Source organism: Salvelinus alpinus, chromosome 10, assembly GCF_045679555.1.
Source record: "Salvelinus alpinus chromosome 10, SLU_Salpinus.1, whole genome shotgun sequence".
Taxonomy (NCBI): domain Eukaryota; kingdom Metazoa; phylum Chordata; class Actinopteri; order Salmoniformes; family Salmonidae; genus Salvelinus; species Salvelinus alpinus.
Window position 1 is genome coordinate 71,688,071 of NC_092095.1, and position 72,089 is coordinate 71,760,159.

The following is a 72,089-nucleotide window of genomic DNA, read 5'->3' on the forward strand; positions in this document are numbered from 1 at the left end:
TCAGATGCTAGTCTTCAGATGCTAGTCTTCAGATGCTGGTCTTCAGATGCTGGTCTTCAGATGCTGGTCTTCAGATGCTGGTCTTCAGATGCTGGTCTTTAGATGCTGGTCTTCAGATGCTGGACTAAATGATCATGTCGTGGCTGTAACATGGACATTGCATTAGAACAACAACTAGATACACTCTTAGAAAAATGGGTTCCAAAAGGGTTCTTCAGTTGTCCCCATAGTATAACTATTTGGTTCCAGGTAGAACCCGTTTGGGATCCATGTAGAACCCCCTGTGGAAAGGGGGTTCTACATGAGGGTTCTTCAGCTGTCCCCATAGTATAACTATTTGGTTCCAGGTAGAACCCGTTTGGGATCCATGTAGAACCACCTTTCCACAGAGGGTTCTACCTGGAACCCAAGAGGGTTCTTCAAAATGTTATCCTATGGGGACAGCTGAATAACTTAATGTTCTAGATAGCACCTTTTCTAAGAGTGTAGCTTTATCAGATAAAATACCTATTGCATTGGTTCAACCTTGTAATATAACTAAAGATAGAGATCTTACTGGCTTACTGGTGCTCTTTCATGCCGTCCCTAGGAGGGGTGCGTCACTTGAGTGGGTTGAGTTACTGACGTGGTCTTCCTGTCTGATAAAACCAGAATGAAGCATTTCGTATACATTGTTTGTCTTCAGGAAGGCAGTGAGTTGCTGCGCAACAGCTTTTTCTAAAATTTTTGAGAGGAATGGAAGATTCGATATAGGCCGATAGTTTTTTATATTTTCCGGGTCAAGGTTTGGCTTTTTCAAGAGAGGCTTTATTACTGCCACTTTTAGTGAGTTTGGTACACATCCGGTGGATAGAGAGCCGTTTATTATGTTCAACATATGAGGGCCAAGCACAGGAAGCAGCTCTTTCAGTAGTTTAGTAGGAATAGGATCCAGTATGCAGCTAGAAGGTTTAGAGGCCATGATTATTTTCATCATTGTGTCAAGAGATATAGTACTAAAACACTTGAGTGTCTCCCTTGATCCTAGGTCCTGGCAGAGTTGTGCAGACTCAGGACAATTGAGCTTTGGAGGAATACGCAGATTTAAAGAGGAGTCCATAATTTGTTTCTAATGATCATGATCTTTTCCTCAAAGAAGTTCATGAATTTATTACTGCTGAAGTGAAAGCCATCCTCTCTTGGGGAATGCTGCTTTTTAGTTAGCTTTGCAACAGTATCAAAAAGAAATTTTGGATTGTTCTTATTTTCCTCAATTAAGTTGGAAAAGTAGGATGATCGAGCAGCAGTGAGGGCTCTTCGGTACTGCACGGTACTGTCTTTCCAAGCTAGTCGGAAGACTTCCAGTTTGGTGTGGCGCCATTTCCGTTCCAATTTTCTGGAAGCTTGCTTCAAAGCTCGGGTATTTTCTGTATACCAGGGAGCTAGTTTCTTATGACAAATGTTTTTCGTTTTTAGGGGTGCAACTGCATCTAGGGTATTGCGCAAGGTTAAATTGAGTTCCTCAGTTAGGTGGTTAACTGATTTTTGTCCTCTGACGTCCTTGGATAGGCAGAAGGAGTCTGGAAGGGCATCAAGGAATTTTTGTGTTGTCTGAGAATTTATAGCACGACTTTTGATGCTCCTTGGTTGGGGTCTGAGCAGATTATTTGTTGCGATTGCAAACGTAATAAAATGGTGGTCCGACAGTCCAGGATTATGAGGAAAAACATTAAGATCTACAACATTTATTCCATGGGACAAAACTAAGTCCAGAGTATGACTGTGGCAGTGAGTAGGTCCAGAGACATGTTGGACAAAACCCACTGAGTCGATGATGGCTCCGAAAGACTTTTGGAGTGGGTCTGTGGACTTCTCCATATGAATATTAAAATCACCAAAAATTAGAATATGATCTGCTATGACTACAAGGTCTGATAGGAATTCAGGGAACTCAGAGAGGAACGCTGTATATGGCCCAGGAGGCCTGTAAACAGTGGCTATAAAAAGTGATTGAGTAGGCTGCATAGATTTTATGACTAGAAGCTCAAAAGACGAAAACGTCTTTTTTTTTTTTTTATAAATTGAAATTTGCTATCGTAAATGTTAGCAACACCTCCGCCTTTGCGGGAGGCACGGGGGATATGGTCACTAGTGTAACCAGGAGGTGAGGCCTCATTTAACACAGTAAATTCATCAGGCTTAAGCCATGTTTCAGTCAGGCCAATCACATCAAGATTATGATCAGTGATTAGTTCATTGACTATAACTGCCTTTGAAGTGAGGGATCTAACATTAAGTAACCCTATTTTGAGATGTGAGGTATCACGATCTCTTTCAATAATGGCAGGAATGGAGGAGGTCTTTATCCTAATGAGATTGCTAAGGCAAACACCGCCATATTTAGTTTTGCCCAACCTAGGTCGAGGCACAGACACAGTCTCAATGGGGATGGCTGAGCTGACTACACTGACTGTGCTATTGGCAGACTCCACTAAGCTGGCAGGTTGGCTAACAGCCTGCTGCCTGGCCTGCACCCTATTTCATTGTGGAGCTAGTGGAGTTAGAGCCCTATCTATGTTTGTAGATAAGATGAGAGCACCCCTCCAGCTAGGATGGAGTCCGTCACTCCTCAGCAGGTCAGGCTTGGTCCTGTTTGTGGGTGAGTCCCAAAAAGAGGGCCAATTATCTACAAATTCTATCTTTTTGGAGGGGCAGTAAACAGTTTTCAACCAGCGATTGAGTTGTGAGACTCTGCTGTAGAGCTCGTCACTCCCCCTAACTGGGAGAGGGCCAGAGACAATTACTCGATGCCGACACATCTTTCTAGCTGATTTACAGGCTGAAGCTATGTTGCGCTTGGTGACCTCTGACTGTTTCATCCTAACATCGTTGGTGCCGACGTGGATAACAATATCTCTAATATCTCTAGGTTTCTTCCTAGGTTTTGGCCTTTCTAGGGAGTTTTTCCTAGCCACTGTGCTTCTACACCTGCATTGCTTGCTGTTTCGGATTTTAGGCTGGGTTTCTGTACAGCACTTTGATATATCAGCTGATGTAAGAAGGGCTATATAAATAAATTTGATTTGATCGCAACAGGCCGGAAGTCAAACTCACGGAAATGGAGATGGGAGGGGCTACAATGTGGTACTTTCAGACGCATGAAAAGTAACCGTTACTACACAGGCGTTCAAAACGTGTGTAGTGGCACCATTTCATGCGTCTGAAAGTACAATATTCAAACGTTCTAATCACCTGTAAATGCACACTGAACAGGTGTAACGAACACGTGTAAAAATGCCCATAACAAGCGTTAAAATCAAGGTGATTTTAAACTCTTGGCCTTCCATAGTCATTTATTTCAGAGAGCGCTCTGTAAGCCACGCCCCAGTGGGTAGAGCTAGGCACGTTGGATTGGGACACGTTTTAATATAATAAAGCCTCTCGTTCTACAATGGGTCAGCCTTGGTTCTGTGTAGCATAGTTATGCTAATACATTTGAGACCAGTGCATTGAAGTTAATTTTGTCTTTTACCTAATCAGTGAAATATCTTTGCGTAGTAAGCAGGGAAACAACGAGTTCAATAGAACATACCAGAGGAGGGCATCGTTTACTAGGCTACATCACTTATTAGGATCATCTAATACCACCTGTGTTTGGAATACATTGAGTTCGTTGACAAAACAGACCGTGGAAAGCCTTTTCACACTGAGATTTGGTGGGTTTATGTAAACTATGCGATTTAAATTGGAGACCGATTTTATAGCAGTGAATGTAATCTATTAATGTATTGTTCTAGTATTTCTAAGTAGCAACCATATCAGCCAGGGAAACTAAATGTTTATGATAGAACATTCACATTTTCAGTGAAGTTGAAATCCTTCCTCTTCAATGGTAAGGTCCCTTGCACCATAAAGACATTGCTGTGGTGCCCACCAGACCATCTGGTGAGGCATCCAGACCCTGTGAACCAAAACCCTGACTCCTGCACATCCATCCCTGTAGCCATTTGAATGCCTTGATGCCCTCCTCTTCGTTATCAGACAACACCCCATCCAACGACTGATCTGAGGACTGTTTTTAGCAGTGACGAAGTAACATCTTTGGTCCTAACCACAGCTCCATAATTGCTGTCCGTCAACCTCCCTCCTCATGGTGTGCCTGTTGGTGTGCTGTCCAACTGTTGCCTGCAGTTTAGCCTCCTGCTGCTCCACCGACAGCACCATGCCAGCCAGGACGCCTGCATGCCCCAGGTGCCCTTGTTCTAACAACGTCCGGTACAGACAGGGAAGACGTGGAGGGTAGCGGTTGTTCTGGCTCAGGTTCAAGAAGACATTTCCTTCCACTGAACCTGCCCCCAGAGACTGTTCCTTACCCTCTGATGATCCTCCTCTGTGGGCTCTCGGGACAGAGGGTTGTAGTCTTCGGCCGGGTACAGGTCCTCCACTGACTGCACCTGGTTGGGCACGGCTGGCATCCGTACGGACGATATTGTGAACCGCCAATATAGGCTGCATGGCTCCACTGATGAGCACCATGGAGGCATTCTCATGTGGTAGGGAGAATCCCCTGGTCACCTATAGAGACCTGCCAACAGGAAGGATGTTAAGTGCCACATGCCTTTCAATGAATGACTTGGAACACCTTGAAATGGATTCGTTGTAAGAAATGTGCCATATAAATAAAGTTTGGTTTGATTGATGACATTACTGCTGTAGAATATTTAATAAACTGTAATTTTCAGGACAAGTGGTTTTTCCATGACCTTTTAATTTATAACTTGGGATTTTATCACTTAACATTAATCATACAGTGGGAAGGATCCTATAGATCAAGACTGTGAATGCATGTACCACTCTGAATAAATAAATATAATGCCTTTTGAAGATTTGTGTCTGGTCATTAAACTACAAAACTGGCTGGATGTCTAAACAAAATCAATTCTGAATGTCAATAGATTTAGATTCATTCTCATCAATGGCAACATTCTAGAACTGAGGTATCACTCATCGAAGTCCGGTATCCGGGGTAATCTGGTTAAGGATTATATAGTTAAGTGGCTCTTTCCTTGTAGAATGTTGACAGCTTCCAATTCTCTTATGCTTATCCTTGAAAAATGCCATAAGGTCTGAAATAGACACCAACGTTGACATACTGTACAAACAATTACCTAGGCTAAGTAAAACAATGATGTTTGATCTACTGCTCTGCTAACTAGCTAGCTAACGTGTAGCCAGTGAGTAGCTAAAACAGAGAAAGGGGATGTACATTCATGGATTGGATCCAGGAGGTCTTGCTGATCACGGTGGTGAACGGTAGCTGACAGTGTCGGCTAGAGACTACCTGTGGGAGCTTCCTGCAGGAATTTGTAGTCTTTCTGAGGATGAGTTTTAGTAAGGTCGGATTCCTTGCGTTTATAGTCATGGTGATCAATTGCACTGCACTGATGGGAGTGGAAATCACATAAAATAGATGTGGTAGTTGCAGATACATATTTGGGTGTGAGAGATTTTAGTGCAGAAGAAGTTGAGGGAAGTGGTTCCATCCTCCAAGGCAGATGGCCTGGTGTAGGATCGTTTAAGGCCAAAGTAGTGGGATGGGGTGGTGAGTTTTTAGGGATAGTGTATTGGTGCAGGATTAGATGGTGGAAATTAAGATTTTCCCATTCTCCTTTATTCATTTTTTTAATGTGACCTAAATGTGCAATCCGTACTCCAACCTGCGATAAGCAGCAATACGCTAGAGTGTCTAGTCTGACGGAAATTCACATAAAGAAGAAGAGAATATCTCCAAAGATGTTTATGTAAACCAAGATAGACCACATGTTGTTTCCAATGGGAACAAATGAGTCATAGTGGGTAGAGCCAAGCACGTGCTAGTGATATCCTATTGGCGTGTTCTAGCTAACCTCTCAATATTTCCCTTAGAGAACGCCTAATCGGTGAAGTGCTTGTGTGCAATAACTCAATTTGCATTTGGATTCCTAAACAACGACATTTCAAAAATCGTTTGAAAGGGTAAAGTCTACTAAACTTGGCCCACTCTGTTCATAACAGATTTTAGTTTGGGGAACAGAAAACTGAATTGAGATAAAATGTTTAATCGATGAGAGAATTTGCAGAATGTCGGCCAAAATCCATCTCGTTCCATCTTCTCCCACTGCCGGCGAGTGGGCTTCCTCTCACTACCGTATCTGGTAGTGAGTGTGAAACGCCAACCGGATGCTTCACATTTATACATCCAATGAAATATCTGTTTTATTGTTCTGTCTGTGATGTCGCGTTTGCTCTGTTCACTGTTGCCAATTTAGCAACTTTGTCGCTATATTTAGCGAGTATTCAGACCTCTCTAGCGACAAATTTTCAAAAAAGCGACAAATCTATCATTTTTTTCTGGTGTTATTGGAGACTTTTGGAGACTGACGTGAAAACATGTATCGTTCTTACTCTTCTCAACGAGAAGCGGGTGCTGCTGTGCTGCAAATTCCCATATCGATCAATGTGATACAATCCTTTTCCAAAGCGTCTGATCTATATCTTAACATTAATAAATGTGAACTCATAGCTGTCAAAGATTGTGTGACACCTTCATATTATGGTATTCCAGTAAAAGAAGAACTTACATATTTAGACATAACCATTACAAAGGATCAGAAGTCTAGAGGCTTACAAAATTTTAACCCTCTTATTAAAAAACCCCAGAAGAAGCTAAATCAATGGCTACAGAGGGACTTATCTTTAAAAGGTAGAGTCCTAATAACCAAGGCTAGACTAACAAATGGCGCTCTATCTTTATATCTTGACAGTAAAATACGCAAGGAGATACACCAGATGCTTTTCAACTTTCTGTGGAGAAACCGTACCCATTACATTAGGAAAACTGTTGTAATGAACACTTATGAGAATGGTGGGCTGAATTTTCTGGACTTTACTACCTTAAATAATACTTTTAAGAATTGGATAAAACAATTCCTAAGAAGACCCACTTCTATGTGGAATGTTATTCCTCATCATGTCTTTTCTACTTTTCATGTTGGTTTGCAATTATAATATTGACAAAGTTCCAGTGAAACTTTCTGCTTTTCATCGGCAGGTATTCTTGTCATGGTCCTTAATTTATAAACACAATTTTTTTCCACAAAGATATTATATATGGAATAATCAGGATATATTGTATAAAAATACTTATTTGTTTTTGGAATATTGGTTCCCGAAATAATATCCTATTGGTGAGCCAACTGGTAAATGCAGAGGGTCTTTTACTCAGTTCTAAGGAATTTTTATCACTTTACAAGGTCCCTGTAACACCTAAAGATTTTGCAATTGTTTTAGATGCCATTCCCTCAGGTGTTGCTTTATTATTCAGGAACGTGTCAAGACCTGACCCTCAGAGCCGACCTTCTATTGACCCTGTTGACTCATCAGTAGGAAAGATTTGTTTCTCTTTTCGTCCATTCAACAACAAAGCGATATGAACCTTGTTTCAGCAGGATGTTGTATCTATACCTTATGTCATGCCTTATTGGAATGGATTTATTGATAATATCTGTTGGAAAAAAGTTTGGATGTTGCCACACACATACCTACTTGTTAACAAAAGTAAGAACGTTTCCTTCAATATTATTCATAAATATTATCCTGCCAACCACTATATGAAGAAGTTTAAGGAAAACATCAACTCAAATTGCTCCTTTTGTAATGACCACCCAGAAACAGTGTTGCATCTTTTTTTGGCATTGTATTCATGTAAGAAAACTGTGGCAAGACATCAGTAGGTTTATAATTGAACACATTTATGAAGAACTTACACTATTGTGGAGAGATGTACTGCTTGGAGTCTTTACCTATGATAGAAATAAGCTGAAACATTTTTATGTGATTCATTTCGTTATTCTTTTGGCCAAATTTCATATTAACAAATAAAAAAAACATTTTCTTACCTTAAACACGAAATTGAACTGTATTTTAAGACAATTAAATACTCTACTAATAAAAAAGCTGTTAGAATTATAAGTGTATGTATGTCCCTTAATAAGGTCCTTGTGTAATGTGATATTGTACCCCCTAGCCCAATTATCCATTGTATATTATTCATATATACTTGTGTTCCCTCATGTACTTCCTGTATTGATTTGTTGTTAATAAAAAACAAATATTAAAAAAAAGACAGCCAATAGCTACTTTCCTTACTGAGGAGTTGGCAACACTGCCTCTGTTGTAGTGGTGGAACAGGAAGTTCCGGGAAGGCGCCATAATTGTGTGGTAAAGACGATATATTTTGTGTCTATTATTACAGGTATGTAATAGCTCGTTTAAACTTTGTAATATCGAAAGAACATGTCATAACGTGCTGGGTAACAGATCCTTTAAGGTATTGTCACGTTTGGTAAAGGTTTTACGTGTATTGTTTGTGTCAAGCCGAGTGAGCATAACTATTTTATAAGTCACATAGCTAGAGACTTTGGGTTTGGCAGAGTGAATGAACATCATTTAGTAAAGCTAATTTCATTTAAAAAATCTATTCATTTGCTATTTTTGAGTTCGTTAATGGTTTTGTGTAAAATTCACGGGATGGTAAAATGGCGGCTCCCCTTCTGTCTACGTCAACTGAATTCAGTGCAGGCAGCGCGGGTTCACTTTTTTATTTTTACATGTGTAACAATATTCAGACATTCAGGTGTTTCTATCTTTATCTATGATTGTTAATATGTTGTGACAAATGGGAAATACAATAGATTTTTGTGAGGTGAAATAATACAGTGAAGACATGATTATTCAGGAGCATAGTACATAGTGCTGCCTAAATTGCAAGCATGATCAGAAGGATAGCTAAATATTTACCAGGAAAGATTCTTAAGCAAACAACCCAAGCATTAATTGTGAGTCAGGTGAACTACTGTTCTGTGGTCTGGGGACGTGCATCAGCAAGTAAAATTTCAGAGGCTGCAGATTGGACAGAACAAAGCAACAAGGATTGTTTTAAGGTAGAGATATGGTTCTTCTGTTGTAGTCAGGCACCATGCTCTTGGTTGTTGATCAATCAACAAGATAATTGAAAAAAAAACATGTTTATTTTATTTCACAATGCACACCATTTAAAACGGACAAACTCTATTCACACCAGTATTCAGTTGGTTAGAGACAGACATTCAGTCAATACCAGGAATAGATTGTCCACAATCTGTGTTATCCAGACAGAAACGAGAAATAGGCAAAATAACATTTAGATTCAGAGCAATAACGAAATTGAATAATTTATCTGAGCGAACCAGAAACCTTTCAATATATAAATTCAAACAGTACTTTTAAAATCATTTAATTATAATACATTGGAAGGTTATGCAGGACTATGGAAGAATCAATCCAACTTTCAGACTGTTAAGAGTATTTATCTGGTCAATATGTCAGTGTGTTATGTCTCTTTGTAACAGTGTGTTATGTCTCTTTGTAACAGTGTGTTATGTCTCTTTGTAACAGTGTGTTATGTCTCTTTGTAACAGTGTGTTATGTCTCTTTGTAACAGTGTGTTATGTCTCTTTGTAACAGTGTGTTATGTCTCTTTGTAACAGTGTGTTATGTCTCTTTGTAACAGTGTGTTATGTCTCTTTGTAACAGTGTGTTATGTCTCTTTGTAACAGTGTGTTATGTCTCTTTGTAACAGTGTGTTATGTCTCTTTGTAACAGTGTGTTATGTCTCTTTGTAACAGTGTGTTATGTCTCTTTGTAACAGTGTGTTATGTCTCTTTGTAACAGTGTGTTATGTCTCTTTGTAACAGTGTGTTATGTCTCTTTGTAACAGTGTGTTATGTCTCTTTGTAACAGTGTGTTATGTCTCTTTGTAACAGTGTGTTATGTCTCTTTGTAACAGTGTGTTATGTCTCTTTGTAACAGTGTGTTATGTCTCTTTGTAACAGTGTGTTATGTCTCTTTGTAACAGTGTGTTATGTCTCTTTGTAACAGTGTGTTATGTCTCTTTGTAACAGTGTGTTATGTCTCTTTGTAACAGTGTGTTATATGTGAAAATGTGATCGCATTATAAATTGTGTTTTTAATGTTTTAAGGACTCTTGGAAGAATAGTCCAAATGGGAAGTAAAATATATCCCAATAAAATCAAAAGAAACTGCAACCTTGTTCTAAATGTTTTTTTGAGTAATTGATGCATTTATGTAAATGTAGGAAATCTACTATAGGTTAAGTGCACTTACGTTGTGTAATTTAAAGTGTGCACTTTGTGTCTAATGGGAATGAATGTTGAGTTGTCAATGCTTAGCTACCTGATCTATTGAAATTAGATAATTGAACAAATATAATTTATATTTAGAGAATAAAGAACGTGCCAGAACTGTCAAGAAAATAACTTTTGTGTCCGTTTCTCTTTATTACTTCAGGCCGACAGGTCAAGTCTGAGGAGGGTAACATCAACAGTGAGGACAAACCCAGCCTGCCTCTCTTCTTCCACACTGACTCCAAACCTACAGTCACTGGGTCCTGATTGTGACAGTGGAGCCCAGTTTGCACTGCAGGATCCAGAGATGGCATCAGTGAAGCTGGAAGACTGCAGTCAAACACTGGAGCTGAATGTCAACATTAAAGATGAAGAAGAGGAGGAGGAGATTGGGACATCTGTTTCTCATGGTAAGCACAGAGTCTATCTAGATAAGTTATCTGACTCACACACCCCTGAAGAACTTCAGACTGTTGTTCCTTTCAACTTCATACTGTGCGTTGAAAGTTGCTGTAGAACTGTTTCAATGAGAAGGTAGATGTTATTTCATGCTACTCAGACTTGCATGGTTTGACACCAGTATTGTCAGCATGTGTTTTATTCAATGGGTTATCTGGAGTTATCAGAGTGTAGACTAAAGAAGTGAAGTAGATAAACTGCCAGTGTTCTGAAGTTCTATGAAATGAGTCTGTAGTTGCTACGGTTGCTGTCAATTCCATTTTGAATTCCAGTCAATTCAGGAAATACACTCATTCTAATTTTAATTCTCTACAATGCTTTTCGATCAGGAGAAGTTGGGGTAACACTTTACTGTAGGTGTCCTTAGTCATGTGTTAATAAACCCTTTTATAACACCTATATAACAACAGTAATGAGTAACGGCAAAAAATCTTATGAAACTAGTTTATAATGGGTGTTTATAGATGACTGTTTATCCTGTTGTCATATGCGCTAATGTCTACTGTTATAACAACTGCTATTACACAGTCTGCATGACAACTTATGTCCTATTCTATTACATGCTACATAAGTGTCTGCATATCATTTACCAATCTCTTTGTCACATTATAAAACGGGCTGTTTGGATCCCTGATGCTGATTGGTTGATAGCAAGGAGTTATCACCACAATCCACACATAATGCCTGTAAATAGTTCCATTAGATTTATCACATCCGCTGTCCCACAGCCCGGCCAGTCCATTTATAACTCTAATCTGCCCTGGAAAAAAGCTTCTCTAGACAATATTTCCCCATGCTACTAGACTATCTGACCTGTGTAACATGTTGTGTCTCCACTGTGCCATGCATATGAACGTGACGAGTGACTCTATCCTCTAACATATGATGCATTAACCCATTAACTGTATCCAAGATGGCGTAGCAGTCAGACGTCTGTCTCGTCCCATGTATATATCTTTTTATATCTTTTTCTTCGCATTCTTTTTAATATTTTAAAACTTCAAAATACTCTCCTGCAACCCGCCTCACCCAGTGCATCTGTTTTTTTTCTAAAGTATTTCTATTTACCTCCGAACTGGAATACCTCAACTGAAGCTAACTAGCTACCAGCTATCAGTCAGCTAACCACTGCTAGAGGTCATCAGCTAACCTTTAGCTCGGAAAGCTCTCGCCAGTTCGTACAACGCGTTTCAAACCAGAAGCATACCGGACCTATTTTTCTCTCCATATCCCCACAAACTCTGAACCTTTTCATCTGGACCATCGCAGCTAGCTAACTGCAACCCGGGTTGACTACTCCTGGCTAACGTTTCCGTCCCGGCGCAAGCACCAACTAGCCTGGAGCTAGCCCATGCTAGACCCATCTTCCGGCTAGGGCTCCTGGGCTACTCCTGAAGCCCACTCCTCGGCTACAATATCCGGACCCCTTCTACTGCCGGTATGGGGCACGGAACCCCGCCGAGCCTTCAAGACTGGAATACCGACATAATCTGTCCGAGGATCCCAACAGGCCCCTAGGGCGCGTCGTACCCTGAAGGCCCCTTCTGCTAACCGCGGCCTGCTAGCTATCTAGAACATATTTGACTGTTAGCTGATCCATCGGCCAGTTTCTTGGACCACTATACCACTTTTTTCCAATTGGACTTGGACCCCTCTGCTACTTGGAACTCTACTAATTCCACGACTGGTCTATCGACGTCACCGCACGGGGAGACGAAAACAGACTTTCCCCCATCGCGACGTCCCTCTAACCTGTCTAGGATCAGCGTGGCGCTAGCGGCACCCCTCCCCCCCCCCCACTGAAAAACCAGTGCCGCGAAATTCAAAAAAAATATTTTTTTAAAATATTTAACTTTCACACATTAAAGTCCAATACAGCTAATGAAAGACACAGATCTTGTGAATCCAGTCAACATTTCCGATTTTTAAAATGTTTTACAGGGAAGACACAATATGTAAAGATGTACATCTATTACCTAAAAACACATTAGCATAATCCACCATCTTTTATTTGTCCACCAACACCAGTAGCCATCACCAATTCGGCTAAACTAAGATATTTATAGCCCCTAACCAACAAAAAAACTCATTAGATGACAGTCTGATAACATATTTATGGTATGGGATAGGTTTTGTTAGAAAAAAGTGCATATTTCAGGTAGATGGCATAGTTTACAATTGCACCCACCGTCACAAATGGACTAGAATAATTACAATGAGCAACGTGTTTACCTAACTACTAATCATCAAACATTTCGTAAAAATACACAGCATACACGAATCGAAAGACACAGATCCTGTGAATACAGACAATATTTCAGATTTTCTAAGTGTCTTACAGCGAAAACACAATAAATCGTTATATTAGCTTAGCACATAGCAATTAGCAGCCCAGCATTGATTCTAGCCAAAGTGAGCGATAAAAGTCAACATCGCCAAAAGATATTAATTTTTTCACTAACCTTCTCAGAATTCTTCCGATGACACTCCTGTAACATCACATTACAACATGCATATACAGTTTGATCGAAAATGTTTATATTTAGCCACCAAAATCATGGTTAGACAATGTGAAATGTAGACAAGCTGGTAAAGAAAAAGTCCTTGCGCCACTTAGACAGTGATCTACTCTTATACATAAATACTCATAAACGTGACTAAAAAATATAGGGTGGACAGGGATTGATAGACAATTTAATTCTTAATACAATTGCGTTATTACATTTTTTAATTTATCCTTACTTTTCAATACAGTTTGCGCCAAGCGAAGCTACGTCAAAAAACATGGCGTCCTAAGCCACTAAAATGTTTCGACAGAAACACGATTTATCATAATAAAAATGTCCTACCTTGAGCTGTTCTTCCATCAGTATCTTGGGCAAAGGATCCTTTCTTGGGAGAAATCATCTTTTGGTGGAAAGCTGTCCTCTTGCCATGTGGAAATGTCAACTGCGTTCGGGATGAACTGAAAAGCGTGCCCAACTTTTCACATCGTTGCAAAAATAAATGTCCCAAAATCGCACTAAACGGATATAAATTGCTATAAAACGCTTTAAATTAACTACCTTATGATGTTTTTAACTCCTATAACGAGTGAAAAGATGACCGGAGAAATATAACAGGCTAAACTAACGCTTGGAACAGGTGCGCGCCGGTGTCCTCTAGGCTCATGACGCAGCTCCCAAAGAATGACTAGCTTCAGGGTTTTTTCATTTGTAGGTCCTGTGAACGTGCAATCGACCCCGTTGGAATCGTCATCACGTAAAGGCATCCAGGGGAAGACGTAAGAAGTGTCCGTATAGTCATAGCAACGACAGTGCCCTTTTAACTGAGTTCAGAAGAGTGGCCAACATTTCTCAAATCTGACTCCATGTCAGGGAAATTGCTGTAGAATGGGCTCTGTTCCACTTAGAGACAAAATTTCAACTCCTATAGAAACTATAGACTGTTTTCTATCCAATAATAATAATAATATGCATATTGTACGATCAAGGATTTTGTGGGAAGCCGTTTCAAAAATTAGCCAAGTTAGCATAAATAGTCTAAACAGCGCCCCCATCCCCAACAGGCTAAGGCCCTTATGCTAGCTTGCTAGCCCCGGCCTGCTAACTGTCTGAATCGCCGTGTCTCCAGCCAGCCCAACCACTCACTGGACCCATACGATCACTTGGCTACGCATGCCTCTCCCTCATATCAATATGCCTTGTCCATTACTGTCCTGTCTTAGTGATTACTGTCTTATTTCACTGTAGAGCTTCTAGCCCTGCTCAATATACCTTAACCAACCATGTTGTTCCACCTCCCACATATGAGATGACATCACCTGGTTAAAACGTCTCTAGAGACTATATCTCTCTCATCATTACTCAATGCCTAGGTTTACCTCCAATGTACTCTCTTCCTACCATACCTTTGTCTGTACATTATGCCTTGATTCTATGCTATCGTGCCCAGAAACCTGCTCCCTTTACTCTGTTCCGAACGTGCTAGACGGCCAGTTCTTATAGCCTTTAGCCGTACCCTTATCCAACTTCTCCTCTGTTCCTCTGGTGATGTAGAGGTTAATCCAGGACCTGCAGTGCCTAGCTCCACTCCTACTCCCCAGGTGTCCTCATTTGTTGACTTCTGTAACCGTAAAAGCCTTGGTTTCATGCATGTTAACATTAGAAGCCTACTCTTTTAAGTTTGCTTTATTCACTGCTTTAGCACATTCTGCCAACCCTGCCTGTCTCTCAAATCAATGCTGTTCCAACACCCCCTCCTGGTGTTTCTTGATATACACTCAATCTCCAGAATTCAGCCCGTGCCCTTGGTTATATCTTGGTTCCACCTGAGGATATGCACACTGCAACACATGGGTCATTTCCTGACAACATCATTTGTGATATTTGAATAACAGCATCCCCTGCCCTCCCATCGGTCCCCCAGTTACCAGTAACCAATCCATGTGACATGAGTCGTCACATACTGATATCCCAACAATGCTACTACAGTAACCATTGCTACTTCCAACATGGCTCATGACTATAGTCTCACAATACCCCTCCTTTGTGCAGTAGTCCAATTCCATGCTATTAATATAGCATCCTACACTTCTACTACTGCTCCTTCTGTTACTGTCCCTACAGCGACTGCTGTGAGAATAGCTGTTGCCTGGAATTTGTCTCCTGCTCTCCTATTGTCTTCGTGTTTTACTGATAAGTCTAGGACTGAACCTTTCAGATACCCCCTACCTGTTTCCCAGTTTATCACTTGGTCTCTAGCTACAACTCTGTAAGCGGCTCAGCAATTTCAGAGAATGACGGAATAAAATGTTTAACAAAATTGAAAACTCCTATAAAGTTTTCCTGAGCGTGCGAGGAGTGTTTGTCCGTGCCAAAGAACGCAGGGTTTTCTTCCCGTTCCCGGGTAATGTGTATCTTGCCCGTAGAAATGTAAAACCCCAAAATACCTTTTGCTTTACTAGTTGTGCTTTGTCATACGATGCTTTATGACCCCGTTCCGCCAAATTGTCTACCAATGTGGTGCGGTCTCGCATAAGAGTTTCTTTGTCTTTTGACGCTAATAACAAATCATCCACGTATTGTACCAACACAGAACCTACATTTGACACCCTTTTAACGATTTGTTTCAATGCTAAATGATACCACGTGGGACTATTTGTAAATCCAATCGGTACTTCAATTAAAGTTAAGGTAAACCTGATCTAATACGTCTTCCATCACATAGAAAATGTAATTTCTATGTACCTCTTATCGATCGAACAGGAACTATACACCGCTAGGTGAAAGTTCCATTCTTGCTAACCTCAAAACGATTAGTTGTTGCTCTTTTGAAAAAGATGCAAACTCTTGTATAGCTGCATTTCCTGCTAATGCACTAGCTTCCAGTATCACCTTACACTCATTCTTCCAATGTTCGATAGTCCCTAAAACAGGGAGCCCTCTCCTTACGTTTTGATGTTTTATCGCTACGTTTCTTCGTTTTATCCTGGCCATTGAAACTATTGTTAGCGATTTCCTCTATGGCCCTATTAACCCCTCGCACGTCTGCAAGGTGAGCGGAGTCATATTCCACTCTCAAAACATTGTCTTGAATACATCTACTATCCCCGCAATTACCGTTTTGATCAGAGGGTTCAACCCCGTCATTAAAGCAGAAGCGCAATTTTTTTCAATACACTCCCGTTCCCAGGCCTTCTGTAGTAAAGTACTGGTGTTACACTTTATGGGTTTACACATTTTCTGTTGATAGAATGCTGACATTAAAACGCTGGTATATTGAGCTTTTGATTCTGTTTTTATGTCCTTGTGCCAAGTCATAATTGCCTCTCCGAATTCTTTATTTGATTTGAATTCACTGTCAGCAGGAAAATATTGTCCAAATGTATCTAATTTGCAAAACTTTTTCCCATATTCCAGCCGAATTGGTAGAATGCTTTTTTAAGCGCCTCCATGGCTTGATTAAATTCTGCTATCTCTATATTACAGGGAGAAACAGGTCCGTTTGTCGCCATTATCAATAGTTATTATTCCCTAAACACTCCCGACGTTGTTCAGGGTATCTTAGATTTCTTAACCTCTTTGGGCTAGGGGGCAGTATTTTGACATCTGGATGACAAGCGCGCCCAAAGTAAACAGCCTGTTACTCAGGCCCAGAAGCTAGGATATGCATATAATTGGTAGATTTTGATAGAAAAGTTTCTAAAGTTAGTAAAGTTTCTAAAACTGTTAAAATGATGTCTGTGAGTATAACATAACTGATATGGCAGGCGAAAACCCGAGGACAAACCATCCAGAAAAAGAAAAAAAATTCAGCCCACCATTGATTCTTATGGCTGTCATTTTTAACATAAAGGGAAAACCTCCCAGATTGCAGTTCCTATGGCTTCCACTAGATGTCATCAGTCTTTAGAAAGAGTTTCAGGCTTGTTTTTGGAAAAATGAGCTAGAATTTGTAGTTTTTCTAAGTGGCTCCCATTTTGGCTGTAGTGTTTGTTACGCATACTGGTGAATGTGCGTACTTTGTTGTTTATCTCCGGTAATGACAATAACGATTCTCCATCTTAAATTTGATCGTTTATTTACGTATTAGGGTACCTGAGGTTTGATTATAAATGTTGTTTGACTTGTTTGGAAAAGTTTATTGGTAATGTTTGGGATTAATTTTGTATGCATTTTGAAGGAGGGAAACCGGTGGATTATTGAAAGAAGCGTGCCAGCTAAACTGAGTATTTGTGGATATAAAGGACTTTATCGCACAAAACAACCATTTGTGATGTAGCTGGGACCTTTTGGAGTACCAACAGAAGAAGATCTTCAAAGGTAAGTGATTTATTTTATCGCTATTTCTGACTTTTGTGGCGCATCTGCCTGGTTGGAAAATGTTTTTAATGCTTTTGTGTGCTGGCCGCTGTCCTCAGATAATCGCATGGTGTGCTTTCGCCGTAAAGCCTTTTTGAAATCTGACACAGAGGCTGTATTAACAAGAAGTTAAGCTTTTAACCTCTCTAGGATAGGTGGGACGATAGCGTCCCACTTGGCCAAAATCCAGAAAAAATATAGCGCGCCAAATTCAAATATATTACTATAAAAATCAATCTTTCATGAAATCACACATGAAAGAAACCAAATTAAAGCTACACATGTTGTGAATCCAGCCAACATGTCTGATTTCAAAAAGGATTTACGGGGGAAAGCACATCAAACAATTATGTTAGCTCAGTACATAGCCACAGAAAAACAGCCATTTTCCCAGCAATAGATAGTAGTAACAAAAAACAGAAATAGATTAATCACTAACCTTTGAACATCTTCATCAGATGACACTCATATGACATCATGTTACACAATACATTTATGTTTTGTTCGATAATGTGCATATTTATATCCACAAATCTCGGTTTACATTGGCGCCATGTTCGGAAATGCCTCCAAAATATCCGGAGTAATTACAGAGAGCCACGTCAAATAACAGAAATACTCATCATAAACTTTGATGAAAGATGCATGTTTTACATATAATTAAAGATACACTTGTTCCTAATGCAACCGCTGTGTCAGATTAAAAAAAAACTTTACGTAAAAAGCACACCATGCAATAATCTGAGACGGCGCTCAGATAGTAACAACATTTCTCCGCCATGTTGGAGTCAACAGAAATACGAAATTACATCATAAATATTCCCTTTGATTATCTTCATCAGAATGCAGTGCCAGGAATCCTAGTTCCACAATAAATCGTTGTTTTGTTTGATAATGTCCATTACTTATGTCCAATTAGCTAATTTTACTAGCATGTGTAGTGCACGTGTCCAAACGCTCGCGCAGATGCAGGCAAACGTCGGACGAAAACTTCAAAAGGTTATATTCCAGGTCGAATAAACTCGTCAAAGTAAGTAGAGAATCAATCTTCAGGATGTTGTTATCATTTATATCCAATAAGGTTATAAGAGAATTTTTTTCAGTCTCTATAAGTAATGGAACGCAAGACGATATAATGAGGAAAGCGCACGACCAAGAACTGGCAATCTGCCAGACCACTGACTCATTCCCCTCCCATCCGGTCCCACAACACAGCATAAGCTTCATTCCACGTTCTACTGACTGTTGACATCTAGTGGAAGGCGTATGAAGTGCAAACAGATCCATATATTACAGGGAATTGAATAGGCGATGACTTTAACCTTTCACGAGTCACAAACCCGGATCCGGGATCCCCCCCATCAAAAAAGCTGACTAGCATAGCCTAGCCTAAAGCGACAGGGATATCATATAATCAAATGTTAATGAAATCACAAGTCCAAGACACCAAATGAAAGATACAGATCTTGTGAATCCAGCCATCATTTCCGATTTTTTAAATGTTTTACAGGGAAGACAAAATATGTATTTCTATTAGCTAACCACCATAGCAAAAGACACAACTTTTTTTTGTCCACCATTTTTTTCCTGCATCAGTAGCTATCACTAATTCGACTAAATAAAGATATATATAGCCATTAACCAAGAAACAACTTCATAAGATGACAGTCTGATAACATATTTATGGTATAGGATATGTTTTTTTAGAAAAATGTGCATTTTTCAGGTATAAATCACAGTTGTACATTGCAGCTGCAATCTGAAATAGCGTTGGAAGCAGCCGGAATAATTACAGAGACCGACGTCAATTACCAAAATACTCATCCTAAAACACTTCTGAAAAATACACAGCCTACAGCAATCGAAAGACACAGATCTTGTGAATCCAGACAATATTTCAGATTTTCTAAGTGTTTTACAGCGAAAACACAATATATCGTTATATTAGCATACCACATGAGCTAACATCACCCCAGCATTAAATCAAGGCAAAGGGGGGCCTCCCGGGTGGCGCAGTGGTCTTGGGCACTGCATCGCAGTGCTAACTGCGCCACCAGAGTCTCTGGGTTCGCGCCCAGGCTCTGTCGCAGCCGGCCGCGACCGGGAGGTCCGTGGGGCGACGCACAATTGGGCTAGCGTCGTCCGGGTTAGGGAGGGTTTGGCCGGTAGGGATATCCTTGTCTCATCGCGCTCCAGCGACTCCTGTGGCGGGCCGGGCGCAGTGCGCGCTAACCAAGGGGGCCAGGTACACGGTGTTTCCTCCGACACATTGGTGCGGCTGGCTTCCGGGTTGGAGGCGCGCTGTGTTAAGAAGCAGTGCGGCTTGGTTGGATTGTGCTTCGGAGGACGCATGGCTTTCGACCTTCGTCTCTCCCGAGCCCGTACGGGAGTTGTAGCGATGAGACAAGATAGTAATTACTAGCGATTGGATACCACAAAAAGGGGGGAGAAAATGGGATAAAAAAAAAAAAAAATCAAGGCAAAGGGGGCGATAACGTTATCGCCACCAAAATATATTAATTTTTTCACCTTCATCTAACCTTCTCAGAATTCTTCAGATGACAGTCCTGTAACATCATATTACACAATGCATATAGAGTTTGTTCGAAAATGTGCATATTTAGCATCACAAATCGTGGTTATACAATGAGAAAAGTAGCTAAACTGGGCAGAAAATGTCGGGCGCCATCTTGGAGAGTGACTTAGTCTAATCATTAAATAATCATAAACTTGACAAAAAAATACAGCGTGGACAGCATTTGAAAGACAAATTAGTTCTTAATGCAATCGCTGAATTACATTTTTAAAATTAACCTTACTGCGCAATACAAGTTGCGCCAAAGCGAAGCTACCCCCCAAAAAATGGCATCTTATGCGTTTAACATTTTTCAACAGAACAACGATTTATCAGCATAAATAGTTCTTACTATTAGCTGAGCTTCCATCAGCTTCCAATGTGTCCTTTCTCTGGTCTAATCGTCTTTTGGTCGAAAGATGTCCTCTTGTCCTGTCGAAATGGCCACTAACGTTCGGCATGTACAGGGAAAGTGTCCAACTCTTGAAAGTGCGTCACAAAGAAATGCCAGAAAATCGCAATAAACTGATATAAACTGAAATAATTCGGTTCAAAATAACAAGATTAGGATGTCTTTAAAGCTTATATCGAATAAAAAACATGACCGGAATTATCTAAGGAGCTAAAACCAGAGCTTCCACAACGATACGCAAAGCTCCTCTGTGCGCCCGAGCGAAGATCCAAAAGATTGGCCACCGTGATTCCAATCAATTTATAACCTTTGGGAACTATGCAGAGACTCCATTTCAAGTCTCCCTATTCGCTGACACCCAGGGGAAGGCGTATGCAGTGCATCTCAACCAATAGAGGACAGGCAAATTAATACACAGGTCTCAGAACAGCCAGTACAATTCTGAATTCTGACATACACATAGGAAAATTGCTCTAAGTCGAGTTCTGTTTCACCCACAGACATAATTCAAACGGTTTTAGAAACTAGAGAGTGTTTTCTATCCAATAGTAATAATAATATGCATATTGTACGAGCAAGAATTGAGTACGAGGCAGTTTAATTTGGAGACGAATTTGGACTATGTCGAAATGGCACCCCCCTAGTGGCAAGAAGTTAACAACGACCACTCTCAGATTTTTCACTTCCTGTTTGGATTTTTTCTCAGGTTTTTGCCTGCCATATGAGTTCTGTTATACTCACAGACATCATTCAAACAGTTTTAGAAACTTCAGAGTGTTTTCTATCCAATAGTAATAATAATATGCATATACAGTGGGGAGAACAAGTATTTGATACACTGCCGATTTTGCAGGTTTTCCTACTTACAAAGCATGTAGAGGTCTGTAATTTTTATCATAGGTACACTTCAACTGTGAGAGACGGAATCTAAAACAAAAATCCAGAAAATCACATTGTATGATTTTTAAGTAATTAATTTGCATTTTATTGCATGACATAAGTATTTGATACATCAGAAAAGCAGAACTTAATATTTGGTACAGAAACCTTTGTTTGCAATTACAGAGATCATACGTTTCCTGTAGTTCTTGACTAGGTTTGCACACACTGCAGCAGGGATTTTGGCCCACTCCTCCCTACAGATCTTCTCCAGATCCTTCAGGTTTCGGGGCTGTCGCTGGGCAATACGGAATCTTTCTCCAAAGATTTTCTATTGGGTTCAGGTCTGGAGACTGGCTAGGCCACTCCAGGACCTTGAGATGCTTCTTACGGAGCCACTCCTTAGTTGCCATGGCTGTGTGCTTCGTGTCGTTGTCATGCTGGAAGACCCAGCCACGACCCATCTTCAATGCTCTTACTGAGGGAAGGAGGTTGTTGGCCAAGATCTCGCGATACATGGCCCCATCCATCCTCCCCTCAATACGGTGCAGTCGTCCTGTCCCCTTTGCAGAAAAGCATCCCCAAAGAATGATGTTTCCACCTCCATGCTTCACGGTTGGGATGGTGTTCTTGGGGTTGTACTCATACTTCTTCTTCCTCCAAACACGGCGAGTGGAGTTAGACCAAAAAGCTCTATTTTTGTCTCATCAGACCACATGACCTTCTCCCATTCCTCCTCTGGATCATCCAGATGGTCATTGGCAAACTTCAGACAGGCCTGGACATGCACTGGCTTAAGCAGGGGGACCTTGCGTGCGCTGCAGGATTTTAATCCATGACGGCGTAGTGTGTTACTAATGGTTTTCTTTGAGACTGTGGTCCCAGCTCTCTTCAGGTCATTGACCAGGTCCTGCCGTGTAGTTCTGGGCTGATCCCTCACCTTCCTCATGATCATTGATGCCCCACGAGGTGAAATCTTGCATGGAGCCCCAGACCGAGGGTGATTGACCGTCATCTTGAACTTCTTCCATTTTCTAATAATTGCGCCAACAGTTGTTTCCTTCTCACCAAGCTGCTTGCCTATTGTCCTGTAGCCCATCCCAGCCTTGTGCAGGTCTACAATTTTATCCCTGATGTCCTTACACAGCTCTCTGGTCTTGGCCATTGTGGAGAGGTTGGAATCTGTTTGATTGAGTGTGTGGACAGGTGTCTTTTATACAGGTAACGAGTTCAAACAGGTGCAGTTAATACAGGTAATGAGTGGAGAACAGGAGGGCTTCTTAAAGAAAAACTAACAGGTCTGTGAGAGCCGGAATTCTTACTGGTTGGTAGGTGATCAAATACTTATGTCATGCAATAAAATGCAAATTAATTATTTAAAAATCATACAATGTGATTTTCTGGATTTTTGTTTTAGATTCCGTCTCTCACAGTTGAAGTGTACCTATGATAACAATTACAGACCTCTACATGCTTTGTAAGTAGGAAAACCTGCAAAATCGGCAGTGTATCAAATACTTGTTCTCCCCACTGTATTAGCATGTGGGACAGAGTAGGAGGCAGTTCCCTATGGGCACGAAATTCATCCAAAAGTGAAAATGCTGCCCCCTATTAGACCAAATAAGTTAACTGATGTATGACACTTGTATTTTCATGAATGTTAAATATTAATATTTCTGTAATTTGAATTTCGCGCTCTGCAATTTCACCGGAAGTTGTCGAGATGGTACACTAGCGTCCCACTGATCCACAAGAAGTTTACTCCCGTCGATTATACACACCATCTATTAACTACTTTCTAACATCGCACTACACACTTCCCTGGATAATAATTAATTGGACACGGCACTTAATACCTTGTATTAAAACCGATACCATAAACGTCTGCGAATCTATTACTGGAGAATGCGGATTTCTTAATGTCTTTGTGCCGTATCTCCTCCAATATCCCTATTATTGATAACACTTCACCAAAATTATTCACACTTGTCTTCCTATTTCCACATAATCTGCCATGGTTTACCGCCCCCAACAGGGCACACAACTAACCTTCCATTCACACTTTTATGGCCAATACAACTAGGCTCTCACACTGTTATAGCTATGCAGGGAACCAAACCCACTGGTATTTACCCCCTAGGACTTACCCTTCGCAGGTTCCAGCCTGCGTGAGTTTACCTTCTGGGACTCACCCTATATTAATAGTAATCACAGGTATTAATCTACTGGGATTTACTATTGACTTTATAGTACTAGCAGGAACCAACCTGCTAGGGAGTTACCCCCTAGGACTTACCTTACAGGTACCAGCCTGTATGAGTTTACCTTCCGGGCCTTACCATTTACTATAAAGCTACGACCGGTCGTTACACAATGGGCCTTTTGAATAAACTCAGGCTTCAAAAGGCCGTATTTTATAATTATTCAGCCTACGATTCTCATCTCCCCAAGATGTCAAAATGAGTGGTAACAGGTGTAGGAACTTGCCTACCTTATTTGCTGTGCCGGCTCCTGTTCCACTGATCTGGACTCTTTGATTACAAATCGCCAACTATTAGGTTCTTATTTTTCAGAGTAAATAACTCACAAACACTAGAGAAGCTTTAACCAATCTTCCCAAAGGTTCTGTGCATCTGAAATCAGACAAAACATTTCAAACATCACAGTTTATATACATCCTACTTCAGACACTCCTCTTCCTTACAGTTTATGGCTCCACAGGAAAGAAGGTAACCAGATAGCAACCCTGATTACTCCCTTAAGGGGAACTGACCTCACCTCTCACCCCCTGACCCACAGATATCCATCTGTCTTCCCTATATCAACACATCGCTCTCCTCTCCTCCATCAAACACATTCCAAAGCCTTCTGGCTTTTTACAAACTCTTTCTATTCAAGGCTTTGTCTCTATCATTTATTTAATATCTCAATGTTCAAAGTTTAGCCGATTCCAACACCAGACAACAGTGTGTGTGAGAGGTGTTTGTAGAGGTGAAGGACAAAACTGGTGTTGGCCTCTCGAACAACATCAAACAAGTACTAGCTCCACTGAATGTCAAGGAGAAGCTGGTTGCACAAACCTACGATTGGTCAGCGCTGATGAGTGGTAATGTACGTGGTGTCCAAACGCTACTGAAGGATTCCTTCCCGACCGCAGAACTCCAGTGTTCTACCCAGCTATGGCTTGTGGGCAACCAGGAGAAGCTGAAAAGTGAGCTGTTCACTGTCTACCGGCATCCTGAGCTGCACACTGGAAAGACAGCACTTTCTTTATTGAAATCACTCCACGAGAATAACCTGCAGGAGGCCTTGTCTGAGACGGTCTCTCTTCTCAAAATCATCATCACCACTCCGATGACAACTACCGAGTCAGAGAGAAACTGTTTTACCTTAAAAGGATAAAAACCTTCATACGCAACTCCATGGACCAGAAAGGTTAAATGCTTTGGCCATGCTGTCAATCCAGTATGACTTCATCCAGAGAATGCCAAAGTAATACTAAGTGTATGTTAGTAGCTCATGTGCCTCACCCTAAGAATTGAGTACCCTTTCCCCCCTAAGAACTTAGCCTATTGTTCTAACTTGGTGGTGCACAGATAGCCTGTTTTAGAAAAATTTAATTTAATATTGTAACAGCCTGCCCCCATTGTAAGAACTTTCATTGTCTGCTTATGTACCCCTGTTAATTTATCCTCCTGTTTTGACTTGGTGTACAGGGAGGATACTGTAAGAATGGCCCATGTTCTGAATGATGTCGCTGTCCATTTCAAAAGTGCTGAACAAATAGGTGGCGTATAGGCTACATCTGTCTCAGCTCGCTCATGTCTTAATGGAAATGACGGCTTTCCTCTTACCCGCTTATCTTCATTTATGTCATAGTTTGTACATCAGCATTGTTATATTGCTCATAAAGGTCCATCTCATTAGTATCTTATTCATCATTTTAGGCAGTGTTAGAATGATGCATTTCATTTGTTTTTCTTACTTTGTGTGTTATAATTATCTCTGGTGCTTTTCTCTACGAGAAGGGTGGTAAGTTACAGACCCAATAACATTATATTATAGTATCCCCTCCTTGTAACCATGGTTGCCAGTGACAGTCTCTTGTTCAACAGACAGTTCAGTAATAGACCCATGTTATTCCAGTTCATATTGCAAGGGTAGTTTTGTTTGCTCAATGTGCTTTCAGTGCGTCTGTATATTGTCTATAAAAGTGGATCCTCGTGATTGCATTGTCCTTCCTTTTTAGACCACATAGGACAAATAAAATACTTCAAATGGTAGGCTCACCGCTGAGTCTGGGTCTCTCGCTCTGTGGTGACTTAACGAAGAGTAAAGTTGAGGCCTCAACATCTTGCTGAATTTATCTGAACTAATATCTATCTGAATTTCTGTCGCTGTCCATTTAGAAATTGATGAACGAATAGGCCTCATCGCAGCTCGTTTGCATGAACTTGCTTATACTTAAGAGCTAAGTGTTAATTATAGAAGAACAAACATTGTGAATGTACAGAACATAAATGTAATAATGTTTGTGAATGTTTCAACTCATGTCGACATTCATTATTATTGAAGGAGAAAAGCGGTTCTTATCCAGTTACACAAATCCACAAGGTGTCAGTAGAAACCATATTTATTTAAGCAAGTCAGCCATAGGCTCCCCAGTTGGGACAGCTTTCTGTAGACCCTAACAGTTTGTGGGAAATGTTATAGTGCATTTTTATGTATTGTTTAGTGTTGTAGTTTCTTCGCTGGCATGCGTCTAAAAAAATAATGTTTTTTTTGCCCCACCAAGATTGACATGCTAAAATCGCCACTGCCTGTCATAACAACCCGATTTTTAGGGCGTTCGTAAATTCCTCAGTTATTCTGCGCTCTACCACTGTCAAACTAGAGTGCTCTGAAAAGTGGAGTAGATTGCCAGGGTGAATTTACTATCACACCCATTGTCTGGTGAGAGGATGAATATAATGTATGTACTGATTTTTAAATAATGGTTTTAATGAAAACATGTCATTATTTGCCTTGTGCCTAAGAACAGCCTGTTGGGGAACATTTCTAACCAAGGGAGACTTTTTATTAGATTTTTTTCAAAACAATCAAAGTGTATTATTAATTATTGCAATAATGGAGCTTGTCAACGACACATCCTCCTGAATACATGACAAACAACAGATATGTCGAATGGGTCAAAGTTATCATTTGTATAAAATTAAATGAATAATTCACATCAGAATCTGCTGTGAAGACTGTTGTCATTGTATAGAAACCAGGGCTTGGCCCCCAAGACGGGGTTCTTCTCATCAGCTCTCCAGACCAGAGACATCTCCTCCCTGGTACCTCGTAGTACACAAACACCAACTCAAGTCTATGGAATGCAGGCTGTAGCTTTTATCACCAAGCTATCATAAATCAATTGCCAGCCCCAGAGGCCCAACTCGGTCCACACAGACACAGATGAGAGAGTACTGAGAAACCTTATTCGATGCATAAACAAACAGTATTACAACATAATCTTGTAAATGTTCTACCATAAACCCTAAGGGAGTTATCACACGATAATCCCTGGGTTCTCATCCCTTATTACTTAACTATAACATGGAATGATGGGTGTCATAACCATGTCATAAGTCATTATAGTGTGCACAGACTCCTTAACCCTTAAGTAGAGTGATATTCATTTGAGGTGTTATAACACCGTTACAGATGTGCCTAATACTGCAGAGTTGATAGTATCACAGAAACATTCAGGACCTCCAAGAAATATGGGCAAATTGGAGCATAGACAGAGATATATATATTTAGGATGACAAACTACTGAGTTGTACAAGCAGAACCACTTCCAGATATTAAAAAAAAGCTACATTGTTTTTTGGCATGTTATTATAATAATATAATTTTGAAACTAAATGGAAGCAAATAAAATTATATCACAAACTCACAACAGGATTTGTGAAAGCTGTGAAAAAAGGAAGATCTGCAGGCTACAGTAACAATGAGCGCTTGTTAATGCAAGGGTTAATTACAGTAATTTACTGTGTTAATTACATTAATTTACCGTATCTCATTCTTGGAGTGGAAACGTTGTTTGCCGTAACATCATGCTCAATAAATGTCCATAATGTGGCTTAAATTTATGGTTTTGTCACACAGTTATTTTGTTCACATTTATTCATCCTTTTATAGAGCATGAAATACGGTTATAGATGATTTGTGACCCATTTATGTAGTGCTTATGAAGCCTATATGAATGCTTTATGAAGCCTTCATAAGATACACTTGAAATAATGCGGGACCAAGATATGTACTTTCTGCTCCCATACATTTTCCCTGACAGAATGGTGCCTTCTGGTTTGCTTAATATAAGGAATTTGATGTTATAACTTTACTTAATAACTTTCCCCACCACTGTACTTGAAGGTGCAATATGCTCTGCCATTTCCTGGTTGCTAAAATTCTAACAGTTTTCCTAATCTCAGTTTGTGACAAATCAAGCAGTCATTGTGTAGAGAATCATTGTACCATCTAAAGCGCTGTGAAATATATTTTCCGATAACCAAAAATACTGTATTTTCAGCTGTTTGAAGCTGGTGTACACAATCGAAAGTGCAAAAGCAGGGGTGTTCTCGGATGGCTGAGGGGCAGCTCTCAGAGAACTGTAGGGGGATCTTGGATGGTTGGTGGCCTGGCAGTTGGGAGTTTGGGCCGGTGGCCAATAAGTCGCTGGTTCGGGAGAGCTGTCGACCTGCCTTTGGGCGGAGCGCTTGACCCTGGTTGCTCCCGTGGGTCTCTCTGTGTGGGAGTCTGTGGGTCTCTCTGGGTGGGAGTCTGTGGGTCTCTCTGGGTGGGAGTCTGTGGGTCTCTCTGGGTGGGAGTCTGTGGGTCTCTCTGGGTGGGAGTCTGTGGGTCTCTCTGGGTGGGAGTCTGTGGGTCTCTCTGGGTGGGAGTCTGTGGGTCTCTCTGGGTGGGAGTCTGTGGGTCTCTCTGGGTGGGAGTCTATGGGCCTCTCTGGGTGGGAGTCTGTGGGCCTCTCTTAATATTAAATCAAATAAATGTATTGGTAAATTATATGAATTATTCATTGAACTGCATCCATCTATTCTACCTACAATGCCTTAGTGTACGTCATGAAATGGGAATTAGATATTTTTTACTGATATTATGATTGTCTGTGTCACTTTCATGTCTGAAAGGTAGTACAAACGCTGTCAGTTGCACTTTTAAGTTAAAAAAAATGTACGCCTAAAGTTTTCTTACGTGTAATTTAAAGTGTGCACTCGTCTAATGTGAATTCATGTTTTGTTGTCATGTTTAGCTACCTGATCTATTGAAATTAGATAATTGAACAAAAATAAAAATAAAAATATATTTTTTTTGAGAATAAAGGAAGTGCCAGAACTAAAAGACAATAACTATTGTCCGTTTCTCTTTATAACTACAGGCCGACTCAGGTCAAGTCTGAGGCCGGTAACATCAACAGTGAGAACAGACTCAGGCTGCCTCTCTCCTTCCACACTGAGTCCAAACCTACAGTCACTGGGTCCTGATTGTGACAGTGCAGCCCAGTTTACACTGCAGGATCCAGAGATGGCATCAGTGAAGCTGGAAGACTGCAGTCAAACACTGGAGCTGAATGTTGACATTAAAGATGAAGAAGAAGAGGAGAAGATTGGGACATCTGTTAATGATGGTAAGAGCAGATTCTATCTATAAGTTCCCTTCATAGGTTATACCTCCATAAGTTATGACCCAGTCTATTGCTATTGTGAATTCTGTCATTCTGACATCACATCCCTGAAGAACACCAGACTGTACAAAACTTGTTTTTCATTCCAACTTCCCACTGTGTATGAAACGTTGCAGTAGAACTGTTTCATGATGAACTGTTTCAATGAGAAGGTAGATGTTATTTCATGCTACTGACACTTGCATTTGTTTTATTCACTGGGCTATCTGGAGTGCTCAGAGAGTAGACTAAAGAAGTGAATTAGACAAACTGCCAGTGTTTTAAAGTTCTATGAAATGAGTCGGTGTAGTTACTAACCCTTGTGATAGTGAGTGGAGGATGATATGAAATGAGTCTGTGTAGTTACTAACCCTTGTGATAGTGAGTGGAGGATGATATGAAATGAGTCTGTGTAGTTACTAACCCTTGTGATAGAGAGTGGAGGATGATATGAAATAATTCTGTGTAGTTACTAACCCTTGTGATAGTGAGTGGAGGATGATATGAAATAATTCTGTGTAGTTACTAACCCTTGTGATAGTGAGTGGAGGATGATATGAAATAATTCTGTGTAGTTACTAACCCTTGTGATAGTGAGTGGAGGATGATATGAAATGAGTCTGTGTAGTTACTAACCCTTGTGATAGTGAGTGGAGGATGATATGAAATTAGTCTGTGTAGTTACTAACCCTTGTGATAGTGAGTGGAGGATGATATGAAATAATTCTGTGTAGTTACTAACCCTTGTGATAGTGAGTGGAGGATGATATGAAATAATTCTGTGTAGTTACTAACCCTTGTGATAGTGAGTGGAGGATGATATGAAATTAGTCTGTGTAGTTACTAACCCTTGTGATAGTGAGTGGAGGATGATATGAAATAATTCTGTGTAGTTACTAACCCTTGTGATAGTGAGTGCAGGATGATATGAAATGAGTCTGTGTAGTTACTAACCCTTGTGATAGTGAGAGGAGGATTATATGGGTCTGAATTTTCACTCCTTTTTGCAATCAGCTGTTGTCCACTTTTAGAATAGTTGTATTCCCCTTTTGTATTGTACAGTATAGAGCCTTCAGAAAGTATTCATACCCCTTGACTTATTCCGCATTTTATGTTACAGCCTAAATTCAAAATGGATTTTTGAGCCATCTACACACAATACCCCATAATGACAGGCAAAACATGTTTTTTTGAAATGTTTAAAAAAAAAATGCAGAAATATCTAATTTACATAAGTATTATGGTGGAAAATTTTAAGATTATGTTATAATACTTTTATTGCATCAAATTGTTGTTTTATTCGACAGAATACAGTATTCTTAACTATTGTGTGTGTGTTCTACTGAGGATGGGCCTCTGGGAGATAACACTGACAGAGAAGATTTATGATGTCTTTTGGGTGATAAAACCTAAAGAGCATTCCAGAGCATGAGTTAATGTTTCTGTTCTATATGGTACCAGGGAGAGATGGCTCCAGTAGGGCCAGACACTGGTCTCTACGCAATGGTGTATTCCGCTGACGTTGTGGGGTACTCCGCCGACATTGTGGGGTACTCCGCCGACATTGTGGGGTACTCCGCCGACGTTGTGGGGTATTCCGCCGACGTTGTGGGGTATTCCGCTGACGTTGTGGGGTATTCCGCTGACGATGTGGGGTATTCCGCTGACGTTGTGGGGTATTCCGCTGACGATGTGAGGTACTCCGCTGACGTTGTGGGGTACTCCGCTGACGTTGTGGGGTACTCCGCTGACGTTGTGGGGTATTCCGCTGACGATGTGGGGTACTCCGCCGACGTTGTGGGGTATTCCGCTGACGTTGTGGGGTATTCCGCTGACGTTGTGGGGTACTCCGCTGACGTTGTGGGGTACTCCGCTGACGTTGTGGGGTATTCCGCTGACGATGTGGGGTACTCCGCCGACATTGTGGGGTACTCCGCCGACGTTGTGGGGTATTCCGCTGACGATGTGGGGTACTCCGCCGACGTTGTGGGGTATTCCGCTGACGTTGTGGGGTACTCCACTGACGTTGTGGGGTACTCCACTGACGTTGTGGGGTACTCTGCCGGCGTTGTGGGGTATTCCGCTGACGTTGTGGGGTATTCCGCTGACGTTGTGGGGTACTCCGCCGACATTGTGGGGTACTCCGCCGACGTTGTGGGGTATTCCGCTGACGTTGTGGGGTACTCCGCTGACGTTGTGGGGTATTCCGCTGACGTTGTGGGGTACTCCACTGACGTTGTGGGGTACTCTGCCGGCGTTGTGGGGTATTCCGCTGACGTTGTGGGGTATTCCGCTGACGTTGTGGGGTACTCCGCTGGCGTTGTGGGGTACTCTGCCGGCGTTGTGGGGTATTCCGCTGACACATATGGGGTATTCGGCTGACACATATGGTATAAGGACTAAATTCTTTTTACAGGCCTCCCATATATAACACTTTCTGGCCAACTGGTGGTTTAGTTCCATTTGTCCTCCAGGTGATCTGTCCTCCAACTGTTGGTTTAGAATCTACAGATGTGGTATTCATATTCAGATGGTACATAGTCGTAGTAGAATTCATGTTGTTACAACAATATCTAGTCATGTATCCATGCCCTTGTATGTGTGTGGTATTGTGTGTAGGACAATGACTCAATTTAATCAATTTTAAAATCAGGCTGAAACACAACAAAATGTAGAAAAAAATCAAGGGGTGTGAATACTTTCTGAAGGCACTGTATATGAAGTCATATGTGTATCTCACTGACTGGTTCTTCTGATGTTGTTCACACAGGAGACCATGTTGAGACATTCTCTACATCCAGAGAGCAACAGCAGGAAGATCACAGAGCTAAGAGGTCTCACCACCTCCCACATTGTGAGATTTTCCCAATTCTATCAAAGCTAAAAATACACCTAAAAATACACACAGGAGAGAATCTGTATTCCTGCACTGACTGTGGGAAGAGATTCACAACATCACAAGCTCTGAAAATTCATCAGAAAGTGCACATTGGAGAAAAGCCTTACTCCTGCTCTGACTGTGGCAAATGTTTCAAAACATCAACTGAGGTAAAAGTTCATCAGAGAACACACACAGGAGAGAAGCCTTACTTCTGCTCTGCCTGTGGAAAGCGTTTCTCCCGATTGGATACCTTAAAAGTACATGAACGTGTACATACAGGAGAGAAGCCATACTCTTGCTCTGACTGCGGAAAATGCTTCACCACAACATCTGATCTAACAGTTCATCAGAGAACACACACAGGAGAGAAGCCTTACTTCTGCTCTGACTGTGGTAAGTGCTTCAAAACATCAACTGAGGTAAAAGTTCATCAGAGAACACACACAGGCGAGAAGCCTTACTTCTGCTATGCCTGTGGCAAGAGTTTCTCCCGATTGGATACCTTAAAAGTACATGAACGTGTACATACAGGAGAGAAGCCATACTCTTGCTCTAACTGTGGAAAATGCTTCACCACAACATCTGATGTAACAGTTCATCAGAGAACACACACAGGAGAGAAGCCTTACTTCTGCTCTGACTGTGGTAAGTGCTTCAAAACATCAACTGAGGTAAAAGTTCATCAGAGAACACACACAGGAGTGAAGCCTTACTTCTGCTCCGACTGTGGGAAGAGATTCACAACATTGCAAGCTCTGACAATTCATCAGAGAGTGCACACTGGAGAGAAGCCTTACTCCTGCCTTGACTGTGGGAAAAGTTTCTCCCGATTGGATAAGTTAAAAAGTCACCAACTAATACACATAGCGAAGCCATTCTCCTGCTCTGACTGTGGTAAGTGCTTCAAAACATCAACTGAGGTAAAAGTTCATCAGAGAACACACACAGGAGTGAAGCCTTATTTCTGCTCTGACTGTGGGAAGAGATTCACAACATCACAAGCTCTGACAATTCATCAGAGAGTGCACACTGGAGAGAAGCCTTACTCCTGCTCTGACTGTGGGAAAAGTTTCTCCCGATTGGATAAGTTAAAAAGTCACCAACTAATACACATAGCGAAGCCATTCTCCTGTTCTGACTGTGGTAAGTGCTTCAAAACATCAACTGAGCTAACAGTTCATCAGAGAACACACACAGAAGGGAAGCCTTACTTCTGCTCTGACTATGGGAAGAGTTTCTCCCAATTGGAAAAGTTAAAATGTCCCCAGCGAATACATATAGACAGTCTCACTTCTGCTCTGACTGTGGGAAGAGTTTCCGATTTAGATACCTTTTAAAATGTCACCAGCGTATACATACAGGAGAGAAGCCTCATCAGTTCTCTCAGACCAGCTAAGAGTAAAGTCATTACATCACTTCATTCTCATCTCATAAATTAAGTGGTAACAGTGAATTTGATAACATTTAAGAAAGAATAAAACACTATTGGGATCCTATTGTTTCTCACTGTGAGAGAACTGTGCAGAGGAAAGGGAGTGTTATAGAATGTTAGCCTCTCTTTACTGATCAGTCTGCACCTTGTCAGTTTTGGTGTGTTTTGTTAGTTTCTACTCTAAAGATATTGAGAGTACCTTGGATTTGGCCTTAGGGTTGAATATCCTACGAGGCTTCTTACGTTGAAACAATGTAGTCTGACTGTTGACTGTGTGGTACTCTGTGGGAATAAGTTAGTAGATACAACATGTATCAGGTAGAGATGGTTTGATGATCAGTTTTCTGTGGGAATGAGTTAGTAGATACAACATGTATCAGTTAGAGATGGTGTGATGATCAGTTTTCTGTGGGAATGAGTTAGTAGACACTACATGTATCAGGTAGAGATGGTGTGATGATCAGTTTTCTGTGGGAATGAGTTAGTAGACACTACATGTATCAGATAGAGATGGTGTGATGATCAGTTTTCTGTGGGAATGAGTTAGTAGATACAACACGTATCAGATAGAGATGGTGTGATGATCAGTTTTCTGTGGGAATGAGTTAGTAGATACAACATGTATCAGATAGAGATGGTGTGATCAGTTTTCACCATTTAGTTTGGTTGTTTTTTTGTTGTTTTGTTTTTTACTACTAAGCAACTTTTGTTTAATGATATACATACTTTGAAACGATAAACATGTTTATTAAATTGTCTTAAATAGATGTATTATTTTCGTCATTGATGGATGTATTTGGATGTCTGCATTAAACTTAATTGATGTGCGAATGAAAAATACATATTCTACTTGAATTTGTGCTGGTCAAACTTTGGGTTATCTATACAGACAATGCAATGTTTTTTGTTTAATTGATGTTATTAAAACTAATTTAAATGTCTATGTATCTACTCAATACATGTCACTACACCTCTACATGCCAATTAGCTAGCCCCCTGTATGTTCTACAATACATACAAATAATGTTTTCAGGATAAAGGACATGTATTTCATATTTAAGTAAAAGTTAAATAAAATAACATTTATTTTGTCAATGTATAATTGTAATGTGTTTTCTATGGTGCCAAAGTCCAGAGACTATATTACTACCACAATTCAAGTATGATCCACTTACTCTTGGGGAATGGAACCAGAGAGGAAGCTTGCATTACCCTTTCCATGCCCCATTGTTCAGAGTGGAGGAGCTGTGAACTCTCCTGTGATGGCCCACGTCTACCACAACCTTTCCTATTGTGTTAGTCGGCACCACAGCATTTTAGGAAGCCATTGTTCAAAATGTGTTCATACACACAGTAACAATGGGAGGGGGTGTGGCCTGCACAGGGGAGGACCAGGAGGTTGATCTCAGACTTCTATTTAGAACTGGGATTCTACCCAGAGTTTACAGATTAACAGTGAGGACAAACCCAGCCTGCCTCTTTCCATCCACACTGAGTCCAAACCTACGGTCTAGTGATGGGCATTCCGGCTCTTTTGGCTCCCAAGCGGCTCTTTAAAAAAAGTATGTTTTGTATTTTTTCAAGTCAAACAGTTTGCGATAGTTTGACTATGATTGGTGTTAAAACAATTCTAATTAAATTATTGAATGAAATCATACTCTACCTTAACCACAATGTATTTAAAAATGCATTGGTTTGTTATTAAATAGAATGCTATTAAACATTTGCATTTAAAGTATAACTTTTTAATGTATTTAAACAAAGTGCATATAAATCTAACCATTCAAAACGAATACAATCTGAACCGCATAATATATTTATTTATTTTTTATTTCACCTTTATTTAACCAGGTAGGCAAGTTGAGAACAAGTTCTCATTTACAATTGCGACCTGGCCAAGATAAAGCAAAGCAGTTCGACACATACAACAACACAGAGTTACACATGGAGTAAAACAAACATACAGTCAATAATACAGTAGAAAAAATAAGTATATACAATGTGAGCAAATGAGGTGAGATAAGGGAGGTAAAGGCAAAAAAAAAGGCCATGGTGGCGAAGTAAATACAATATAGCAAGTAAAACACTGGAATGGTAGATTTGCAGTGGAAGAATGTGCAAAGTAAAGATAGAAATAATGGGGTGCAAAGGAGCAAAAATAAATACAGTAGGGGAAGAGGTAGTTGTTTGGGCTAAATTATAGATGGGCTATGTACAGGTGCAGTAATCTGTGAGCTGCTCTGACAGCTGGTGCTTAAAGCTAGTGAGGGAGATAAATGTTTCCAGTTTCAGAGATTTTTGTAGTTCCAGTCATTGGCAGCAGAGAACTGGAAGGAGAGGCGGCCAAAGGAAGAATTGGTTTTTGGGGTGACCAGAGAGATATACCTGCTGGAGCGCGTGCTACAGGTGGGTGCTGCTATGGTGACCAGCGAGCTGAGATACGGAGGGACTTTACCTAGCAGAGACTTGTGATTCATAGTAAAGGCTGGGTTCGTGCAGATAACCAACAATTTACGACGTTTGGAAGGAGACTAATGTGAGGTAAAGAATAATTCATTAATTAGAAGACTAATTGATCAGATATTAAAATACCTGAAGAGTTATATTAGGAAAATTATAACTTTGTAATCTGAATATTTTCCTTGGTGCCCCGACTTCCTAGTTAATTACATTTACATGATTAGTTTAGTCACATTTTAATAATTACAGAGAATTTATTTGATAAAATAAAAGTCTTCACTTTAATGATGCCAAAGACATGACAAGATCAAGACTGTGAATGCATGTACCACTCTGAATAAATAAATACAGTGCCTTTTGAAGATTTGTGTCTGGTCATTAAACTGCAAAACAGGCTGGATGTCTAAACAAAATCAATTCTGAATGTCAATAGATTTAGATTCATTCTCATCAATGGCAACATTCTAGAACTGAGTTATCACTCATCGAAGTCCGGTATCCGGGGTAATCTGGTTAATGATTATATAGTTAAGTGGCTCTTTCCTTGTAGAATGTTGACAGCTGTATAGAACATATTGTATTGCAAAGATGCTCAAACTTCACTTAAGAGCTACACTCACCAGACACGGGATAATCTTTATCCCTCATGCTGGGCCTGACCAAACCGGTGAATTGTTGCTTACTATAGCTGCACTTCTCCACATGGCCAACTTCTAGTGGACTTCTCCTCTTCCAATGCTCTTATGCTTATCCTTGAAAAATACCATGAGGTCTGAAATAGACACCAACGTTGACATATTGTACAAACAATTACCTAGGCTAAGTAAAACAATGATGTTTGATCTACTGCTCTGCTAACTAGCTAGCTAACGTGTAGCCAGTGAGTAGCTAAAACAGAGAAAGGGGATGTACGTTCATGGATTGGATCCAGGAGGTCTTGCTGATCGAGGTGGTGAACGGTAGCTGACAGTGTTGGCTAGAGACTACCTGTGGGAGCTTCCTGCAGGAATTTGTAGTCTTGCTGAGGATGAGTTTTAGTAAGGTCGGATTCCTTGCGTTTATAGTCATTGTGATCAATTGCACTGCACTGATGGGAGTGGAAATCACATAAAATAGATGTGGTAGTTGCAGCAGCAGATACATATTTGGGTGTGAGAGATTTTAGTGCAGAAGAAGTTGAGGGAAGTGGTTCCATCCTCCAAGGCAGATGGCCTGGTGTAGGATCGTTTAGGGCCAAAGTAGTGGGATGGTGTGGTGAGTTTTTGGGGATAGTGTATAGGTACAGGATTAAATGGTGCAATTTAAGATTTTCCCATTCTCCTTTTCCCTGTTTTTTTTGTGACCTAAATGTGAAATCCGTACTCCAACCTGCGATAGGCAGCAATACGCAAGAGTGTCTAGTCTGCCCAAAATATACACAGAGAAGGTGTCTCCAAAGATGTTTATGTAAACCAAGATAGACCACATCTTGTTGTTTCCAATGGGCACAAATGAGTCATAGTAGGCAGAGCCAAGCACAGGCTAGTGATATCCTATTGGCGTGTTCTAGCAAACCTCTGAATATTTCCCTTAGAGAACGCCTACTCGGTGAAGCGCTTGTGTGCAATAACTCAATTTGGCTTTGGATTCCTAAGCAAACTTTGTCCACTCTGTTCATAACAGATTTTAGTTTGACGAACAGAAAACTGTATTGAGATAAAATGTTTCATCGATCCATCTCGTTCCATCTTCTCCCACTCTCGGCCAGTGGGCTTTCCTCTCACTACCATATTTATACATCCAATGAAATATCTGTCGCATTGTTCTGTCTGTGATTTCGCATTTGCTCTGTTGCAGTGGTGGAACAGGAAGTTCCGGGAAGGCGCCAGAACTGTGTGGTAAAGACGATATATTTTGTGTCCGTTTCACATGTAATACTACAGGTATGTAATAGCACGTTTATACTTTGTAATATCGAAAGAATATGTCATAACGTCCTGGGTAACACATCCTTTATGGTATTATCACGTTTGGTAAAGGTTTTACGTGTTACTTTTGTGTCAAGCCGAGTGTGCATAACTATTTTATAAGTCAAATAGCTAGAGACTTTGGGTTTGGCAGAGTGAATGAAAATCATTTAGTAAAGCTAATTTCATTTAAAACATCTAATTATTAGCGATTTTTGAGTTCGTTAATGGTTTGTGTAAAATTCACGGGATGGTAAAATGGCGGCTCCCCTTCTGTCTACGTCAAATGAATTCAGTGCAGGCAGCGCGGGTTCACTTTTTTATTTTTACATGTGTAACAATATTCAGACATTCAGGTGTTTCTATCTTTATCTATGATTGTTAATATGTTGTGACAAATGGGAAATACAATAGATTTTTGTGAGGTGAAATAATACAGTGAAGACATGATTATTCAGGAACATAGTAAATAGTGCTGCATAAACTGCATGCATTATCAGAAAGCTAAATATTTACCAAAGATTCTTAAGCAAACAACCCAAACATTAATTGTGAGTCAGGTGAACTACTGTTATGTGAAAATTATTTAAAAAAATGTTTGACTTAGGTCAGGTCTGAGACCGGTAACATCAACAGTGAGAACAAACCCAGCCTGCCTCTCTCCTTCTACACTGAATCCAAACCTACAGTCACTGGGTCCTGATTGTGACAGTGGAGCCCAGTTTGCACTGGAGGATCCAGAGATGGCATCAGTGAAGCTGGAAGACTGCAGTCAAACACTGGAGCTGAATGTCAACATTAAAGATGAAGAGGAGAAGATTGGGAAATCTGTTTATCATGGTAAGAGCAGATTCTATCTTAAGGTTGATTCTATAATTCTGACTCACACATCCCTGAAGAACTCCAGACTGTTGTTCGTTTCAACTTCATACTGTGCGTTGAAAGTTGCTGTAGAGCTGTTTCAATGAGAAGGTAGATGTTATTTCATGTTAATGAGATCTGCATGGTTTGACACCAGTATTGTCAGCATGTGTTTTATTCACTGGGCTATCTGGAGTGATCAGAGAGTAGACTAAAGAAGTGAAGTAGACAAACTGCCAGTGTTCTGAAGTTCTATGAAATGAGTCTGTAGTTGCTACGGTTGCTGTCAATTCCATTTTGAATTCCAGTCAATTCAGGAAATACACTCATTCTAATTTCAATTCTCTACAATGCTTTTCGATCAGGAGAAGTTGGAGTAACACTTTACTGTAGGTGTCCTTAGTCATGTGTTAATAAAGCCTTTTATAACACCTATATAACAACAGTAATGAGTAACGGCATAAAATCTTATGAAACTAGTTTATAATGGGTGTTTATAGATGACTGTTTATCCTGTTGTCATATGCACTCATGTCTACTGTTAATAACAACTGCTATTACACAGTCTGCATGACAACTTATGTCCTATTCTATTACATGCTACATAAGTGTCTGCATACCAGATGTTATAACGGGGTGTTATATCATTTACCAATCTCTTTGTCACATTATAAAATGGGTTGTTTGGATCCTGGATGCTGATTGGTTGATAGCAAGGAGTTATCACCAATATTCATGCATAATGCCTGTTAGCACTTCCATTAGTTTTACCACATCCACTCTCCCACAGCCCAGCCAGTCAATTTATAAACCTCCCTTGGAAAAAAGCGTCTCTTGACAATATTTCTCCATGCTACTAGCCTATCTGACCTGTGCACCATGTTGCATCTCCACTGTGCCATGCATATGAATGTGACGAGACTGACAGCTTCTCTGATCCAAGCCAATTCATTTATCAGGATCATTCTAATGATATATCCAAAGAATTGGCAATAGAAACAAAGGTAGTAGCTTAAACAAATGAAAATTCACATAGTTTGCTGTCATTTCAGTTGCTTGATGTGATTGTGTGTTAGCTTTAGTTTACTAGCTAGCAGGCAAAGAAGAATATTAGCCTAGCTATCCCATAACTACACTACATGACCAAAAGTATGTGGACACCTGTTCATCGAACCTCTCATTCCAAAATCATAGGCAGTAATATGGAGTTGGTCCCCCCCTTTGCTGCTATCACAGCCTCCACTGTATTGGGAAGGTGTGGTAGCAATTCTATAGGAAGAGCGAGACTGTAGATTCTTCTAACAGCTTTATTATAAGATTTGCAAAAATGAAGCAATCAACCATCACCAAGAATGGTTAAGAGTTGAAAGCTTAACAAACATAGTGGGGTCTCTGCTTTTTATGGATAAGTACATCCTTTCTGTATCCGTGGCAGTGAGCAGAGAGTGTGTATAAGGTCATTAGTTGTCTGTGCAGATTGAAGATAGCACGAGGTTGATAGCCCGAGGTCTCAACCGTCTAACTGCATTCCCAACAGCAAACACTATAATGTGCTCCTTTCTGCAAGTTTCCATACATGTGACTTCCTGTAGATAGTAAACCCACGGGATGTCACATGCTGCGGTTTCACCCAAACGGACCTTAGTTATGGCTTATGGCTGAGTCCCACAAAGACAAGTTTGTATCAGGTTAGAAATAACACTAGCATATAACAAGAGACTATTCTTTAAGCAGTAAAACACGGGATAGCATGACTAATTATGTAATTTTTCCACAACAGAGGCTTTCCACTAGATGTTGGAACATTGCTGAGGGGACTTGCTTCCATTCAGCCATGAGTATTAGGGAGGTTGGGCACTGATGTTGGGCGATTAGGCCTTGCTCCCAGTCTGTGTTCCAATCCGTCCCTAAGGTGTTCGATGGGGTTGAGGTCAGGGCTCTGCAGGCCAGTCAAGTTCTTCCACATCAATCTCGACAAACCATTTCTTTATGGACCCCTGCACGGGGGCATTGTGATACTGAAACAGGAAAGGGCCTTCCCCAAACTGTTGCCAAAAAGTTGGAGGCACAGAATCGTCTAGAATGTCATTGTATGCTGTAGTGTTAAGATTTCCCTTGACTGGAGCTACGAGGCTTAGGCTGAACCATGAAAAACAGCCCCATACCATTATTCCTCCTCCACCAAGCTTTACAGTTGGCACTACGCATTGGGGCAGGTAGCGTTCTCCTGGCATCCGACACACCCATATTTGTCCATCAAACTGCCAGATAGTGAAGCGTGATTTATCACTCCAGAGAATTTCACATCGGTTACACCAGCCTAATCTTGGGAGTTGATAGGCTTGAAGTCATAAACAGCATTGCGAAGAGCTGCTGGCAAAATGCATAAAAGTGCTGTTTGAATGAATGCTTACGAGCCTGCTGGTGCCTACCATCGCTCAGTCAGACTGCTCTATCAAATCATAGACTTAGTTATAACATAATAACACACAGAAATACGAGCCGTAGGTCATTAATATGGTCGATTCCGGAAACTATCATCTCGAAAACAAAACGTTTATTCTTTCAGTGAAATACGGAACTGTTCCGTATTTTATCTAACGCGTGGATTCCGATTGGTCAGACCAGCATTGAATCCTGTTTGAGTGCACATAGAACAGATTTACCGCTTCTTAGACTTGCTTTCAATGAGAAGATCTATAAGATTTTGGTTAAGATTTTGTATGGAAGATACTTTTAATTCACAGCAGACTATATCTGCTGTGTCAACAGTTTTCATTGCGTAGAGACCAGTGTCTGGCCCTACTGGAGCCATCTCTTCCTGGTACCGTATAGAACAGAAACATTAACCATTTTACCACCAAAAAGACATCGTAAATCTCCTGTCAGTGTTATCTCCCAGAGGTCCACTTTGAGAGAGGAGAGAGAGAGACAGAGACACAGAGAGAGAGACACAGACAGAGAGACAGACAATAAGCCCAGTAGTATGTCTTTCAAAGTAATGCTGCTGACAGTCACCAGTGAAAGGTAGCTTTGGATCCAGTATACAGTTCCTGTGTAACCTACAATGGATCCAGTATACAGTTCCTGTGTAACCTACAATGGATCCAGTATACAGTTCCTTTGTAACCTACAATGGATCCAGTATACAGTTCCTTTGTAACCTACAATGGATCCAGTATACAGTTCCTCTGTAACCTACAATGGATCCAGTATACAGTTCCTCTGTAACCTACAATGGATCCAGTATACAGTTCCTCTGTAACCTACAATGGATCCAGTATACAGTTCCTCTGTAACCTACAATGGATCCAGTATACAGTTCCTCTGTAACCTACAATGGATCCAGTATACAGTTCCTGTGTAACCTACAATGGATCCAGTATACAGTTCCTTTGTAACCTACAATGGATCCAGTATACAGTTCCTTTGTAACCTACAATGGATCCAGTATACAGTTCCTCTGTAACCTACAATGGATCCAGTATACAGTTCCTCTGTAACCTACAATGGATCCAGTATACAGTTCCTCTGTAACCTACAATGGATCCAGTATACAGTTCCTTTGTAACCTACAATGGATCCAGTATACAGTTCCTTTGTAACCTACAATGGATCCAGTATACAGTTCCTTTGTAACCTACAATGGATCCAGTATACAGTTCCTCTGTAACCTACAATGGATCCAGTATACAGTTCCTCTGTAACCTACAATGGATCCAGTATACAGTTCCTCTGTAACCTACAATGGATCCAGTATACAGTTCCTGTGTAACCTACAATGGATCCAGTATACAGTTCCTTTGTAACCTACAATGGATCCAGTATACAGTTCCTTTGTAACCTACAATGGATCCAGTATACAGTTCCTTTGTAACCTACAATGGATCCAGTATACAGTTCCTCTGTAACCTACAATGGATCCAGTATACAGTTCCTCTGTAACCTACAATGGATCCAGTATACAGTTCCTCTGTAACCTACAATGGATCCAGTATACAGTTCCTCTGTAACCTACAATGGATCCAGTATACAGTTCCTGTGTAACCTACAATGGATCCAGTATACAGTTCCTCTGTAACCTACAATGGATCCAGTATACAGTTCCTCTGTAACCTACAATGGATCCAGTATACAGTTCCTGTGTAACCTACAATGGATCCAGTATACAGTTCCCCTGTAACCTACAATGGATCCAGTATACAGTTCCTCTGTAACCTACAATGGACCCAGTATACAGTTCCTCTGTAACCTACAATGGACCCAGTATACAGTTCCTGTGTAACCTACAATGGATCCAGTATACAGTTCCTCTGTAACCTACAATGGATCCAGTATACAGTTCCTCTGTAACCTACAATGGATCCAGTATACAGTTCCTGTGTAACCTACAATGGATCCAGTATACAGTTCCTCTGTAACCTACAATGGATCCAGTATACAGTTCCTCTGTAACCTACAATGGATCCAGTATACAGTTCCTCTGTAACCTACAATGGATCCAGTATACAGTTCCTGTGTAACCTACAATGGATCCAGTATACAGTTCCTCTGTAACCTACAATGGATCCAGTATACAGTTCCTCTGTAACCTACAATGGATCCAGTATACAGTTCCTCTGTAACCTACAATGGATCCAGTATACAGTTCCTCTGTAACCTACAATGGATCCAGTATACAGTTCCTGTGTAACCTACAATGGATCCAGTATACAGTTCCTGTGTAACCTACAAGGGATCCAGTATACAGTTCCTCTGTAACCTACAAGGGATCCAGTATACAGTGAGTTGTAGAGGAAGACAAGGTGATCCAACCAGATACATGACGACAGACCTGTTAAATAAATGACTAACCTAGAAAGATCCAGGTACAGTCACTGATACCCAGGGGGCCGAGCGGTACCTCCATGGCACACTTTGTCCCTTTCGGAGAGGTTCCTGTCATCCTAATGCTTCATCCAATACTAACACAATTTCCTGTGTTCTCACCCGAGCTCTAAGCCAATCACATTCACTTTCCTCTAAGCCAATCACATTCACTTCCCTCACCACACGTGCATTGACCGGGACCATTACAGTAGAACAGTAATCTAATTTGCCGAAGGCTCAGAAATGGTCCTCTGCTATAAACTATTTTCTAAACTCATAACGTTGGTAACATAACCTGTGTATTGTTTATTTGATGTCCCATCAATAGGAAGGCAAGGTAATGACATAACCATATTATTACCTACTGTTCACTGCAGGTAGATTGTATGTTGTAATATTCAATGAAATAAAACATTAAGAATGTATTGGTGAATTATATTAATCATGCATTTGTCGTGTTGTTGCTACCATTAATGCGATGACGGCTATTCATCGAATAATTACATACCACGGTCAATTATTACGAGGTAATTAACCATATAACAATTGATTAAGTAGTAACCTGGAGCACCACGGGAAAAGTTTGTTTAACGAGTTACCGTTTCCCGAATTAACTCAAATGTAGATCAGAATATCTCGAAGTATCTTAACCGTCATCATATTAATCAATGATTAATTATTACCTCATCAGTCTCATAATGAATGTTTCAAAATTCTTGGATATCTGCACGAACCCTAGTCTTCATGATGAATCAGCTTACGCAATTGGCTTAATTATTTATTTACTAACTAATGAAATAATCACACAGAAATACATAAACACACACACAGGATGATTATAGAATACTAACATAATGCAATGAAAGGTCCCTAGTGGACTAACCCGATATGACGGCTTGGTAGACAATGGAAAGAGGTGGGGACAGATAAAGAGCGGGAAAGACAGAATGGACCCACTACATACAGTTGATAACTATGCTCATGGAAATGCTAATACTTTGCACATGAACGGCCGCTCATTCGAAAAGAATTGCTATGTACGTATTTACGCTTGTATGTCTTTGTTCTCTCTCTGTTGAAATCGCCGGTCCGTCTGTGGAGAGCAGTTCAACAGAAGTCTCTGGTTTGTAACCCGGAGGTCACAATGTCTTTTGTAGTTGTATTAGGCTTTTGTTCTGGAGTGTTGGTTAGAATTGATACTACAAGAGTACCACAATGATGAGAGGAATATGTTCTTCTCGTCTTCGGTCGAGTTTCCTAGACTATTTTACATATACAGCTGCAGACTGTGAATGTGTCGTCTAGTCTTCTTCTTTGTTGAACGTTTCAGAGTTTCTAACCATTTCGTACCGTTCAGCTCACGCTGTCGGTCACGCTGGTCTCAAATGGTTGATTATTCAGGGTTCAGCTCCCGACCATTTTAAATGCCAGTAGCAACCCGGCAATGTACTGGTCTAATAGTTTTAACCATTACCTGACGTCCGGCTTACGTCTGCGTGCTTGGTCTAATGTAGATTTAGTTAACGAGTGGTTTTATGCACTCACAAAAGGGGGTGTTCCATGACGCCGAAATAATGTCTGCTCTCATGGGTGTGTTCACTGACTGGGTAGAACTTTCATATGAAAAACAATTCTCATTAAGAAGGCTAACATCACATTTCATCTGCTCACAAATAGTTTCATATTTAATCATATAAGTTCCCCAACATTTAGATGTGAATCTGATAACTGGGAAATGTACACTTTCAGAGATACAGTTATGTTGTTCTACTGTCCTTAGTGACATCACAAAGGAGTAATGAATTCAACAGGATTGTTCTTTAAGTACCCACGGACCATTCCAAATGATTGGATTACAGAAACATTGTTTCATTATCCAGTCTGTTGATGTTGGGAGTTTGAGGGAGGACTCCCTTTGTTCCACAGAGGTTCTCTCCCTCATTATTGCATGACAAGGAAGAGAGAGTTTCTGTAAGGTATTTACGACCGTCATCAAACTGGCCAACTTCACCCCATTCCCCCCTTCCTCTCTGGTGGGAGGGGGGCTCTCTGATTGTCACCCAGAAGGGAAAATCATGACACATTGAACTGCATCCATCTATTCTGCCAACAATATCTTACTGTACGTCATGGAATGTTGAGTCAAATGGACCTATTTTTAAAACCTCTTATGAAGTGGGTTTTGTAGCATAAACTGGGATTTATATATTTTTGACTGATATAGTGATTGTCTGTTTGTTTCATATCTGCAAAGTAGTGAAAACGCTGTCAGTTCCAATTTAAGTGCATTGTGTAATTTAAAGTGTGCACTTGTCTAATGTGAATGAATGTTTTGTTATCAATGTTTAGCTACCTGATCTATTGTAATGAGATACTTGAACAAGAAAAAATATAAGATATATATATTTTTTAAATAATGTGCCAGAACTGTCAAGACAATCAAGTTTTCAAATCAAGTTTATTTTATATAGCCCTTCGTACATCAGCTAATATCTCGAAGTGCTGTACAGAAACCCAGCCTAAAACCCCAAACAGCAAGCAATGCAGGTGTAGAAGCACGGTGGCTAGGAAAAACTCCCTAGAAAGGCCAAAACCTAGGAAGAAACCTAGAGAGGAACCAGGCTATGAGGGGTGGCCAGTCCTCTTCTGGCTGTGCCGGGTGGAGATTATAACAGAACATGGCCAAGATGTTCAAATGTTCATAAATGACCAGCATGGTCAAATAATAATAATCACAGTAGTTATCGAGGGTGTAGCAAGTCAGTACCTCAGGAGTAAATGTCAGTTGGCTTTTCATAGCCGATCATTAAGAGTATCTCTACCGCTCCTGCGAGAGTTGATAAAATAACTTTTGTGTCCGTTTCTCTTTATAACTACAGGCCGACTCAGGTCAAGTCTGAGGCCGGTAACATCAACAGTGAGGACAACCCCAGCCTGCCTCTCTCCTTCCACACTGAGTCCAAACCTACAGTCACTGGGTCCTGATTGTGACAGTGGAGCCCAGTTTGCACTGCAGGGTCCAGAGATGGCATCAGTGAAGCTGGAAGACTGCAGTCAAACACTGGAGCTGAATGTCAGCATTAAAGATGAAGAAGAGGAGGAGAAGATTGGGACATCTGTTTCTCATGGTAAGAGCAGGTTCTATCTAACTAAGTTTGTTGTTCGTTACAACTTCCCACTGTGTATGAAAAGTTGCTGTAGAACTGTTTCATGATGAACTGTTTCAATGAGAAGGTAGATGTTATTTCATGCTACTGAGACTTGCATGGTTTGACACCAGTATTGCCAGCTATTGTTTTATTAACTGGGCTATCTGGAGTGATCAGAGAGGAGACTAAAGAAGTGAAGTAGACAAACTGCCAGTGTTTTAAAGTTCTATGAAATGAGTCTGTGTAGTTACTAACCCTTGTGATACTGAGTGGAGGATGATATGAAATGAGTCTGTAGTTACTAATCCTTGTGATAGTGAGTGGAGGATTATATGAAATGAGTCTGTGTCGTTACTAACCCTTGTGATAGTGAGTGGAGGATGATATGAAATGAGTCTGTAGTTACTAATCCTTGTGATAGTGAGTGGAGGATTATATGAAATGAGTCTGTAGTTACTAACCCTTGTGATAGTGAGTGGAGGATGATATGGATCTGAATTTTAGAGTAGTTGTATTCCCCCTTTGTATTGTACAGTATACTTACTTACAGTGCCTTCAGAAAGTATTCATACCCCTTGACTTATTCCACATTTTGTTATGTTACATCCCAAATTCAAAATGGATTAAATTGATATTTTTTCTGATGACATGTTTTTTGAAATGTAAAAAATGTAAATGCAGAAATATCTCATTTACGTAAGTATTCACACCCCTGAGTCAATACTTTGTAGAAGCACCTTTGGCAGTGATTACAGCTGTGAGTCTTTCTGGGTAAATCTCTCCGAGCTTTACACACCTGGATTGTACAATATTTGCACATTTATTATTTTTCTAATTCTTAAAGCTCTCTTAAGTTGGTTGATCATTGCTAGACAGACATTTTCAAGTCTTGCCATAGATTTTCAAGCCGATTTAAGTCAAAACTGTAACTAGGCCACTCAGGAACATTCAATGTTGTCTTGGTAAGCAACTCCAGTGTATATTTGGCCTTATGTTTTAGGTTATTGGTTATCGTCCTGCTGAAATGGGAATTTGTCTTCCAGTGTCTGTTGGAAAGCAGACTGAACCAGGTTTTCCTCTAGGAGTTTGCCAGTGCTTAGCTCTATTCCGTTTAATTTTATATCCCTAAATTAACATCCAAGTCCTTGCCGATGACAAGCATACCCATAACATGATGCAGCTATCACCATGCGAAGAGTGAGAGTGGTACTCCGTGATGTGTTGTGTTAGATTGGCCTCTTCTCCGGGAACTGAGTTGGGAAGGACGCCTGTATCTTTGGAGTGACTGGGTGTATTGATGTATTGATTGTGACTGGGTGTTTGAAATATACTGCTTGACTGAGGAACCTTACCGATAATTGCATGTGTGGGTTACAGAGATGAGGTAGTGTGGTGGAATATTCTATTCAAGTGAGAGACTTGGTCATTTCTTCAAACAATCATCTTATTTAATATTGATTAATTATTGCAATAATGAAACCAGTCAGCCCAACGGTCTTGACTGTTGAGCTGAGCAGCCTAACTGATAGTGATAATATATATAGGACTTAAAAATGCTAAATCAGGCTGGTTCCAACTCCCATAAGCCACCTTGGTTATTTACACAGGATGGTGTTTACCCTCAAACCGGCTTAGTTTCCCAGATGCCAGGAAGATGAGACAATGAGGCATTGTTCTAAACTCTTCCAGGCTATCTCTATCTCGGGTCACACACACCACATATTGTCTATGGAATGATAGCTTTAGGTAATTATCACCAAGTCATTGTCAGCCCAAGCTATCTAGCAAAAACCCATTTCCTTGACCCTACGCCCAGACTAACTGCAGGAAGCAAGACTGGAAACCATCTCTTTAACAGTTGCCAGCCCAAGCTTCAAAAAGACTCCTCTCAGTTAACTCAGAAAGGGAGAGAGAGAGTCCTAAGAACCTTACTCAGACCATCCCATTCTCACCACATCACTCTCTGACATCATCACTCTGCGCCAATAGGATTTATTTAATAAAACTACCATTTGGTGCTTAAATGTAACATAATCTTGTAATCCTGCTACCACAGTAGTCATTCAAAATTCATTTTAAACACTATTATTGCACACAGAGTGAGTCCATGCTGCTTATGTGACTTGTTATGCAACATTTTAGGCTTACCGTAACAAAGGGGTTGAATACTTATTGACTCGACATTTCTGCTTTTCATTTTAAATTCATTTGTAAACATTTAGAAAAACTTAATTCCACTGACGTTATAGGGTACTCCACTGGCGTTATGGGGTATTCCACTGACGTTATGGGGTATTCCACTGGCGTTATGGGGTACTCCACTGACGTTATGGGGTACTCCACTGGCGTTATGGGGTACTCCACTGGCGTTATGGGGTACTCCACTGGCGTTATGGGGTACTCCACTGGCGTTATGGGGTACTCCACTGGCGTTATGGGGTGTTCCGCTGACGTTATGGGGTGCTCCACTGGCGTTATGGGGTACTCCACTGGCGTTATGGGGTACTCCACTGGCGTTATGGGGTACTCCACTGGCGTTATGGGGTACTCCACTGGCGTTATGGGGGTACTCCACTGGCGTTATGGGGTACTCCACTGGCGTTATGGGGTACTCCACTGGCGTTATGGGGTACTCCACTGGCGTTATGGGGTACTCCACTGGCGTTATGGGGTACTCCACTGGCGTTATGGGGTACTCCACTGGCGTTATGGGGTACTCCACTGGCGTTATGGGGTACTCCACTGACGTTATGGGGTACTCCACTGGCGTTATGGGGTATTCCACTGACGTTATGGGGTACTCCACTGGCGTTATGGGGTATTCCACTGGCGTTATGGGGTACTCCACTGGCGTTATGGGGTATTCCACTGGCGTTATGGGGTACTCCACTGGCGTTATGGGGTATTCCACTGGCGTTATGGGGTACTCCACTGGCGTTATGGGGTATTCCACTGGCGTTATGGGGTACTCCACTGGCGTTATGGGGTACTCCACTGGCGTTATGGGGTACTCCACTGGCGTTATGGGGTACTCCACTGGCGTTATGGGGTATTCCACTGGCGTTATGGGGTACTCCACTGGCGTTATGGGGTACTCCACTGGCGTTATGGGGTATTCCACTTGCGTTATGGGGTACTCCACTGGCGTTATGGGGTATTCCACTTGCGTTATGGGGTATTCCACTGACGTTGTGGGGTATTCCACTTGCGTTATGGGGTATTCCACTGACGTTGTGGGGTATTCCACTTGCGTTATGGGGTACTCCACTGGCGTTATGGGGTACTCCACTGGCGTTATGGGGTACTCCACTGACGTTGTGGGGTACTCCACTGGCGTTATGGGGTACTCCACTGGCGTTATGGGGTACTCCACTGGCGTTATGGGGTACTCCACTGGCGTTATGGGGTATTCCACTGGCGTTATGGGGTACTCCACTGACGTTATGGGGGTACTCCACTGGCGTTATGGGGTATTCCACTGGCGTTATGGGGTACTCCACTGACGTTATGGGGTACTCCACTGGCGTTATGGGGGTACTCCACTGGTGTTGTGGGGTACTCCACTGGCGTTATGGGGTATTCCACTGGCGTTATGGGGTATTCCACTGGCGTTATGGGGTATTCCACTGGCGTTATGGGGTAAGGACTAAACACTTTTCGGGCCTACCACTTTCTGTCCTGATCGGTCCACCAACTGGTGGTTTAGAATCTATTCATATTCAGATGGTAAATAGTCGTAGTAGAATTCATGTTGGTACAACAATATCTAGTCATGTATCCATGCCCTTGTATGTGTGTGGTATTGTGTGTAGACCAATGACTCAATTTAATCCATTTTAAAATCAGGCTGAAACACAAAAAAATGTATAAAAAGTCAAGGGGTGTGAATATTTTCTGAAGGCACTGTATATGAAGTCGTATGTACGTCACACCAACTGACTGGTTCTTCTGATGTTGTTCACACAGGAGACCATGTTGAGATATTCTCTACATCCGGAGAAAAACAGCAGGAAGATCACAGAGCTAAGAGGTCTCACCACTGCCCACATTGTGAGGAGATTTTCCCATTTCTATCAAAGCTAAAAATACACCTAAAAATACACACAGGAGAGAATCCGTATTCCTGCACTGACTGTGGAAAGAGATTCACAACATCACAATCTCTGACAGTTCATCAGAGAGTGCACACTGGAGAGAAGCCTTACTCCTGCTCTGCGTGTGGGAAGAGGTTCTCTCAACAGATCCACTTACAAACACACCAACATGTACATACAGGGGTGAAGCCTTACTCCTGCTCTGAGTGTGGGAAGAGGTTCTCTCAACAGTTCCACTTACAAACACACCAACATGTACATACAGGAGTGAAGCCTTACTCCTGCTCTGACTGTGGGAAGACTTTCTCCCGATTGGATACCTTAAAAACACATGAACGTATACATACAGGAAATAATCCGTATACCTGTACTGACTGTGGGAAGACTTTCTCCCGATTGGATACCTTTAAAATACATGAACGTATACATACAGGAGAGAATCCATATTCCTGTACTGACTGCGGGAAGAGCTTCACAACGTCAGGGACTCTGACAATTCATCAGAGAGTACACACTGGAGAGAAGCCTTACTCCTGCTCTGGCTGTGAGAAGAGGTTCTCTCAACATATCCACTTACAAAAACACAAACGTCTACATACAGGAGAGAAGCCTTACTGCTGCTCTGACTGTGGGAAGAGTTTCTCTCAACAGAACCACTTCAAATCTCACCAGCGAATACATACAGGAGAGAAGCCTTACTCCTGCTCTGATTGTGGGAAGAGTTTCATCCGATTGGAAATATTAAAATGCCACCAGCGAATACATACAGGAGAGAAGCCTTACTGCTGCTCTGACTGTGGGAAGAGTTTCTCACAACTGGGCAACTTAAAAACACACCAATTTATACATAAAGGAGAGAAGCCTTACTCCTGCTCTGACTGCGGGAAGTGCTTCACAACATCAACTGATGTAAAAGTTCATAAAAGAGCACACACAGGAGAGAAGCCTTACTACTGCTCTGACTGTGGTAAGAGTTTTGCCAGATTGTATACCTTAAAAACACATCAATGTATACATAAAGGAGATAAGTCTCATCAGTTCTCTCAGACCAACTAAGATTAAAGTCATTACATCACTTCTGCTTCCCTCTGCAGTTTTCTGTGGGAATGAGATATAACATGTATCATATAGAGATGATGTGATGATCAGTTTTCTGTGGGAATGAGTTAGTAGATATGACATGTATCAGATATAGATTATGTGATGATCAGTTTTCTGTGGGAAGTAGTTAGTAGACAACATGTATCAGATAGAGATGGTGTGATGATCAGTTTTCTGTGGGAATGAGTTAGTAGACACAACATGTATCAGATAGAGATGGTGTGATGATCAGTTTTCACCTTTATTTTGGGGGGATTATTTGAGCAATTAAAGGACTGTTTGTTTAATTATATACAGGTTATGAAACAACTACATGTGTTTTATTAAATTGTATTTAAAAACTAGAATAGTTATTTTCTTCATTGATGATGAATATGTTTAGGTTACTCTATTGAAGCCAACTTAATTGACATGCCAATAAAAATAAATGAAATTGTACATGAATTTGTACTGGTCAAACTCTTTTCTTTTATAGTTAGTTCTTCATATTAGATCTGACAGTATGAATGGTTCTTATGGTTGTATTCAGTTCTTCATATTAGATCTGACAGTATGAATGGTTCTTATGGTTGTATTCAGTTCTTCATATTAGATCTGACAGTATGAATGGTTCTTATGGTTGTATTCAGTTCTTCATATTAGATCTGATAGTATGAATGGTTCTTATGGTTGTATTCAGTTCTTCATATTAGATCTGACAGTATGAATGGTTCTTATGGGCTGAGTGCCTGGAGTGTTTTTGTATGAATACAGTCAGTAGTTCTCTCTGACCCTGTGATGTCACCAGGACAGAACCACATGTCTCTATCACACTCCAGCCCAGAAGGTGGCAGCGATGCACAGTTAATGTTGGTTTGCACACTACAAATAAAGACTATAGAAGAAGACTGCATACTTAGTGACCTCACCACCTCCCCATGCAGGAAAACAATTTATGTGCATTCAGTGACTGCACACAGTTAAACATTTTGTTAGTACTTTTAATTTAACAACAATGTCAGATTTTTGTTTATTGTCTCTAGAGATGGGGAATCAAAGCTTCCTGAATCATTGAGGTGTTCCAGCCAATTGTGTCGAAAATAGATTCATTTTTCAAGTCCTTGATCAACACACTGTACGCCTGTGGCACCTGCTGGTCAAAATAATTTACAGCAGCCTAATTCTAACTGACTATGTCCCACACCCTGTAGCGCAGGGCTGTCCAACCCTCTTCCTGGAGATCTACTGTCCTGTAGGTTTTCACTCCGACCCTCTTCCTGGCGATCTACTGTCCTGTAGGTGTTCAGTCCGACCCTCTTCCTGGAGATCTACTGTCCTGTAGGTTTTCAGTCCGACCCTCTTCCTGGAGATCTACTGTCCTGTAGGTTTTCAGTCCAACCCTCCTTCTGGAGATCTACTGTCCTGTAGGTGTTCAGTCCGACCCTCTTCCTGGAGATCTACTGTCCTGTAGGTGTTCAGTCCGACCCTCTTCCTGGAGATCTACTGTCCTGTAGGTGTTCAGTCCGACCCTCTTCCTGGAGATCTACTGTCCTGTAGGTGTTCAGTCTGACCCTCTTCCTGGAGATCTACTGTCCTGTAGGTGTTCAGTCCAACCCTCTTCCTGGAGATCTACTGTCCTGTAGGTTTTCAGTCCAACCCTCCTTCTGGAGATCTACTGTCCTGTAGGTGTTCAGTCCGACCCTCTTCCTGGAGATCTACTGTCCTGTAGGTGTTCAGTCCGACCCTCTTCCTGGAGATCTACTGTCCTGTAGGTGTTCAGTCCGACCCTCTTCCTGGAGATCTACTGTCCTGTAGGTGTTCAGTCTGACCCTCTTCCTGGAGATCTACTGTCCTGTAGGTGTTCAGTCCAACCCTCTTCCTGGAGATCTACTGTCCTGTAGGTTTTCAGTCCAACCCTCTTCCTGGAGATCTACTGTCCTGTAGGTGTTCAGTCCGACCCTCTTCCTGGAGATCTACTGTCCTGTAGGTGTTCAGTCCAACCCTCTTCCTGGAGATGTACTGTCCTGTAGGTGTTCAGTCCGACCCTCTTCCTGGAGATCTACTGTCCTGTAGGTGTTCAGTCCGACCCTCTTCCTGGAGATCTACTGTCCTTTAGGTGTTCAGTCCAACCCTCTTCCTGGAGATCTACTGTCCTGTAGGTGTTCAGTCCGACCCTCTTCCTGGAGATCTACTGTCCTTTAGGTGTTCAGTCCAACCCTCTTCCTGGAGATCACGGCGCAACTAGAGAACATTACCAACCCCTACGCTCTGTATTTTCCGCTGGCTGCCCCACCACCACAGAAAGTGTCACGACTTCTACCAAAGTCGATGCCTCTCCTTGTTCGGGCGGTGTTCGGCGGTCGACGTCGCCGGTCTTCTAGCCATCGCCGATCCATTTTTCATTTTCCATTTGTTTTGTCTTGTTTTCCCACACGCCTGGTTCTCATTTCCCGCATTATGTGTTGTGTATTTAACCCTCTGTTCCCCCCCATGACTTTGTGTGGTATTGTTTATTGTAAGTGCACATTTGTTTGACTGGTGCGCGTCGGGTTATTGTGCCCATATTTTGTATTTCTTATGCTGTTGGTTTTACCATAAACTTCTTATGGCTGCAGGGGCAGTATTGAGTAGCTTGGATGAAAGGTGCACAGAGGTGCCCATAGTAAACTGCCTGCTCCTCAGTCCCAGTTGCTAATATATGCATATTATTATTCGTATTGGATAGAAAACACTCTGAAGTTTGGATTATTGGTTGAGATGGAGACGTGAATCGAACATATCAATTATTGAGATCCCTCAATCAATGTTCCCTATAATTGTTTTGGGCATTGAGCAAATATCAGGTCTGCTGAGCAAAAACATTAATGTTGTCAAAATTCTATGCAACTTCCTGTACCCGCTTTAAGTTACACTTCTAACAGTGGCCAAGTAGGCTACTGTGGCTATTTAATCATAATGTAGGCCTACCAGAGTGGCATACCATAAAAAACTATGGAGAAGAATGCATCCCATAATATTTTAACATGGAAATAGCTGTTCTATCATTCAGCCTACAGTAGCAGCAAATGTGTGGTGTTCAATGTAGGCCTACATTCCATGAGACTTTAAAAAAAAACATGCAGGTCTTGACATTAACCTGTTTATCCACTTGTCCTTCAGACAAGGAGGTGACTAAACATGTGTTGTTTTATGCAAGAAATCACTTTAGAAAACAAAATGCATTATTATTCCCATATCATTATCATAGAGAATGAGATTAATTATGCTACCCATTGCCTATTGGCTACTTAGCTTATTCAAGACCTTCTCAAAATACAACAGTGCCCCTTTAAGAGATTAAAAAAAGCTTTTTACCTTACTGGCTTTTCAAAGATGACTAGAAATGCAGACATTTTGTGCTCTTGTAGGAAGCAACCACTCCCCCATTGTTGACTAGAAATGATCTATAACTGGGATAATAACTCACTAACTAGCAAAGATTATGAACAAAGGTGCACAGGTGGTTACATGCAGCTCTCGCTTTGATCTCAAAACAAGCACATCTACTTGTGACCACTCGTATTGTAAACACAGTCCAGTTCAAAGTGAATGGCAGATCCATATATGACAATGGGCTATTTGCATTTAGGCCTACAGCAGCTCTGATTGGTTATGGCGCAATGGTCTGTGTAGAGTAATGACCTGAATCTTGTCTGTCAATGCAATAGAATCCTACTCCAATGCGTTCTGTCTACAAGAACATTCCTTGCATAGTTTAGCATACTACAAGTCTTTGCATAGTTTGTTTTGATTGGGTATGTTACATTGAACGTGGCTAATATTGCGTTGATTCGAGCACAATTCCCACAGTAGAGTGAAACGTTGATAGTGTTAACTAAAGGGGGGAAAAACTCTGGAAAGTTGAGTGAAGTTCAATCTTGTGCTTCTCTGCGCTGGCTGACATTTCTTCTGCAGGGCAGTCTGAGGGGAGCTGAGTGCCCGCGCAGGCGCGCAGTTTAGAGGGAACATTGCGCCTCAATAATTCATCTCAAGATAGAACATTGGTAATAGTCAGTGACAGTGACCTGCTAAGCAGGTCTAGGATAAAGGGAATGCACAGTGAAAACTGCATTTATATTGTATTGATTTTGAACTAAGGCAGATGTAATCACCAAAGTCTGAAAAATCACTAATTAAATCAATCAATATTACTGTCTGTTGAGCTGTATCTGAACAGCCAATCACGTGTTTTGCTTTGCCTCAGGTGAGGTGACATCAGCTCACCTACTCATTTTAATATGTCCACCCAGAGACCAGAAGGATAGCTGTAGATACATCAACTCTCCACTAAGAGGTGCTGCCAGCCTATTATCAAATCAAATGTTATTAGTCACATGCGCCGAATACAACAGGAGTAGGTAGACCTTACTAAATGCTTACTTACGAGCCCCTAACCAACAATGCAGTATAAGAAAAAATATGGATAAGATTAAAAAATAAGAGTAACAAGTAATTAAAGAGCAGCAGTAAAATAATAATAGCGAAACTATATAAAGGGGGGTACCGGTACAGAGTCAATGTGCGGGGGCACCGGTGTGTTGAGGTAATATGTACATATAGGTAGAGTTATTTCAGTGACTATGCATAGATGATAACGACAGAGAGTAGCAGCGGTGTAAAATGCAAATAGTGTGTAGCCATTTGATTAGATGTTCAGGAGTCTTATGGCTTGGGGCTAGAAGCTGTTTAGAAGCCTCTTGGACCTAGACTTGGCGCTCCGGTACCACTTGCCGTGTGGTAGCAGAGAGAACAGTCTATGACTAGGGAGGCTGGAGATAGTGGATAGAAGGTTGAAGATCTAACGTTGTTTCAAAAGGTACAAATTCAACATATATTCAACCTATTTATACAAGGTTTAACTATGTTGAAAATTGGTTAATCCTGTAGTTGTAACCTCAAAACAACTGTTTTTGCAAATTCAATGTACAGTATTCTACACGTACATTCCACGTCACAATACGTTGACAAATTATGTTGAAACAACGTTGATTCAACCAGTTTGTGCCCAGTTTGTGCCGTGTTTTGTTAGCTTCTACTGAAAATATATTGAGATGACCTTGGATTTGCTCCTTAGGGTTGAATACCCTCTGGCTTCTCACATTGAAACAATTTGTGGTGAGAACCAATATAGATAATTAGATATGATATTGATTTTGTTTGATATAGATATGAGCAAAGCATATTGTGATATCGGTTTATCCTTGCTGTTAACCTACACTTGTATATATAGTAGAACACCCTTCGCTCAAAACCTTCTCAATTTAGCATAGTTAACTGCTTGACCACGGGCATTTAATTGATTCCTATTGTATTCAAACTGTTTAGGTATGTTAGACACCCAGAACAATCACACTTGGCCCAATGAGCATCCAGCATCAGTTTTCTGGACTTCACAAAGCCATGGAAGTGAAGTGTAGACAGTTGCATTGTTATTCATTGAAATAGATATGATCTCAGTGGAGGCTGCTGAGAGGAGGACGGTACATAATAATGGCTGGAACGGGGTGAATGGAACGGCATCAAACACCTGGAAACCATGGAAACCATGTGTTTGATGTATTTGATACCATTCCAACCATTACCACCAGCCTGGCCTCCCCAATTAAGGTGCCACCAACCTCCTGAGTTTGGTATCGATATCAGTTTGAAAAAATCCTACTGTTATTGATATATATTTTCCATATTGGTGCCCATCACTTAAAACAATGTAGTCTGTTGGTTGACTGGGTGGTACTGCTTCCCTCTGCAGTTTTCTGTGGGAATGATGTAGTAGACAACATGTATCAGATAGAGATGATGTGATGATCAATTTTCTGTGGGAATGAGTTAGTAGATACAACATGTATCAGATAGAGGTGGTGTGATGATCAGTTTTCTGTGGGAATGAGTTAGTAGATACAACATGTATCAGATAGAGGTGGTGTGATGATCAGTTTTCTGTGGGAATGAGTTAGTAGATACAACATGTATCAGATAGAGGTGGTGTGATGATCAGTTTTCTGTGGGAATGAGTTAGTAGATACAACATGTATCAGATAGAGGTGGTGTGATGATCAGTTTTCTGTGGGAATGAGTTAGTAGATACAACATGTATCAGATAGAGGTGGTGTGATGATCAGTTTTCTGTGGGAATGAGTTAGTAGATACAACATGTATCAGATAGAGATGGTGTGATGATCAGTTTTCACCACTAGTTTGGGAAAAGAATTTACTACTAAATGACTATTTCTTTAATGATAAACAGCTATGAAACGACTTCATGTATTTATTAAATTTTCTTTTAAAAACTAGATTTGTTATTTTAGTCATTGATAATAAATGTGTTTGGAAAACCACATTCAAGCCAACTAAATTGATCTGCCAATGAAAAATAAAGTTTGTATATATGAATTTATTCTGGTAAAACTCTTCTTTTGTATAATGAATTACAAAAAATGTATTCAAGTGACATATTTAGGTTTTTCTGAAGCTGAACAAGACAGGAAGTTGAAATGAGCATCACAAAGCTAAATCTGACCTGTTCTCTAACATGTTTTATCAACATAAGCAGCTGTGAGACCTGCTAGAGTACTGTTACTTTATTGATCTACTGAATCATTGTAGTTATGGGGGGTTAACTTTACAGTAAATATAATGCTTTTGTTTAATTCATGGAATTCAAAATAACACATGTTTATTGATCTACTCAATACATGTCACGACACCAGTACACATTGGGACAAGCCAATTTGCTAGTCACCAATATTCTCTAAATCAAATCAAGGATGACTGTTTAACAGTCTTGTGGCCTGGAGATAGAAGCGGTTTCATTCTCTCTGTCCCAGCTTTGATGCACCTGTATTGTCTCCGCCTGATAGATGGTAGCAGGGTGAACAGGCCGTGTCTCTGGTGGCTGAGGTTCTTGATGATCTTCTTGGCCTTCCACAGAGATCATCTACAATACATATGTAATGGGTTGAAAAACTTAGACACTAAAACAGACACTGCTTTAGTTTTTTAAACCAAAGTTTATTTGTCTAGATAATCAATCTCACTTTTATATTCTACATGGTTTAGCAGTAGTTAGTCCATCAGTCCAATAATGTCGCTGTTGAACTGTGGTAGTGGGGGGAACAGGAAGTTCCGGGTAGCCTGCCACCGTTCTTCAGAATAAAGAAAACGTCAGAACTGTGCTGTCCGTTTATCGTTATTACTACAGGTATGTAATAGCACGTTTACACTGTCTAATATTGAAAGAACGTCATAACGTGTTAGATAACACATCCGTCAAGGTATGATCACGTTTGGGAAAGGTTTTGTCTTGTTTTTCTGTGAAGAACGTAATAAAAAAACTATTTTACAAGCACACACGTTTTCATTTGTGAGGCTTTCCATATTCGTATATAGCTCAGTGGGTTTCGCCTGGGGATGTTCAGTACAAAACGTTTTGGAAAGTTGCAGCTAGAAATCCTCTGAATAGAACTGACATGATTCCTTAGAATCAGAGGCATGTTTGTTCTACATAATACATGTATATCTGATCGTGGCCAGCGTCTCCGTCCTCCCCGCTTGTCCCTACCTATGTGAAGCTATCCACAATAACGATTAGCCACAATAGTGGAATTTGCGTTTCGACCTCAAAATAAAAGTCCCAAATGAAAGTGATACAAACGGATAGAAAATAGTGGAATCATGCCATATTTGGACTAGAAACGCTAAACATGGTTGGAATGTTACTTTATTGAAAATGAATTACAATAATTAATTACTTTGAAAATAAACAAAAAAACGGTTGAAATCCCACTGTGGATGTATTAGACCGCATAATTGCATTGAGGGCATTTTCCTATGAACTTATGAAACGGGTTGGATTCAGGGGCGAAAATCTGATATCAACCTTGGAGGGGACAATTACATTACATTTTCTCAAGAGCAATTCCTGAGGGGGACACCAAAAGTAGTGCTGTAACACATAGCCTACGTTGTAATATTTTAAATGTATATTGAGGAACCATAATTCCTACAACTGAATAATTGATAGGTACAGTAGTTAACTGAAGGGTTTAACCAACTTGTTCAAATGTTTAAATCATTATAATACTACTACTAATAATAGTTATAGCAGTGCTCCTTACCAGTCCAGTATGTATGCAGGTATTCGTACTTACAACCAGCAATATCAAGAAAGGCCAGTAGGTAGCAATGGTACTGTACACTGTATGGGTGTAGTTTTCATAAATACAATGAACATGGTGCGATCACATCTAAAAGAGTCTCCATTGAGAACCATCACAAAGTTTGTCTCTGTATTGAATTGACCTTTTAATTTTACTTTTTCTGATACATTTATATAGTCATTAAATGTGCCACTGGCCTGAGTCTACTACAATATCTTTACAAGAACAAAAAGCTTAAAATAAGTACAGTTCTAAAAGCAAAATAACTACTTCAATGAAAAACCCAAATAAATCAAACAAAATATCCTTCAGTCAGTGTCTCAACTCTTCAAACAGCAGCTATGGACAAGTATGTCGCACAAAGTATGCAATTTTAAATAAAATAACATGAAATAAATAATTTGTAAGTGTACTGTCATGTACTAAAAACTACTCTCCTCTAGGCTGCTTAGTACCCGCTCATACTGCCCTAGCACAGCTCTAATAGCAGTATTCCGCACAGTCCCCCTTGTTGGACATAGGGGTTTCCGGGTGGGCAGATGTGTTTCTTTGGACGTGGCAATTGATTCAAACATGCTCTTAAACTTTCCTGACTGGCCATAGAGGACACCTAACTGATGGACCCAAGAAAGGGAATCCCGGATCAGTGGGGAGGCTGAGCAGCCAGCCTGTGTAATCAGATTTACACAGTGTGCTCCACAATGGACATAGAGGGCTAATGGCTGCTGCCTTCTCACAATTGCCTGTGCACCTGTGTATTTTCCTGCCATGTTTGAGGCACCATCGTAACTCTGCCCACGTAAGCCAGACATGGGCAAATTGAGCCTCAACAACACTTCAGTTGCCACTTTCGCAATGCCCTCGCCTGTTGTCTCCGACACCCTGTATAGCCCAATAAACTCCTCATGAGGGACAAGGTCATGGTCAACATAATGCAAAAAGAGACTCTCCTGTTCAGCACCAGAGACATCTTGAGTACCATCAACAATTAATGAAAATTGTACAATCGGAAGAGACCTAATCTCAGCTGCAATGCCTCGAATGATTGTATTGGCCATGATGTTCAGAATTTCATTCTGTGCTTTGGGGCCTCTTGAAACATCAACACTCTGTTGGCAAGAGTTTGCGGTTCAAAAATTGTGGGTGTGGCTGATATGGTTTTGTGCCATCACTGAGGTAACTGTACAATGCTGTGCCACTGTCCCCTATACTGGTGCTGCTGGCAACAAGGGTGACACCTGGTCCTGCCGTGGCTGTGCCACTGTCCCCTATACTGGTGCTGCTGGCAACAAGGGTGACACCTGGTCCTGCCGTGGCTGTGACACTGTTCTCTGAAGTCTCTCTCCCTGGCTCTTTCCCTTTCACCACCCTCACTGACTCAGTCTGTCTCCTAGAAAATAAATAAGGTGTTTGCCGTACTCCTAACTACCGGTACCCAAAACTACACAATTAACCACAACAGCAATACCATAGCCATAAACACATCTTAGTTTAGTCATCAGTTTAAGTTGAGAGTGGGGGTATCCATGGCATTTTCCAATTATGTCCCTATTTTACAAGTCAAAAAAATTGAGAACCTTTCATGTTGCCAAACAAAGACTCAACAAACTTACCTGAGACTCCCTGTCCCTGCATATCTGTCCCCAGCTCTGCTGTCTGTGTGCCATCTGTTGCCTGCTCTGCCTAATGACATCATTGTGAAACATTCCCATTAGCATTTCACTTCTTTCTTATGAACATTTTATCAACTCGTCTTTGAGATATTAGGCTACTAGAGTTCTTACTTTGCGTTTTGGTGTACTGAAAAATACTCTGATGTCTTTTTACTTTTTTCTGCCATTTTTCTACCTGGCTGGCCGGTCTAGCTGCACACACACACATTTACACAACATATGCTACAACCTTTTCTAATTTTAATATAGTTTGTTTCATATTGGCTGGCTTCCAACAATAGCTGAATTTGTAAAGCTAGCGAGCACCAATTCAGTTTCTGTGGTGTTTGCTATAATCTATTTTTTTTTAAAGGTGAAATCAAATAAATTTTAAAAAGTTCACTAGCGACAATTTAGCTTTTGCAACGAGACCATTAAATATATTTAAGACAATGGTATAAGAGAGTGTAGTTCTGTTCAGTTTGGACTTCAGTTTATCGCTAACCGTATCACAGGGACTTTGAAGCACTACAGCTGCATGCTGATCTTGGAATAAACTGACGATAGCAAAGATTCCATCTTTGACGACGCCACATTAATGGAATAGGTACTAGCTAGCTTGCTAGTTAATGTTTGCTTTAGTTTGCGCGCTAGCTCTGCAAATTCAGTTAGTGTGTGAACCCTGCCAACATAAATAAATAAAAAAAATAAAAAACATTGCTATGGAGCGATTGACTGGATTAACCTCACGTCAGTTACGTACATTGAGTGCCTTTCGGACAGTAGATACGAACCCTCTATTACCTTGTCAGCTAAAGAACTGTCAGTGGATCAAACCATTGTGAGGCAAAGGGCGGGGTGGTCGCAATCTTTTGAAACTTAAAAACGCGCTATTAAGTGTCTATAATCAGCACAACTGCTTTCATTGCGTATTATTAATATTATTGAAATTACATAGTTATGTTTACAGTGATAGATTGGGGGGGACAAATCACATTTTTCCCAGGATGGGGGGGGGTCGTGTCCCCCCCGCCCCCCCTGGGATTTCCGCCTATGGTTGGATTGTTCACCCATGAAACAGGTGACACCCACAGAATACAATTACCAAGAGTTAAAACACATATTAGCTTCTTAGCTCTTATTGCAGGACTTTGACTGAAAAATCACCTTCCCAGTCAGTCTATTACAGGGGTACTCCAGTACTATTTGAGAAGGTCCGGTCACACACATTTCCTAGGTGGCAAAGGTCCAGATGGATATTGTCAGTTGTTGGCATAGTAACAAACTCCCAACTTGCAATTGTTCAAACTGTTCACAACCCTCTTGTTGGCGGAGAGAACATTTAGCAGTTTTAATGCTAATATCCCACAATTCTACACATTACGATGGGGCTGAGATTTGTTCTCTTTTTTAAAGCTAATTTCCTACAGTTCTACACGTTTCCATGTATTACGTGTGTTTATATGATACCAGGGGTCGAAGCCCAACCAAAAAAGTATTATTATGTATATTTTTTGGGGTCCCGTGGTCCGTATTGACCCCGTTCAGTTACAGTCCGCCAGTTGAGTATGGAGGGGCTTTTGTTTGTGTTGGACATTCATATTGCACTCTACATTCTTACCTATGGATTGTTCAGCCTACTCAGTGACACCCACAGAACACAACTATGTAGAGTTTACACAAATATTAGCATGTCAGCTCTATTACAGGACTCTGAAACCACTGTTGTCCGGGAGTATGCTCTTTCTTTCTCATTGTATTATTTTATCAAAATAGTTTAACCTGCTTTTTTGTTGTTGCAATAAACACTGATCTGGTTTTCAAGTCTGTAAATGAAAATGCCCTTTTTAGTTACAAATTGACTAACTTATTGTGGCAGGTATTAGGGTATAGAATATTAACACAGGTCTCATTAATCTCTAAAGCCCACGTGCTAGTGATTAGACAGCTAATCTTTATTTCAAGTTTAGCCAACAAGAATCTATCTGCTAGCTAACAAGGTAGAACAGTTGAGTTATGAACACACCCTGTTTGAAAAACATGTTAGCCTGTCCACTTTGTTCAGATGTTAAAATCAAGTTGCCTACCTTATTTCTCAAAATGAGAACGAGTTGCCAATACCTTATATAATTGTGTTTTTATGCTTATTACACATTTATAAAACACAGACTGGACATCTGGCGGTACCAAATGAGCATTCATTTTCCAGAATTAATGTTCATTGATGCTCTCGTTTTAGTAGTGTAGCTCTGCTCTCAATCTGAGTAGTTGAGACATAAAAAGGGTATTGAGAGAAAAGGTAACTTCTATATTACAGTAAAATAATGTCTCAATGTGTTTTGGTGGACACATGAACCATTCTTTTGGACCAAACCACAAATAGCTACTTGAAACCACCTGCCAGAGGGGCAGCGCAGAATTGGCCCAGCGTCGTCCGGGTTTGGCTGTCATTGTAAATAATAATTTGTTCTTAACTGACTTGCCTAGTTAAATAAAGGTTAAATAAATTAAAAATAGGAAGATGTGGTCTCGCAACTTTCCTGGCGTGAACGGTAGGGGCTTGGTGTGTTTGGATATCCTAGAGGAAGAGGCGAAGCAAGAGAATTCACTCACAAAAAAAATAAAAATAAAATCGGTCCAAAATACGGCCAAAGCTTTTCTATGGGCTTGCTTTGGACCTAAGCTTGTCCCCTGCCTTCCCGCCTTTGGGACACTGACTCCCATTGTTAGGGCGGAGACGTGCATCTCGTCATTATATACAGATCTCTGGTGTAAATGGGAAGGTGCACACGGCACAGAGAAGCGACGGAGACGAGACCAAAAATACAACAAGCCGACATAGACGCTCATAAAAATTGCGATACAGGCTTATGGAATATAGCGCAAAAACATAAATTCGTATTCATTCGATATGTTTACTCCATTACCGCAGGTGGCGGTAACTCAGTAGCGTCAACGGACTTCAGGTCAGGCAGTGCGTGTGAATGAAAGACAAGGTCGCTCTACTGTTTTGAAGCTGAATGTAATGATTATCAGTTTTCTACATGTGTAGTAGAATTTAAACACATTCAGTTTCTATAATTGTTAATGATGTGAAAGGGAAATACTATTGTTTTTTTAGTGAAATACAGTGAAGAAAAGGTTATTCAGGAAAATAGTACATAGTGCTGCCTAAAACATACTGCAACATTGTACTAAATGGTTTTTTGAGTCATTTATGTGAATTTAAGAAATCTACTATAGGTTAAGTGCACTTACGTTGTGTAATTTTAAAAAGTGTGCACTTTGTGTCTAATGTGAATGTTACGAATCCCTTTGGCCCGACAGTCTAGGGGGGATGGTAACGATACCCGTAACATAACTCATGCAAAGTGTAAGAGTGACAAAGTAACAGTGAGAACAAATAACCACGACAACTTAAATCTACCGTCAAACTCAGGGTTTATTAGTAAAAACACCCCTAAGCTAGACTAGCCTATTTCAACAACAGCTAACTAACCAAAAATACAGTGGGTGGTCCACCCAGTTCTAACTAGTGTATTTAACAAAGTTTACCTATGGGTAGTGTATGCCCATGGGCAAACTGTCTGGTTACCCCCTTTTCCTACTATCAAACAAACACTCAAACACCATACTCACAGGTGGGGACAAAGTGACATGTAGATGCTAACCCACACAAGAGATCTACAGACATATGGCATTTACAGAGAGATTGAGATCTAGAGAACACAACTGACAGGGTTTTTAAACCAAGGGAAAGGGACTGTGATTGGGTAAGGGAAAAGGAGCAGGTGTCTTCCGATTAGCGACTGATTGATGATTGATTGGGGAAGGATGATTGTCACCTGTGAGTAGGGGTGAAGGAGAGAACAGAAATACACACAGGATACACACTGAATACTTGTATCCGTAACAGTGAATGTGAATGAATGTTTTGTTGTCAATGCTTAACTACCTGATCTATTGAAATTAGATAATTGAACAAGAAAAAATATAATATATTTTTATAGAATAAAGTGACAGAACTGTCAAGACAATAACTTGTGTCCGTTTCTCTTTATTACTACAGGTCAACTCAGATTAAGTCTAAGGCCGGTAACATCAATAGTGAGGACAGACCCAGCCTGCCTCTCTCCTTCCACACCGAGTCCAAACCTACAGTAACTGGGTCCTGATTGTGACAGTGGAGCCTAGTTTGCACTGCAGGATCCAGAGATGGCATCAGTGAAGCTGGAAGACTGCAGTCAAACACTGGAGCTGAATGTCAACATTAAAGATGAAGAAGAGGAGGAGACGATTGGGAAATCTGTTAGTCATGGTAAAGGCAGGTTCTATCTTACTAAGTTATGACCCAGTCTATTGCTATTGTAAATTCTGTAAGTCTGACATCACATCCCTGAAGAACACCAGACTGTACAACAAAGCTTGTGTTGTTCTTTCCAACAACAGTATTGCCAGTGTTTGTTTTATTCACTGGGTTATCTGGAGTCTGCAGAGAGTAGACTAAAGAAGTGAACAAGATAAACTGCCAATGTTTTAAAGTTCTATGAAATAAGTCTGTGTAGTTACTAACCCTTGTGATAGTGAGTGGAGGATTATATGGGTCTGAATTTTCACTCCTTTTTGCAATCAGCTGTTGTCCACTTTTAGAATAATTGTATTCCCCTTTTGTATTGTACAGTATAGAGCCTTCAGAAAGTATTCATACCCCTTGACTTATTCTGCATTTTATGTTACAGCCTAAATTCTAAATGGATGAAATTGATTTTTAATATACCCAATAATGACATACATAATGTATTTAGAAATGTTTGCAAATTTATACAAATTGAAGTGCAGAAATATCAAATTTACATAAGTATTCACACCCCCCGAGTCAATACTTTGTAGAAACACCTTTGGTAGCAATTACAGCTGTGAGTCTTTCTAGGTAAGTCTCTAAGAATTTTGCACACCTGGATGGTACAATGTTGTACAAATTCTTTAAGCTCTGTCAAGTTGGTTGTTGATCATGGCTAGACAGCGATTTTCATGTCTTGCCATAGATTTTCAAGCTGATTTAAGTCAAAACTAACTAGGCCACTCAAGAACATTCAATATTGTCTTGGTAAGCAACTCCAGTGTATATTTGGCCTTGTTTTTTCGGTTATTGCCCTTCTGAAATGTGAATTTGTTTCCCAGTGTCTGTTGCAAAGCAGACTGCACCAGGTATTCCTCTAGGATTTTGCCGGTGCTTAGCTCTATTCCGTTTCTTTTTATCTCCCGAAAAAACTTTCAAGTCCTTGCTGATGACAAGCACACCCATAACATGATGCAGCTACCACCATGTGTAGAGTGGGACTCTTGATGTGTTGTGTTGGATTTACCCCAAACATAACGCTTTGTATTCAGGATATGAATATGGTTGTATCACTGCCTGGTATGGCAACTGCTCGGCCTCCAACCACAAGGCACTACAGAGGGTAGTGCAAATGGCCCAGTACATCACTGGGGCCAAGCTTCCTGCCATCCAGGACCTCTATACCAGGCGGTGTCAGAGGAGGGCATAAAAATTGTCAGACTCCAGCAACCCTAGTCATAGACTGTTCTCTCTGCTACCTCACTGCAAGCAGTACCGGAGTACCAAGTCTAGGTCCAAGAGGCTTCTTAACAGCTTCTACCCCCAAGCCATAAGACTCCTGAATACCTAATCAAATGGCGACCCAGACTATTTGCATTGCCCCCCCCCCCTATTTTACACCGCTGCTACTCTCTGTTGTTATCATCTATGCATAGTCATTTTAATAACTCTACCTTGTACATATTACCTCAACTAATCGGTGCCCCTGCACATGTTATTTTACTGCTGCTCTTTTACTACTTGTTACTTTTATTTCTTATTCTTATCTCTATTTTTTTAAACTGCATTGTTGGTTAGGGGCTCGTAAATAAGCATTTCACTGTAAGGTCTACCTACACCTGTATTATTCGGTGCGCATGTGACCAATAAAATTGGATTTTAAGTTAATTATTTTTGACAAGATTTTTGCAGTTTACTTTAGTAACTTAATTCAAACAGGATGCATGTTTTGGAATATTTTTTTTCTGTACAGCTTTGCTTCTTTTCACTCTGTCATTGATGTTAGAATTGTGGAGTAACTACAATGTTGTCCATCCTCAGTCTAACTGTTTTAAAGTCACCATTGGTTTCCCTCCTCTCCTGCAACTGAGTTAGGAAGGACGCCTGTATCTTTGTAGTGACTGTGTGTATTGATGTACCATCCAAAGTTAATGTAATAACTACACCATGCTCAAAGGGATAGTCAATGTCTTTTATCAAATGTTTTACCCATCTACTAATAGGTGCCCTTCCTTGTGAAGCATTAGAAAATGTCCCTGGTCTTTATGGTTGAATCTGTGTTTGAAATTCACTACTTGACTGAGGGACCTTTACAGATAATTGTATTTCTGGGTTACAGAGATGAGGTAGTCATTCAGAAATCATGTTAACCACTATTATTGCACACAGTGAGACCATGTGACTTGTTAAGCTTGCCATAACAAAGGGGTTGAATACTTATTGACTTATTGACGCATTATGAGGTATTCCGCTTACGTTATGGTATATTCTACTGACGTTATGGGGGTATTCCACTGACGTTATGGATTATTCCACTGGCGTTGTGGATTATTCCACTGGCGTTGTGGATTATTCCACTGGCGTTATGGGTTATTCCACTGACGTTATGAGGTATTCCACTGACGTTATGAGGTATTCCACTTTATGGGGTATTCCACTGATGTTATGGGGGATTCCACTGACGTTATGGGGGTATTCCACTGACATGGGGGGGCATTCCACTGACGTTATGGGGTAAAGACAAAACAGTTTTCAGGGCTACCATATATAACACTTTCTGGCCAACTGGTGGTTTAGTTTCCATCTGTCCTCCAGGTGATCTGTCCTCCAACTGTTGGTTTAGAATCTACAGATGTGGTATTCATATTCAGATGGTAAATAGTCGTAGTAGAATTCATGTTGGTACAACAATATCTAGTCATGTATCCATGCCCTTGTATGTGTGTGGTATTGTGTGTAGGCCAATGACTCAATTTAATCCATTTTAAAATCAGGCTGAAACACAAAAAAATGTAGAAAAAGTCAAGGGGTGTGAATACTTTCTGAAGGCACTGTATATGAAGTCATATGTGTATCTCACTGACTGACTGGTTCTTCTGATGTTGTTCACACAGGAGACCATGTTGAGACATTCTCTACATCCAGAGAGCAACAGCAGGAAGATAACAGAGATAAGAGGTCTCACCGCTGCCCACATTGTGAGGAGATTTTCCCAATTCTATCAAAGCTAAAAATACACCTAAAAATGCAAAGAGGAGAGAATCTGTATTCCTGCACTGCCTGTGAGAAGAGCTTCACAACATCAAGGGCTCTGACAATTCATCAGAGAGAGCACACTGGAGAAAAGCCTTACTCCTGCACCGACTGTGGGAAATGCTTCAATAGATCATCTAAATTAACCATTCATCAGAGAGTGCACACAGGAGAGAAGCCTTACTCCTGCTCTGACTGTGGATCGAGTTTCTCCCAATATGGCCACTTAAAATCACACCAACGTATACACACTGGAGAGAAGCCATACTTCTGCGCTGACTGTGGGAATAGCTTCACAACATCAAGGGCTCTGACAATTCACCAGAGAGTGCACACAGGAGAGAAGCCTTATTTCTGCTCTGATTGTGGAAAGAGTTTCTCCCGATTGGATACCTTAAAAAATCACCAATTAATACATGAAGGACAGAAGCCTTACTCCTGCTCTGACTGTGGGAAATGCTTCATTAAATCAGCTAAATTAACCATTCATCAGAGAGTGCACACTGGAGAGAAGCCTTACACCTGCTCTGACTGTGGAGAGAGTTTCTCCCGATTGGATGCCTTAAAAAGTCACCAACTAATACATAAAGGACAGAAACCTTACGTCTGCTCTGACTGTGGGAAGAGTTTCTCTCAACTGGGCAACTTAAAAACCCACCAACGTATACACTCAGGAGAGAAGCCATTCTCCTGTTCTGACTGTGGGAAGGGATTCTCTGTATCGGGCAACCTAAAAACCCACCAACGTATACATAAAGGAGAGAAGCCATTCTCCTGCTCTGATTGTGGGAAGAGTTTCTCCATGTCAGGCAACTTAAAAACCCACCTACGGATCCATAAAGGAGAGAAGCCTTACTCCTGCTCTGACTGTGGTAAAGGCTTCAAAACATCAGCGGAGGTAAATGTTCATTGGAGAACACACACAGGAGAGAAGCCTTACCACTGTGACTGTGGGAAAAGTTTCTCCAGGTTGAATACCTTAAAAACCCATCAACGTATACACACAGGCGAAAAGCCATTCTCCTGCTCTGTCTGTGGGAAGAGTTTCTCTGTATCATGCAACCTAAAAACCCACCAACGTATACACACAGGAGAGAAGCCATTCTCCTGCTCTGACTGTGGGAAGAGTTTCTCCATATCGGGCAACCTAAAAACCCACCAATGTATACATAAAGGAGAGAAGCCTCACTCCTGCTCTGATCATGGTAAATGCTGAGGTAAACGTTCATCGCAGAACACACAGGAGAGAAGCCTTACCACTGTGACTGTGGACAAGAGTTTCTCCAGATTGAATACCTTAAAAACACATCAATGTATACATAACGGAGAGAAGCATCATCAGTTCTCTCAGACCAGCTAAAATTAAAGTAATCACTTAATTCCATCACTTAATTCTCATAAAGGAAGTAGTAACAGTTCATTTGATCAAAAGAAGAAAGCGTAGCACACTGTTGTTTCTCACTGTGCAGTGGAAAGGGAGTGTTTTCTACAACGTTAGCCTCTACTTTACTGATCAGTGTGTTTTGTTAGCTTCTACTGAAGAGATATTGAGATCACCATGGATTTGCCCTTAGGGTTGAATACCCTCTGAGGTGTCTCTCATTGAAACAATAAAGTCTGAGGGTTGACTGTGGTAGTTGTCATGTTTTGTCTTTGATCATGTCTTGTCCCTGTGCTTCCCTCTGCTGGTCTTATTAGGTTCTTTCCCTCTTTCTCTCTCTCTCTCTCCTCCTGCCTCTCTCCCTCTCCCGCTCTCTCTCTCTATCGTTCCGTTCCTGCTCCCAGCTGTTTCTCATTCTCCTAACGACCTCATTTACTCTTTCACACCTGTCCCCTATTTTGCCCTCTGATTAGAGTCCCTATTTCTCCCTCTGTTTTCCGCTTCTGCCTGGTCGGATTCTTGTTTGATGTTTGCTGTTCCTGTGTCCTTGTTCCGCCCTGTCGTGTTCTTTGCCTTCTTCAGATGCTGCGTGTGAGCAGGTGTCTATGTCAGCTACGGCCAGTGCCTTCCTGAAGCGACCTGCAGTCTGTGGTCGCGTCTCCAGTCGTTCCTCTCTATTGACGAGAGGATTTCAGTTTCCTGTTTTGGATTGACCATTGATAATTCCAGGAGAATCATTATTTGTTTAATACTGGAATAAAGACTCTGTTACTATTACGTCGCTTTTGGGTCCTCATTCACCAGCATAACAGAAGAATCCGACCAGGCAGAATGGACCCAGCGACTACGGATTCTCGCAACACTGCCGTCGAGATCCAGGGAGCAATGCTCGGCAGACACGAGCAGGAATTGTCTGCTGCTCGTCATGCCGTTGAGACCCTGGCCGCTCATGTCTCCGATCTCTCAGGACAGTTTCAGAGTCTTCGTCTCGTGCCACCAGCTACTTCCTGGTCTTCCGAGTCTCCGGAGCCTAGGGTTAATAACCCACCATGTTACTCTGGGCAGCCCACTGAGTGTCGCTCCTTTCTCACCCAGTGTGATATTGTGTTCTCTCTCCAGCCCAACACATACTCAGGAGAGAGAGCTCGGATCGCTTACGTCATATCACTCCTTACTGGTCGGGCTCGGGAGTGGGGCACAGCTATCTGGGAGGCAAGGGCTGAGAGTTCTAACGTTTATCAGAACTTTAAGGAGGAGATGATACGGGTTTTTGATCGTTCAGTTTTTGGGAAGGAGGCTTCCAGGGCCCTGGCTTCCCTATGTCAAGGTGATCGATCCATAACGGATTACTCTATAGAGTTTCGCACTCTTGCTGCATCCAGTGACTGGAACGAGCCGGCGTTGCTCGCTCGTTTTCTGGAGGGACTCCACGCTGAGGTTAAGGATGAGATTCTCTCCCGGGAGGTTCCTTCCAGCGTGGACTCTTTGATTGCACTCGCCATCCGCATAGAACGACGGGTAGATCTTCGTCACCGAGCTCGTGGAGGAGAGCTCGCGTTAACGGTGTTTCCCCTCTCCGCATCTCAACCATCTCCTCCCAT

The 72,089-nt window shown here is 41.0% G+C and overlaps 3 protein-coding genes across 8 annotated transcripts in view; all 3 read left to right on the plus strand.

Moving 5' to 3' along the window:
• The first annotated feature begins 8,174 nt into the window (after positions 1-8,174).
• On the plus strand, positions 8,175-34,370 carry LOC139533044 (zinc finger protein 135-like). Of its 3 annotated transcripts, none has more exons than XM_071331240.1 (4): positions 8,175-8,272; positions 10,366-10,612; positions 28,832-29,080; positions 31,887-34,370. In XM_071331240.1, exons 2-4 carry the CDS (start codon positions 10,510-10,512, stop codon positions 33,332-33,334), a joined length of 1,800 nt encoding a protein of 599 aa, XP_071187341.1. In that variant the 5' UTR covers positions 8,175-8,272; positions 10,366-10,509; the 3' UTR covers positions 33,335-34,370. The 3 variants fall into 3 exon arrangements, 2 of the variants coding, with proteins under 2 accessions (XP_071187341.1, XP_071187342.1); XM_071331241.1 differs by having other exon boundaries at positions 8,181-8,238; XR_011666682.1 differs by lacking the exons at positions 28,832-29,080; positions 31,887-34,370 and adding an exon at positions 17,346-20,709.
• Positions 34,371-37,692: 3,322 nt separating this feature from the next.
• LOC139533039 (zinc finger protein ZFP2-like) overlaps positions 37,693-72,089 on the plus strand; it is a 319,515-nt gene continuing 285,118 nt past the window's right edge. For 2 of the 4 annotated variants that reach the window (XM_071331226.1, XM_071331221.1), the window contains exons 1-3: positions 37,693-37,811; positions 38,443-38,675; positions 46,445-46,693. In XM_071331226.1, coding sequence (XP_071187327.1) covers positions 38,579-38,675; positions 46,445-46,693 — 346 coding nt within the window. In that variant the 5' untranslated portion in view covers positions 37,693-37,811; positions 38,443-38,578. Of the gene's footprint in view, positions 37,812-38,442; positions 38,676-46,444; positions 46,694-50,680; positions 52,354-72,089 lie in introns of those variants that run through there. The other 2 variants (XM_071331223.1, XM_071331225.1) reach the window with 2 other exon arrangements.
• Positions 59,058-70,740, plus strand: LOC139533059 (zinc finger protein 665-like). The gene is made up of 3 exons (XM_071331278.1): positions 59,058-59,125; positions 65,805-66,053; positions 68,969-70,740. The coding sequence occupies exons 2-3, from the start codon at positions 65,951-65,953 to the stop codon at positions 70,321-70,323; spliced, it is 1,458 nt and encodes a 485-aa protein (XP_071187379.1). The 5' UTR covers positions 59,058-59,125; positions 65,805-65,950; the 3' UTR covers positions 70,324-70,740.

Bases quoted from the DNA above. Each gene is read 5' to 3' on its own strand.
- LOC139533044 (XM_071331240.1), top strand. From the start codon at position 10,510: ATGGCATCAGTGAAGCTGGAAGACTGCAGTCAAACACTGGAGCTGAAT. The intron at 10,613-28,831 runs GTAAGCACAGAG...TTATAACTACAG, and splicing joins TGGGACATCTGTTTCTCATG to GCCGACTCAGGTCAAGTCTG. The intron at 29,081-31,886 runs GTAAGAGCAGAT...TTGTTCACACAG, and splicing joins TGGGACATCTGTTAATGATG to GAGACCATGTTGAGACATTC.
- LOC139533059 (XM_071331278.1), top strand. From the start codon at position 65,951: ATGGCATCAGTGAAGCTGGAAGACTGCAGTCAAACACTGGAGCTGAAT. The intron at 66,054-68,968 runs GTAAAGGCAGGT...TTGTTCACACAG, and splicing joins TGGGAAATCTGTTAGTCATG to GAGACCATGTTGAGACATTC.